This window comes from Pteropus medius, unplaced genomic scaffold (genome assembly GCF_902729225.1).
Source record: "Pteropus medius unplaced genomic scaffold, Ma_sr-lr_union100, whole genome shotgun sequence".
Lineage (NCBI taxonomy): Eukaryota > Metazoa > Chordata > Mammalia > Chiroptera > Pteropodidae > Pteropus > Pteropus medius.
In genome coordinates this window covers 28,190,150-28,260,268 of record NW_024352787.1, presented here as the reverse complement: position 1 = coordinate 28,260,268, position 70,119 = coordinate 28,190,150, and the positions used below count along the sequence as shown (strand labels likewise).

Below are 70,119 nucleotides of genomic sequence, written 5' to 3'. Positions count from 1 at the left end.
TTTCCTGCCCCCAGACCCACCATGATTTTTGCTTTCTTCTTTAGCAAGATATTCTGGCTTCTAAGCAAGAAGAAGTCTCCAGTAGCTCCCCCATGCCCTGGACTCTTCAGACCCAATGACTGGTCTGAGGCCCAGGTGCTTCTCAGCCAAGCAGAACATCCTAGCATGGCCACCTTGGGGCCACTGGAAGATCTTTCTAAGTTAGATTTGCACTTGCATGTTCAGCTTTGCACATTTTGAATAAACACATGGTTGCAGCCACACTGGTACCCACGCTCTGTGCCTCTGAGGGTTTGGGAGGCTGGTGGGTGCCTGCAGCAATACCGTGAGAGCTGAGGCTGGACCTTTCAGCTGCGCTGCTGATGTGGGGCACAGCTCCCAGAATATGAGCTGTCTCTCCCCGCTTTTCTGTCCCTAAGGATTCCATGAGTGAGTCCGGAGTTTTTGCTGAAACCCAAACCCACAGCGTCTTCATTCTCTTGCACAAACAACCCAATCAAAAAGGGAACTCCATTGCTTTTTTAAAAACTACCCATCAGACTGTGGTTGAATGAGTGACGTGTGTTGGATGTGTGACATCAGCTCCTGAGGAATCCCTGCTTCCTTATGTGTGCCCTGGAGCCGTGCTCTTGAGCTTCTCTGTGCCCCTTTCCCTTGGGCCCCTGCTTGCTGACACTTCAGAGCCCTTGCCCACCAAGCCTCCTGAATACCAGCCTTGCATGGGGACATTTCTGAGCCATAGGTTCCGGGCCACCTGGCCCCCCAGCCCAGACCCACTCATGTGGGTCCTTGCCCACGCAGACAAGGGGCTTCCTCTTAGTCTGTGGTGGCTGGTGTTCCCCACTGGCCAGGTGGCCTGCAATGCTGGCTTCATACCCACCTCCCACCTCCCACCCAGCGGCCCACCTGGGCAGAGTCCCCTATACTATCCCTGTCTCAGTCCCAAACACTCTAGAGCTTTTACTTCCAAGGGCCTCCCTTTGGGTCCCACCACAGCACCCTTCATCTTCTGTCCAATCAGAACTTCCTCCAAGGCCCCAGAGCCTCCTGCTCTCAGGAACCCCGGATAGATCTATCCTCCCTGACCCTCATTCCTGTCCCCATGACAAAGGTGCTCTTGACCAATCAGACCCTCCCCTCCTCCCCACCCTTTCCCCTCCCCAGCCACTTCCACATCTCCCACCAGTTCCTCCTTGTGGGTCACAGTTGCTAGGCAGCTGGCTTCTCCTCACTTCCTCTTCCCTGGGGATCAGAGCTATTGACCTGCCCTGGGTTCCATACCCCAAGACTCTCCCTGGCCAGTGACACCCCATCAGTGATTCTCAGCCCACTACTTGGAACGAGGTTAGTCTACTGGGGGCCAGGTTCTCCCATCTCCCAGGAGGGTGGGATCCACAGCTAGGCTGCCCAGTGTGGAGCCACCCTCTTCCCCAATCTACAGGTAGTCACTCTCCCACCCGCCACACTCCCACGCCCCCTCCCGGCCTCATTCATAGGTCTCCTGGTTCCCAGCCAGGCATTCAGGCCTGTGTTCATCTCCAATCGATGGCTCATCCATCGGCCATCCTAAGCTTTCACTAAGTGTATGCTGGCTGGGTCCTGCCAAGAGAGTAGCTGGTATGTGTGTGGAAGGGAAGGGGCTAGGTTCCAGGGCTTCAGATAAGGCCTGCCTTGCTTCAGTGCCCCTGTGGGGGGAAGCCCAGGGCTGGTGTGCAGGAAGTGCAGGTAAGGTTCCATACTAGTCTCCGCCTTCACCAACCCACTGTTTCTCCCTAGGCCCCAAGCTTTCCATCCACAAGACAAAGATAAAAAAAAAAAGTCTTTCCTTGCCTGTCCTACTTCCTGGGAAATTACAGATGTGAAATGGCCTTGGGAAAGGTTAAAGGCCTCTCATAAAGGTCAGAGGTCACTAAGGGTAGGGGAGGGCAACAGAAGAAGACATTCCTTGGCAAACCACAGAACTGCCAGAGGTAGGGCTGCAGAGGTTTTAGTGAAAGCAGAGAAGCCGATCTAACCATCTGTGGGGGCTGAGGACCTGGGGCTGGAGGCAAGAAGGGAGAGGAGAGGAGAAGTTCGGGCACCCCAATCTACCCCCAGGAGCAAGCAATAGGTGTGATATCTGAAGAGCCATTTCTAGCTTCTGCTCACACTGATTGATGCCTTCTTTCACCTCTCAGACCTCTTCCAGGCCTGCTAGAGCCCCTCCACCATTTCTGGGAAGCCTCCCGGAGGCCCCCAGCTCCCCAGGGGTCAGTCTACAAGTGCCAACAAAGGACAGTGGGAGTCTTTGTTTTCTTAGCCAGACTGATCTTTGCTCTAACACGTGCCCTGGTTCTGAGGCTGCAAAGCCAAGCAGGGGCGAGGAAACCAGGTTTGTGCACCCCCATCAGCCTTTTACGACCTCTGAAAGCCTGAAGGGGGAGGCTCAGTCTCTCCATAATAGTGAAGGGGAGGAAGTGGGGACTGCTCAGGTCTTCCCCACCATGAAGCCGCGGGGCAAATTTCCGGAACCAGGACTGCTGGAGGGAGGGGGCGTGGTGCTCACCCTCGGGATTTATGAGAAACGGACGTCGACTTCCCCAGTTGCGACATCTGGGCCTCCCCAAGTCTCCACTGTCCCTGCGGCGGAGGGTCTGGGACAATGGTGGCCCCCGCCGGGCGACTGTCACCAAAGAGTGTCCAAGCGCTATATGCCTTACCATGCAGGCCACCCACCCGGCCTCCACCCCAGGCTTCAGGGAAGGCTTTCGTGCTAGGGGGATTCGGCTCCTGGCTTGGGGCCGGCTCAGTGAGACTAAGTAGTCGCAGACTCTCGCAACTAGGCGCCTGCAAGCCTGTTCCTAACCCCTCTGGGAACCAGGGCTCCGCTGCCCCGCCACTGCCGCCTCTCGGAGGAAGAGGGCACCAGCCGCGGGTGCGCTCCTGCTTCTCAGAGGGCGAGGGGCGCGCCGGGGGCGGGGCCCGCGCGGCACAAGGCGGGCGGGAGGCGGGGCTCGCGCCGGGGGCGGGGCCACGGAGGCGCGCGCCGCGCGGGTCGGGGGCGCGATGGGGAGCTGACCGGGCGCGCGCGGCGCGGAGCTAGGCTCGGAGCGCGCGGGGCTCGGCTGCCTGGAGAGCCGAGCCGGGGCCGCGCCGAGCCTGCGAGGAACGCCTGAGCCTTCGAGTTGTGGACGAGGAAGGGAGGAGTCGCCGCCAATCCCGTCTCCCGCCCGGAGGGAGCCCAAACCCGCCGCGGGCCATGAGCCTCCGGGCCCCGGGAGCCCGGCCGCGGTCCGGGCAGCGCTCCGCCTGCGCCCGGGTCCGCCCGGCTTCAGCTGCGCGCCTGTAGGTACGGCCTTCTTGTATTCAGTTCCCTCGTCCCCTTGTCCATCACTCTGGACCCCATCCGTCCCTGAGGGCTTGCGTGTGTGTGAGCACCACTGCCCTGAGAAGCGCGGCCGCACGCGCTCCTGTCCGCGCGTGTTGTCTTTGTGTGCGCGGTGGGAGGGAGCGCAAAGGAGGAGATGCGCCCCCGGCGAGGTTCGGCTCCCCAGCCCTCATCCCCGGCGGAGCCGGAGTAGCGAGAGGGGCCGAAACGCCTCCGGAGCAGCTGCGCCAGGCGACCCCTCCTAGGGCCCAGGGCCTGCGGTGGGGCGAATGCAGCGGGCCCTCTGGAGGAGGGGTCTCTGGCTGAGGCTGGGGAGTGCCTGGGTCTCGTCTCTAGGCTGCGGAGGCGTAGGAGGGCCAACCTGGAATGAGGGTGCTGGCCACCGAAGGGACACTATCCAGACCACATTCTCCGGGCCGACACGCCCTCCATTCTGCCCAGGCCTTCTTTCTCATGGTCACCATTGTCGACTCGCCCACCCTGGGAGCTCTCCCGCAGTCCTGGATAGTGGGGAGGACCGCTGTGGGTACCCGAGGAGAGGCTGGCGCCTTTAAGAAGGGGCGGGTTCGTGCTCTCCATTCAGGCCCTTCGGCCTGGCCATTGATGAACCTGCAGGCAGAGCGGGCCCCCCCGAACCGCGCCAGCCCAGCGGGCCAAGACCAAGTAGAGAGGAATCCGTCCGGGCCCCCAGCAGCCCACGAAGTGAGGTCTTCAGGGAGAGATGTCTGCACTGACAAGCCCCTCCAGGAACCTTGCAGGGCAGACAGGACAGCCTTAGGAGTGAACTTGGATAAGTCAGAAATTTTGTTCACATTGAGATGGTGCAGAGGAGAGGAGTCAAACCTGAGTTGAACTCTACCTCTGCCCTTTGAGCTTCCATCATCTACCCTGTAAAATGGAGGTGGTGCTGCCTACTTCCTAGCTAGGTGACCAGCAAGAGTTGCCCCCTCCAACACAGGTCACTGAGCATGGGGTGAGCAAGCACCTCTGGGAGGGCAAGAGGAACAAGGGAGTGGTTATCCCCAAGAGGCTTTGGCTGCCTCAGTTGGAGGTGTGATCTGAACGCCCCCAAACACGCCATCCCCACTTGGAACAAATCTCTTCCCTCCCAGCCATCCTGCTCCATCTAGGGGGCCAGTGGTTGAGAAGCAACATAAAACCTTTCAGTTCTAAGAACTTTGGAAGAGGTCTGGCAGTGGGGGCAGTGCTGTTAGGCTGGTGTAGATCTGAGCGTTTGTGGGGGTCTCAGAGGCAGAGTTTGCCATTAGCTGCTTCTTTCTACTCTTCTCTCACTCTAGAGGGTGTGAATGATGGCAAGCAAGAGATGGTGATGCAATTTAGTTGAATGATTCTGATTAATCGAGGTTTAATGCATACACTTCTTATCGTGAAAATCTGTCTAAAGTTTCTAACCCCCGCTCCCTATGTAGTGGGTCTCCTAGGGAGAGACCTTGCACTCACACTCAAGGGCAGGCTGACATTCCTTGGAGGTGTTGGAGGTATGACCCCTATCGAGGTGGAACCTGGGCCCCGCCCCACCCCCAGAGCTGAGCATTTGGTTTCAAGCTGATTTGCACCCACTAAGGGCATCTGTGCTGTTTCTCATGTAATCTGCACAACAACTCTGTGGGTTTGGTACTATTATTATCCCCATTTTACAGAGAAGGAAGGAGATTCAGGGAGGTGAAATGACCAAAATCACTCAACCAACAAGCCAGGCCTCCAAACTACTCTCTGACAAGAGCCTGCTTCTTACCTCTTGCTCTGTCTACCCATCCTGGGTTGCAGGAAATTGGGGGTTTAAGGGCCTCAGACCTCCTGGCTGCTATCTTCATGGGGTTCTGGTCCAGTCTTGGAGACTGCCACGCTTTCTGCTCCTTACTGTCCACGTGGAACTGGAGGGGTTGTGGCAGCTTTGGAGTCTGGGAAGGTTTCTCTTCCCCCTTCACCTGGTTGGGTCTGTTTTTATCTCTGTGCTCTGTCCCAGAGGAGAGCAGGTGTGACTCCTCAACATCTAGAGGAGGATGCAGCCACACCTGTTTAAGCAGAGTGAGGCAGGGCATCTGTGTGTGGGAGTACAGCATTTTTTGGCTCCTCTGAGTTAAGTAGTGTTTGGGCCCCATTCTCCAGTACTTCTGACCCTCTGTGTATAATAGTACCCACCCGGGTCTTATGGTGGGTATAACACCTGGCTGGAGGCTCACGGACTGGTGGAGAAGACAGGCCAAAGCAGTGTGGTGTTGTGGAGGGGCAGGGGGGCAAGTGGAAGCAGGGACAGGGTAAAGGGGCCTCACCAAGGCCTCCAAGGCCTCCGTGGGCTCCAGGCCTGCCAACTATTGGAGCAGAGGAGTGGGAGCAGGTGTGGCAATGGCAAGCTGAGTGCTGAGACTCTGAGCTGAGGACAAGCAGGAGCTGGAGGAAGAAAATATATTAGAACACGGATGTGGTGAGTTTGAGTGACTGGAGATCAGCCAGGCAGGGAGTTCAATTGCTCGGAGAAAGGCTCAGGAAACCTTTATAAGCATCTATGGTACCTAGAGTTCTGAGATACTCAGAACTGAGGGGAAGCATGGTAGATATGTCATGAAAAAGCCAGAAGGCAAACTAGTAGACTGAGTAGTGGGAGTTGAGGGGGACATCCTGCAGGTTTAGGCCAGGGAGGTCTGGGATAGGTATGAATCAGGGCCAAGGTGAGATCCATGACACTGGAAGAGAGAGAGAGAGACTGTGAGGTTCAGGCCAAGGCTGAAAAGGGGGTGACTCTGCTTTACAATCCCAGGACGGCTGGGAAGGTACTGCTAGAGCCATAACAGCTTTCTCTCTACCTACAGAGCCAGCCCAGGAACTGTCCAGCGCCAGGTGCTCCTGAAGGCAGATGGGCTTTCCGCCTAAGCCCCCAGGCCCTGGTGGAGCTTATTGTCCTGGGCCTCACTCCCTGTTTATCTGACGTCCACTTTCTATAGGATTCCCCTGCTCTCTAGCCTGTTAGAGAACCCCTTCCTCTGAGAGTGGGCATCTCCATTCCTGAGTCAGGGCCCAGGTAACCCCACTGTGCCCTAGGAGGGAGAGCTCTCCAGGGCCTATTAGGATTAGTGTCTGCTACAGAAAGGGGTAGATCTGAACTTGGCTCCATATTCCCCTCCCATCCATCTGTGACCCTGGACCCGCCAGCATGGCTCCTGACACAGTGGGAGCCCAGCACAAATCCAGACTAATGGGCCAGTTGCCTCCCTTGCCAAAACTCCATTTCCTCATCTGTACAATGGGAGAATCCTCTCCTCCTGGCAGGGAAGATGTGAGGAGAAAGGAGTTTTAAGTAGGGTTGTAGCCCAATTAGATGTGGGTTCTAGGAAGATAACCTTGGTCACACTGCGGAACTTTCATTTGTCAGGGGTTGAGAGGACAGTGGGAAGCAGGAGCCGGCCTCTGTGGACATCTGCCCAGAGCAGTAGGAGGAAAAGAGAAAATGGATGCAAGACATTTAAGAACTAGAAGCAAAAGAACTTTATTTTTTAAACAAATAACTCCTTTAATCCTCATGACAGTCCTCTGATAACAGTCAGTGCTGGTATTACCCTCCATTTTTAACAGATGAGGAAACTGAAGCCCTAAGAGGCTGAAACACTTACCTGCAATGACACAGCTATGAAGCAGGAGAGTTGAGATTCAAACCCTGGTCATCTGGAGCCATATTTCAGGCTTTTAACCACTCCACTGTCTCCATGTGTCAAATGACCAGATGTGGAGGTAGGGAGACAAACTGGAGGTTTGCACATCCCAGAGCCAGCAGAGCTTGTCCAGATTTGGAGAGTCAGTGAAAGCTAAGGGGCTCAGCAGAAGGGCTTCCACCTTCCCACGGTGACAGAGGTTGGGGTCGTATGAAAGGCATGAGGAGGGTGCACTGAGCACAGAGCTCCTCTACCAACTTTTAACAGCTGCCTCCCAGTAGTGCTTCTTGGCAAAGGCCTTGGATCATGAAGCAATCTGTGTGAGAGAACAGGATAGTCCCAGTTTATAGCTATGGAAACTGATGTTCAGAAAAGCCAGAACTACCTGAATGCCCCCTCCTCACTCACCCATACAGCAGAGTCCCAAGAGCTCTTAATCTGCACCTGTCCCTGTCACTAGTCAGAGTGACGTCCTCCCACACCCACTCTTCAGCAAAGTTCCAGCAAGTTCAAAGGTGTTAAGACCAGAATCATGCCACTTCTGTCTTTTAGTAGGGTCGTGGGGTAAGCACAGATATTCTAGGTAGGAAGGGTTGGGGAATTCCAGCCACATCTCATTCTTATAGGAGGCCTTGGTTCAGAGCCTGCCCTGTGGGGACACTTCTGGGGGTTGGGTAGGATAAGGTGGGGAGTAGACTTGAGAATCAATCTCCAGGTACCCACGAATGAAACAGAATGTGCCCTGTGTTCTCTGTGCCTCCATCTGCAGGGAAGAGGGATTCAGGCAGCCAGCAGGCAGAAGGCACTCCTGGCTGAGGGAATGGCCTGCCCAAAGGTTGTCTGTGTTCTGCAGGGGAAAGGTTGCAGAGAAGGGGCTGGAGGGGACAGTCCCACAGAGACCAGGAGTGCAGCTGGAAAAACAGCAGGATGGAGGATGAAAAGAGCCTTCCTTGTCAAGTGTGGGGCTTAATGGTCCAGGCTAGGTCAGTGGTCCTGAGAAGCCCAGAGGACAGGATATCAGTGGGCATAGTTAGGGCTAGCTTCCCGAGGGGCAGGGAAGACCTAGGTGAGGCCTTGTTTCCTCTTCCTGTATTGGGAGCCCAAAGAAGAGGCCTCAGTTTCCCCATCGTGAATAGTTCATGGGTAGGGACACCCTATCCCAGGACAATACGTCCTTACTTCTGACCCTCACCACCCCTTCCTGCACTTGGTTGTGTTGCCTTTCTGAGCAGGGAACTGAGTGAGATGCAGGAGAAGGGAGGCCGGGGGTGGTGAGTGGGGGGCGGGGATAGGTCTTCGTGGTGGAAGATGCTGCCCAAGTCTTGCCCAGGGGTAACCCCGTGAGGCAGCCTTTCAGGTTGCTGCTGGGGAGCTAGTTTGCATTGCTAGATTTCCTTCCTTTCCCTGAGGGTCTGTTGTCTGTGGTGGGGAGGCTGGCTACATCTGGGGCTCCCAGAAAACACTGATGCAGGATTCCCTGCAGATATGAGCCAGGCAGTTACCCACCCTCACCATCGCCCTCTGCATGGTGTATTGATTGGTCGTGCACCCATTAGCAGGGGCAGCTAGACTGCCTCATCAATATTTTAAGGAATGACCTGGCCGTAGGATCCGGAACTGCTTGGTGCTGTGGGGCTGACGACTGACCGTTTTTTTTCTTTTCCAATCGTCAGAGCTATTTTTACCACCGGAAGGCCAGCCGCCCCCTCTCCCAGGCCTCTAACCTGGTGGGGATGGGGGAGGGTCTCCTGTCTGGGTTCCTGGCCCAGGATTAGGAAAGGCCTTAGCTTGGAAAGGTGACAGGCAGGGAGGGACTTCCCCTGCCTCCCCCTTCCTGAAGCCCATCCCATCCTATTGCTGTTCTGGCAAGATGGGAACAAAAAACATTTTTCCAGGAGAAGAAGCCAGACAGCCCAGCTGAGTCTCAAAAAACCCCTAGGTGATGATTGAGGGAGGGTGATTCTTCCACCCATGGCCCCTGGGGAGCCAGCACCTGCTCCCCAGACCCGGTGGGCTCCCATTGTCTCCAGGCCCAATCCTCAGAGAAGCCTATAAAAGTGAGAAGTGGCCCCCTGCCTGCTCCTGGTCCCAGTAGAAAGACAGGGGGTCCCAGTCTTCAGTGTCCAAGGCTATCACAGTCAGGGACCCCTAGAGATCACTGTTCCAGCACCCCATTTTACCGATGGGACACCAGGGCCTGGGAAGACCCAAGGCCTGGCCCGAGACAGAGCCCAGATCTCCCCACGTCCTATCCCACACTGTCCCACCCTTACTCACAGGTCTCTTCTGGTTTCCTCGGGCCATAGGAGGAGGCAATGGGCTCCTGCCCGCAGAAGCAAAAAGACCACAGGGACCATGGAAACTCAGAGAGGAAGGGCCTGTGAGGTAGGAAGCCTTCCTGGAGAAAAAGAGTCTTTTACAGTCTTAAAGGCCAAGTAGAATTTGAATAGTCAGCCGAGTAAGGAAAGCAGTGTCTGTAGGAGAGTGACAGAGGCAAACACAGGTGGGAATTCCAAGGAGCCACTGAAGGAGGGACAGCCCAGGCAGGCTGGATTCAATACATAAACCTGCCAGGTCACCCCCAACAGTGGGGGGCCAGGTGAGTTTGTCTACTCAGCTTCTGCTACCTCTGGGTTCCCCTCCCCGTGAGGCCCTGCTTTTCCCACATCTGGGTCTGGTCACCTGCAGAATGGCAGAGGGCTTTGTCTGATAGATGGGTTGTCACACCGGCTGGTCCCTAGAGAGGGCTGGAAATGCCTTCTGGCTCCACCCAGAGGTTAGGGGAGCCCCAGACTGCCCACGGTTGCACATGGATTATAGCATTGCAGAGACTGCCTCTTCCTTCTGGGGGATGGAGAGGGAACTTGTCCCAATTTTTAAAGCAAGGAAACTGAGGCTCAGAGATGAGAGTTATGGTCAACATCACTCACCAAGAGAGCGGTGGGGTCAGACCTTGAGCCCGGGTCAGCCAAAGTCCCTACACTTGGTCTCATCCTCAGTTCTAGCCTACAGTACATCCTTGCCCTGGCTGGGGCCAAGCCCTCTTCCATGTGACCTGCAGCCTCACCTTTGCAGAGAGCCATGTCTGGGCCTCAGTCTCCCCATCTGTAATTAAGTATGGGGCTCCTTGTTGACCCTGTTGCTTGTGACTTTGACCTCTGGCTACTCATCCCCCTCCACTTCTGTGTAGCCCCAGCTGGACCCAGGGGACACTGAAGGCTGCTGTGCTGGGCATCAGGCCCTTAGGCTCCTGGTCAGCCAGCAAAAATGGTAGGGGAGGTCAAGGCAGGATCAACCTCCCAGTGCCTCCCAGTCTAGTCCCTGTCTAGCACATGGCCACAGCCACCAGACCCTTGGCAGATTCCTCTCTGAGTGCCTCCCCTACCTCCATTGAGAGCAAGCTGGGGCCCACATGTGAGAGCCTCTCCCCAGGGCCCTGTCCACTCCACCCCTTCTCTGTGCCAGGAATATTGTTAGCTAGCAGGATGAGCGGGGAAGGACAGGGAATGCCTGAGGATGGGGTACTGGGACTGACTTTCCATCCCCACGTGCCCCATGTGGGAACAAAATTGTGTCAAATAGGTGTTCACACTTGGTACTGGCTCTAGTGCTAGCCCTTCCTAAACTGCCATGTCACTCAGTCTGACCCTCCTGGTGGTCTCAGTGGTACAAGGGGGAAAGTGGCCACTGTGGGGAGCACTACCCTGCTGGGTAAATGAATAGGCTTGGAGCACGGGGACAGGCCCTCAGGGGCTTAGCTGTAGGGCTTTTTCCCCATTCCCACCCAAAAAAATGTTCCCCTCCACAAGGCCTCCACTCTCTACCTTCCCTGGAGGCCTTGGTGGTGGTGACAGGTGCATTTCTGCCTCCACTTCCATTCCCGACAAATGACTCAGGCCTTCCTTTCCCCCTCGAGGAGTACCTATGCCAAATTGGCGAGACACATGGAAACAGATACCTGAAGTGCCCTGCAATTGCACCTTGCTAGTGGGATATACAGGAAGGGACTGTGGGAGCTCAGAGGAGACAGTCATGCCACCTGACAGTGGAAGCGGGGGGAGGTTAGGGAAGGCTTTCTGGAGGAAGTGGCCACTGAATTAATTATTGAAGAATTCAGAGTTAGGCAGATGACGAAAGAAGAAAGTGTAGAGCAAGGAAAAGGCCAAGCATGAGCCAAGCTTGTAAGTACCTCAGCAACTATTCTCCCCAACCCGTCTCCCATGTCCTGATAAGTCTGCCTCCAAGGTATTGCTCAGACATGCAGGAAAGGCACTCTTTACCCACTTCATCTCAGGAAGCCCACTGCAGGCCCCTCCTTCTCCAGGAACCCCCACCCACCCCACCCCAGCTCCCTGCTGCTCTCTCTCCCAATACCAGCAGAGTCTAAGGAGACCTGCTGGTTTAGAAAACTGTCCTCTGTGCTAAGTGCTCTCATCAAGTAGTTCATTTTCTCCCTGAAGTTGTCCTGTGGTTATTGACTGCAGATCGATGGCTGAGGTTGCCCCAAGGTGAGAGGGAATTCCCACGGTGCCCTATGGCCCAGAGCCCCACAGATGATCTCACAGAAGTGGAACAGCTATTTTTGCCTAATGTTTAATTACAGAGTTTAGATCCCAGAGGAGGGAGGAGATGGTGCTCCTAGGAGTTGCAAGGGCTAAGCCAGGAAATGTGGAATTCTGGGAGAGCAGCTGAGGGCATGACCCTCCACCTCTGTTCCCCTAATACTGGGCTGGCCCCCTCACACAGGCTCCCCAAGGCAGGGCAGAATCACGTCACCCCTTTATTCTCCGTTGGTAATTTCACCCTAGCCTTGGAATGTGCCTAAGCACAGTGCACTTGGCCTGTACCGCAGGGATGATTGCCACATTGGGGGATAAGGGGGCAAGGCTCCCAAATAACTGGACATACACCAGGTAGTTTGGCAGTCCAGAGTGATGGGGGGCTGGGAATAAGGAGGAGGAAGCTGGGGTGAAGAGACAGCTGGCATTCCTGGATTGGGGCCTCTTCAAGAAGGTCAGATTCAGATGGGTGCTCTGGAGAGAACAAGATTCCAGGAAGTAGAAACACAGGTACAGCATGCAGGCCACTATGCTAGAAAGAAGTCTGAGGAGGCAGCACCTTCAATGCCAGTATGAAAAGCTAGTTATACATGAACCACACTAGGAGGTGACCCCCCAAGTCCTGGAGTCAGAGTGAGAATCCCAGGCCTGTCACTAACAAGCTGTGTGTCCTTAAGCCCCATATAAGGGCTTAGGCAGTGACAGCTGTGACGTGCGTGCCCAGTATGCCAAACATATTCATGTATTCATTCATTCATTCATTCAGTATTTACAAGGTACCTGCCATGTGCCCAGAACTGGGGACAGAGACATTTATAAGGCTGTTAAAATACCTGCCTTGTGAAGCTCGCATTCTCAGAGGAAGAGTAAGGGGGAGGATAGGGGGCAACACAACCAAGCACGTGCATAAATGTTATGTCAAATGCAGGTAAGCACTATGGAGTAAAGTAAGCAGGCAAAGGGCAGTAGACGCCAGCACTTGGTGGAGCAGGAGCATTTCTTATTCCCAGGTAGAGTGGTGGTCATGGAAGGCTGTATTTGAGCAGAAACCAGAAGGAGGTGAAGGAGTGTGGAGGAAAGAATATTCCAGGCAAGTGCGAGAGAAATTGCAAGTGGAAAGGTCCTGAGGTGGGAATATGACTGGCATGCTTTTGCAATGACAAGGAGACAGGTGCGGCCAGAGCAGAATGGGCAAGGAGAGGAGGGCAGGAGGTAAGCTTAGAGAAGTAAATAGAAGCAGATCATATGAGGCCTTCGGAGCCAGGGGTAGAACTTTGGCTTTTACCGAGTGGAATAGAATCCACTGCAGGATTTTGAACAGAGGAGGGACCTAATCTGTCTATGTTTTAGAAATGATGACTAGGTTCCTGGGGGCGGGGTGGGGGGTGGTCACCAGTGAAGAGCCTGCTAAAGTACTGCCTATAAGAGAAGAGGTTATGTGGGTCTCTGGACAGCAACCTGGATGCCAAGGAATGGAGAAGGGCTTGGGTGCTTGGCATATTGCAAAAGTAGAGCCCAGAGGATTGCACTGTGACTTCTTCCTGTCCAGAGGAAGAAGGGGGACCCTCAGAAGAGGCTACGTAGGGGAGTGAGGTAACTGGAGGTTCATAGAGACCCCACTTCAGGGCACCAGTCATCCTAGCATCCTTTGGCAGCCCCTGGAATGAACTTGGGGTCCCTGAGACAGCTGTTTAAAGAGAAAGTGAATGGAGGGCTCCCCTCCTGCAGACACAGCCTCTTGCCTCCCTGGTGGTCCTTCTCTTCACACCTTGGCGCTGCTCAGAACAGCTGCACGTTGTAGGACCCACCCCCTCCCCGCAACACAGAGGCATACACAGCCCCAGGGAGCCCTGGGGGAATGGGATCTGATACAGGACAAGCGGTCACTACTGTCAGAGGTCACAAAGTCACCTGGATCTCTTTTCGCCTGCAGCCACAGAGGGCTGCAATGGGAAGGGAACCATGAATGGTGCCGCCCCCGGCCCCTCCGCTGCTGCTGCCCCGGTCCCGGACTGGCGGCAGTTTTGCGAGCTGCATGCACAGGCGGCTGCGGTGGACTTCGCGCACAAATTCTGCCGCTTCCTGCGGGACAACCCGGCCCACGACACACCGGACGCCGGGGCCTCATTCTCCCGCCACTTCGTTGCCAACTTCCTGGACATCTTCAGTGAGGAGGTGCACCGCGTGTTGATGGCGGGGGCCACGGAGCACCCCGACACCATGGAGCCCGAGCCAGCGGCACTCAAGGCGGCATCGTGTGGCCACTCGCGGAGCTCCGAGGACGTGTCAGTGCACGCGGGTGCTAAGGCCCGGGTTCGCAAGGGCTTCTCACTGCGCAACATGAGCCTGTGCGTGGTGGACGGTGTGCGCGACATGTGGCATCGGCGTGCCTCTCCTGAGCCTGATGCCACCCCACGAGCCACCGAGTCCCCGGCCGAGCCGCGCGACAAATGGACACGGCGCCTCCGGCTGTCGCGGACACTGGCGGCCAAGGTGGAGCTAGTGGACATCCAGCGTGAGGGCGCGCTGCGCTTCATGGTGGCCGATGATGCTGCCGCGGGCCCAGGTGGCACCGCTCAGTGGCAAAAGTGCCGCCTGCTCCTGCGCCGAGCCGTAGCGGGTGAGCGCTTCCGCCTCGAGTTCTTCGTGCCACCCAAGGTGAGCGCCAACTCCCACCTGAGGGACAGTAGAGGGATGTGGGCACAGCAAGGTTGCCAAGGACTGGCCTTGGGGACCACACTGCCTAGTCTGGTTGGCAGGATGGAGTATTGAGTGTCAGGAACCTGGGATGTGGTCCTGCTTTGCCTGTCTGACAAGTCACCCCTCAAGCCCGCTCTCTCCACCTGTGAGGTGTCAGAAGGGCTTTCTGGGTAGGGACAGGTTCTGGGGTGCTATTCTTTCCCATGCCAGCATACCTCACTGCCTGCCTCCTCTCTTCCTCACCTGGGGCCCCTGGTGGCTGGAGCCATACAGAGAGGAGCCTGTGGGGATGAGGGCTAGAAGTGACAGTGACAGTGTCACACTCTAAGTCTGTGGGAATCTGAATCCCTAGCTCAGCTGTCAGGCTACAGCTCAGCCCCTGCCCAGATGACCCTTTCTGGCCTGGGTTTCAAAAGATAAGCTCCTAACTGTCACCAGCAATGCTGCTCATTTGAGTGCACCTTCTCCTCCCCCCTCCTCGGGCTCACCATCAGAATCCTGGGGGCAGCTTTGGGTCTCCTCCGGGGTGGCAAACTCACCTTGTTTGGAAAGTAGTAATAACTGGAACAATAGTGCCCCCTCTCTGAGAGCCCACCATGCATCCATCTCTAAGCCTGGTGGGCGGCCTCATCTCCCTGGACCCTAGCAAGGTGAGCTTCGTGATCTCCGTCACAGAAGAGAAAACAAAGGAATACTCAGAGGGGGTGTATCCTGCCCAAAGTCACAGTTTGTGGGTGACAGAGCTGGGCTGATTATACCCGCCATGCTGGGAGTCCCAGGAATGAAAGGAGCATGGAGGTGGGAGCTCCTTGTGTACTGGGAGATTCGGAAAAGTGGGAGGTTGTGATGGTGCAGCAGCCGACAGCACCCCTAAGAGCCACCCAGAGTCCCCACCCACCTCTAGGCACACCCTGTCCTCAGTGCCTTATTCAACCTGAGTCTTTCACCTCTGTCCCCATCTCCCAGTCTGTCAGAACTCTGGGTTCCATTGGAGGGGCAGGGTGTGGGCTTCCCAGGGACATACTATCTGAAGCGCTTTCTCCCCAAGTCCTGAGACCCACAGACTGCCCAGGCGCCTACCATTAGTTCTCAGAGAGAAATCATTAGGCCACTAAGCCTAACTATACCCCTTGTCAGTCAGGAAGACCAAAGCCCAGTGAGGGATGAGAAGTGAGGTGGGGCTTGCCCAGGGTCACCCAAAGGACAGGGGCAGAGGCCCAGGGCTTCTAGGGCTCCAGGCCCTGAGTGGCAATCACAGCTGCCCGGCTGTAAATAGAGGCGTGCGGCTGCCCTTGGGGGAGGAGATGTAGCAGCTGGTGGCTTCTTGGTTATCCTGTTGTCCCTTCAGCCCACCATTCTCTGCTGGCAGAGGGCAGGATTCCTGAGGGGTTACTTCCCCGACCTCTGAGGAAGGCAAGTGGGTTCCTACCTTCTGATCTGGCCTCCAACCCTTCTTCATTCATGCAAATAGTTGGGAATTCAGCAGTGAGCCTGTGGGAAGGTGGATCAGACCACAGTAAGGGCTCAAGTCCAGTTTCCTAAATGTACTGTATCCCAGGGAGACCCTGCTGATACGCCCACTGCCTTTTAGTCCTGAGACCTAGCTGCACCGCTGGAACAGACAAGAGCTTGAGATCTGCAAGCTCAGGAACTATTTCCTGGGATCCTCAGACTTCCCTCTCACACTGCCCCATGAGTCAAGTCTCTAGCCTCCATTCTCCTCAGAGCCCAGGGCCAGGCAAGCCCTGGGGACCCAGGGAGCAATGAGGCTTGCCCCCTGCCATTGTGGGGGCCACTAGGAAACTGGTATTTGCAGGACTGGGTGATAAACCTCAATGGGTGAGCACTGGGTACTCTGGGGACCCCAGCCAGGGGAATCTCAGAGTGCATAAGTGTTCACCAAGCAGCAGGGACCCAGGACGGGCATTTCTGGAGGCACAAGCTGAGTGAGTGAAGGCTCTGTCCAGGAAGTGGAAACAGTGAGGTGTGACTGGAGCAGGGCGAAAGGCAGCTGGGCCAAGACAGACAGTCCTCAAACACTCGGTGGAGGAATTGGCACCTCCAGCCCATGGAAGCCCAACCCAAGTCACCAGTCCACACCTTCACTACAGACCTCCGCTCCACCCACTGTAGGACCGTGGACCCCCTACCCCAGTGGCTGGTGAGATGGCCTGCCATGGTCAGCCAAGTTTCTCCATCGAGGTTCCAAGCCCAGCCCTGCACCCACTGGATGGCAGCCAGCACTGCCAGGAATTCCCATCCGCCTGCCCACTCAACTTGTGGCCCTTCCTTTTCCTCCTGAGAAAGTCCCTGTCCCAGAGCCCAAACCCTGCCAGGAATCTCAGTCCCAAGCCAGCCCCAGGGGACTTCAGGTCATGGCCAGGAACTTTGGGGCAGAGTGGGGAGGGCCAGCCACGAGTGGCCCTCCCTAAGATTCCTGCCTTGGTTCAAACCCACACTGGTCCTTTTTCCTCCACCTGGAGACAAAGCCTTGCCCAGCTCCAGAAGCCCTGAGTCAGGGGCTCCAGAGCCATACTCTGAAAATGCTAGTCTGAAGAAGGAGACCAGCATTTTTTTTTAATGAACTAGAATAAAATAGAAAATATCACGGTCCATCACACACAGTCAGGGTAAATATTGCTTGGTGAAACATTGTTTCAGAGCTATTTTTACCTATATGTGTACTAAGTCACAATGTCCAATGTATTTCTTACTATGGGTCAAGGTCAAAATGCGAAGACCACAAATCTGATGAGTGCACTGAGCAGAAGGGCAATCCAGGTGGAGTTCACCCTGCAGGGCTCAGAGGTGGGAGACTCAGGTGTCAGTCCCAGCTCTGTCCCTGACTTGCTGTGTGACTATATTATAGGGAGGTCCCTTTGTTTCCCAGAGACCCCCCTCAACTTACCCATCTGTGATATGGGGATGGGAACACCTCTGCCAGGGCTGCCATGGCATCCTAAACTGAGGGCTACTGTGATATCTGGGAAAGGGAGAGGGGTAGAGAAGGTTTCAGGAGGCTCTGTGGTAACTCTCACTGCCTCTTCCTCTGGCCTCCCAGGCTTCCAGGCCCAAGGTCAGCATCCCTCTCTCAGCCATCATTGAGGTCCGCACCACCATGCCCCTGGAGATGCCGGAGAAGGACAACACGTTTGTGCTCAAGGTTAGCCTTACACCTGGCCCTACAGATCCTCTGGCTGCCCCAGGCCACTTCCCTCATGGGTAGCACAGCTTGAGGCCACCATAGGGGGACTAAGGGTAAAGGGCTAGCAGCAGGTCAAGGGGAGGGAGCTCTGGTTGGGAATCCTAGGACCCTACATAAATGTCAAGCACCTAGCTAGGACTTGAATCTAGGCCTGGGCTCTAGAGCCAAGTGCCCCAGATGTCACCCAGCATCTGGGGCCCCTGTTCCCATTTCCTCCTGGGCCTAGGTGAAGCTCTTCTGAGTTTCACTTCCTCCTCCCAACCGCCACTGGAGCCAGCACATACCTACCCCTTGGGCGGGTAAACTGGTAGCCAGCCTGCAGCAGTTATGCAAATGCTCCTGTGGAAGAGCACTGGAGTGTGGGGACCCACCCAGTCCCACGGAGGGCACAAAGGCACTGAGGGTGGGCAGGAAGGCACCCCAGTGTGTCCGGGGGCAGTTCATCCTTTTCCCAGGCCCCACTTCACTGGGGCAGCCTGCTCAGGTTGCTAAGGACACAGCTCCAGGCTGCCAGGGCTGTGCCCTGTCCCTCCTCAGAGAATTAGAGGGTGTTTGTGAGGCCAAGTCCCGTAGGAGGCCTAGCTCCACCCATCCAAAGCTGCATGGAGCCCCATCCTCTTCTCTAGCCTCCTGATTGGGTTTATGCTTTTACTTGCCCCTATTTGTTCAGTCACGAACGCCCTTATTCATTCAGCAAACATTTGCCAACCTCATGCCCTGAGTCACCCCAGGCTGGGGGCTGAGGACATAGCCCCTTCCTGCCTGGCATTCTCTTCTGCTGGGTGAGATAGGTCCAGAGCCTCGCTCCCAACAGCTGGGTGGCAACAGTGCTACTGCTTATGCTCAGGAGCCCTGAGGCAAAGGGACTCACCTGCCAGCCCCACTCTGGGCCTCAGTTTCCCCATCCGTTCAGAGAGGGGTTGATGGTGGTCCCTAAGGACACTCCCAGCTCTGAGATGCTGGGGGTCCAACAACTGCATTGTAACCAAGGCAGGAAGCTGAGAGCACACAGCTTTGGCATCACAGAGACCTGAGTTCAGGTCCCAGTGCTATCACTGAGTGCTAATGGGACTTTAAGCAGATACCTGACCTCTCTGAACCTCGGTCTTCTCATCTGTACAACAGGGAAAGCATATCACCTCCCTCCCAGGGCTGTTGGTAAGAGTTCACCAGATAATGTATATGCGTATTCTGGGCCTGGCCCACAGCGGGGGCTTCCCCTATGGAGGCTGCTTATACCAGGGGATAAGGCAATTGAGCCCCTCAGTGTGCTGGGTCAGCTGGCCCCTTGACTGACTTGAGTGTTGGAGGACCTTTCACTCCATCTCCAGGGTGCCAGCCCACCCTTCCCTGACAAGCATGACCTCCTCTGAGGCTGCATCTCCAGGGACTGAGGTTCCAAGGTCAGCAGGGCTAGACATCATCCCCAGTCATCCTAGTGGTGGGCCCAGGAAGGAGGGGCTGCTGAGAATGTGGGGTACGGCTCCACCCAAGGACCTTGGCCTGAGTTTGGGATGGTGCTTGACAGTGACCCCGTTGTCTTCCCTGCTGCTCACACCAATGAGCCCTCATGGGGGGAGAAGTGGGATGAGCCATTTATCCTGGGGTCTAGAGACCCCTGCTGAGGGTGGAGGAGTTTGGGATACTGACTGCTATCTGGACTCCGGGCCACCTCTTCCCCAGGTGGAGAATGGAGCAGAGTACATCCTGGAGACCATTGACTCACTGCAGAAGCACTCATGGGTGGCTGACATCCAGGGCTGTGTGGACCTGGGGTAAGCGCCCAAGTGGCCCTTGGTTGGGTGGACAGGGTCAGGGTAGCTTTCCAGTGCTGAGCTCCAGAAATGGGCTTTTCCATGGCAATCCTATTCAGGTTGGTGCCAGCCATTCATTCATACTCCCACCCCCACCCCTGCTCCCAGCAGGCTCTTCAAAGCTTGCTCTGCAGGGCCAGGGCCTGGGGAACTGGAAGGAAGTTAGATCAAGTCTTGTCCTCACCCCTGGTGAGCCTAAGGCCACTAGGAGGAAGGCAGTGATGGAGTGAGTCCACAGGGCTGAGGAGATAGAAGGGAGGCCCCTAACCCAGCCTGGGGCTCAGAGAAGGCATAGTATGCTGGTAGAGGTGCTCACCATCTCTGAAACTTAAAGAAAGAGTGGGCCTAAGCCAGGCAGAGGGGGCTGAGGGTGGTTAAGGGCAGAGAGAAAAGCCCAGAAAAAGATGTGGAGGTGTGCGTGAGCCTGGGACTTGCAGGGAATGGCAAGGACTTCGGGTAGCTAGAATTAGAGCTGGTGAAGAGGGGACTTCGATGAAAGCCCAGGAAGCTGGTAGGTTGGGGGCAGTGGGGGGCCACAGCTAGTAATAAGCAGAGGGTAGCTAGGGTCATGGTATGGGAAGAGCAGCAGGGAGGCTGGCAGCACCATCCAGGAGAGATCCCAACGCCAAGAGTAGGAGGGGCAGGCAGGCCAGCAGCAGAGCATTTGGCAACAGCTCTTCTGGCTAATGGGGTGAGGCAAGCCCTAGTGGGGAGGGGCTGCTGCTTTCTAATTAACAGCTTCGTTTAAGGAAGCACAATTAAAGTTCAGAGTGCCTCCCAGGCCCCCGATCCCCAAACTGGTTATATTCCCTCCCCTGTCATGCTCCCGACCAACTGCTCTGCAAAATATTTCCCTAGACCCTGTGAGGGTGAACTTTGCAATATTTTAGAGCTGGCAAGGTCCCAGCCACCTTGTGTCACAGATGGGCAGACAAAAGCCCAGGGCAGCAAAGAGAGCTGCCCAGGCCCCACCCGCCACTGTGCCCTGCCACCATTTGAGGGACTCTATGAGATCCCAGTAGGAGACCGGCCCTTTGTAGGTTTGTGGTCAGAGCTCATGTGTCCTCAAAGAGGACTGTACCCACCTGGAGACCTCTCTTATATGGCCAGTCACTTACATGATAGCCACAGAGCAGGATGAGGGTGTGACAGAGGAACATGGAGGCAAAAGGACCCTAGGTGAGCCACTGACTGGTTCTCTGAGCAGCCCATGGTCCAGGTCCCATGGCGGAATATGGTTATGCTTTTTTGTCTTATAGGGACAGCGAGGAAGACACTGAGCACTCCTGTGCTCAGGGAGGCTGTCTGGCCAGCCGAGTGGCCTCTTGTAGCTGTGAGCTCCTCACGGAGGGTAGGTGGGGGCAGAGCTGGCCGGAGTAGTAGATGGCAGGGTTGGAGGGATGGTTGCTCCAAGATGGCCAGACATGTGTCTTACCTGTCACTTCTCCATCAGTGGACCTGCCCCGGCCCCCAGAGACAACAGCAGCTGTGGTGACAGCCCCACATAGCCGGGCTAGAGATGCCATCAGTGAGTCCCTGGTCCATGTCCCACTGGAGACCTTCCTAGAGACCCTGGAATCCTCGGGTGGCAGTGGCAGTGACAGCAATAACACAGGTACAATGGGGGCAGCCTGCTCTCCTAGCCTCTCCTTCCTATTCCCCCAGCCTAGGCCATGGCCACCCATGGCTCCTTCCGAGGCCCTTCTTGAGCCTCAGAAGCCATGACATTTCATCCCACTGGGTCCTCTGCATAGCAGCTCAGATTTCTGGCTTTTGTAGGCCAGTCCGGGAACGTGACCCTTCCCATGGGCTCTGGTTTCAATAGAAAATGCTCACAGAAGGGTTGTGGAGGGTCAGAACCGGGGATTAGGAACAAGGAGACTAGATTTGTTCTCAGGTTTGTTGCTAACCTAGAGAATGAAACTAGGATAGTACTTCCCTCTGTACTTCAGTTGAGCTCATATGCTTAACTAGTGGCTGGGGTCAGTTCCTGGCCTGGTTATAAAATTATCAAAACAGCATTTTACATGTAAAAACGCAACAAGATGTTGCATCTCTTCTCTTATGTATTTGTACCACCCCACCCACGCCCCCCACCATGCCCCTCACACTGTCATCCTCTCCAGGGGAGGAGGGAGCAGAGCCTGAGCCTGAGGGAGTACCAGAGCTGGAGCTCTCTGACTACCCCTGGTTCCATGGGACACTGTCACGGGTCAAGGCAGCTCAGCTGGTGCTGGTGGGCGGGCCCCGGAACCATGGCCTCTTCGTGATCCGCCAGAGTGAGACTCGGCCTGGGGAGTATGTACTGACTTTCAACTTCCAGGGCAAGGCCAAGGTAAGTGCGCAGGGAGGCTGCGGGGCAGAGCAGCCAGCCCTGGGGCAGGGGGCTAAGGTGGCCCTGGCTGTGAGGTCGTACCCATGTCCCAGGAGCAGGTTCCAGGGATGTGGGTGCGGTATGACCTCCCATGCACCAGGCCTCCCCTTGGCCATACTCTTTGAACCACACCTCTCTGCAGAACTGCAGTCTGCCCCAGATGCGGCTTCTCCACTATCTAAATGGGAAAGTCACCTTCTGGTAGCTGAGCACTCAGGAGGCCAGGCCCTTCTGAGGACTTAACTTTGACCCTGCGCATTAGGAATCACATAACACTAGAGCTTCTGAGGGTCTCTACCCAGAGCCACTTCAGTGCAGGGCTGGAGTCAACCAAGGCCCTCCTGCCCCACCCACCCCAGACAGCCCCGCTTCTAACCTCCTCAGATCAATTCACCAACCCGTCCTGGGCCCCAGCCCCGGGCCAGGCCTATATTCAAGTCAAGGAAGGTGGAAGGGAACCATACATAGGTAGGCCCTAGAGGACCAGACAGGAGAGCTTTGCAAGGCCTGGAGGGCCAGAGGAGGTTGCTGACCCTACTGGCCAGAGTAGGAGGGGACTTTGACCTGAGACATGCAGTGGAGGAAGAATTCTTAAAGTAAAGTGGGAAAGGTGATCCAGACAGGGCACAGCAAAGGCGTGACAGTGCACCTAGACAGTGAGATCTCGAGGAAGAGTGTCATGTGCTAATAATGACCTAACGTGCAAAGGAAAATATGACAGAAAGTGAAATGATGTGCGGGGGGAGGCAGTTACAGTGTGACCAGAGTGTGCAGGAACCTCAAACCCCCCCCCAATCATGAGTTTCTGATAAGGAGACAGACCCAGGCCCAGCTCCTCCCACGACATGGTTCCCCTCAGTCCCTGCCAGAGGAGGGGGCACCCCAGGACTCCTGCTCCAGACCTGCACTGGTAGTCAGTGTCCCAACTCCCAGCTGGCCCGGTGCAAGTCCTCCCCTAGCTTGCTACACTTCTCTCCTTGGCAGTGTTGTCACTACATGGAGGAGGCAGCACATCCCCAGGGACATCTCCTTGGAAAGCAGCCGCCCTTACCAGTTCCTCTGATAACCAGGCACTTAACGCCATCCCTGACAGCCCCAAGTTTACTTCTTGGCCAACACCACCCCAGGCTGCATCCCCGAAGGGCCTGGAGCTGACTCATGCCCAAGCCAGAGGCTAGAACAGTGCCCAGCCCAAGGTGGGAAGGAAGCATTGCGGTGAGGGTGGAAAGCAGGTGTGCGGTAAGCAGGACAGGAGGCTCCTCTCCTTCCTGGGGAAAGATCCAGCCATGAACTCATGCCAGCTGCTGCCCTGTCAGAGCAGGTTGACTGCTCAAGGTAAGATAAGTTAGTGGTGGGGTACAGCAGGACCCCCAGCCTCCTGCTTGTACTCCTCCTCCTGGGAAGGAGGACCTCTGCTCTCCAGGGTAGCTCTTCACTTTCAGATAATAAATGTCTGAAAGGTTTCCCTTAAGACAGAGATGCACCCGGTTTGTTTCAGGTTCTGCCCTGGGCCTCTGCCCCCAAAGGCCCTCTCCAGCTTTGAGACTGTGGTAGGATCCCTCTCTGTAGTTGCTCAGGGGCCGAGGCCCTGCCCTGGGTGCCATTAATGCTCTCCAGGTTTGCTCACACTGTTCTGGCAACTTCTGGCTCTGCTGAGTGGCATATTCATTCATGGAAACGCCCCCGCCGCCGCCACAACCCAGGGCTTCTGTCCTTTATGTAGGTGGCTAGGCCAGCACCCCCTCCTGGGCTTAAGGCTACGTGCATACCCTAAAACCTTCCTCTCACTTCTCCTCTTGCCACACACCCCAGGGACAGCCACTCTTCCTCCTGTGGGATACATGTTGAACAAAATAGGACTGAAGCCAAAGACCTGTGGCTCACTACCAGACACCACAGACTTGTGGCTCCTCTCCCTGAGGTGTCTGTCCCACGTGGGCCCTGGAGACCCAGGGAGGCACCTGCCTGTTCCCCATGCTCCAGAGGCTCCCCACTACAGTAGCTGAGAGCGTATACAGTCACTCTCAACCAGCCCGGGGTGGTTCCCACCCCCCTGGGCGGTGGCTCTGCCAGGATAGCAGGTAGACCCCTATCCTACTGGGGTGAGAGAATCACACAAATATGAGTTCTCTTTCTAGTTCTGCGCCTTGTGACTATGGGTGAGTCACTCCCTCCCCCTGCCTCAGTTTCCCATCTCTAATATGAGAGCTGTAGTCTCTACCTTCTACGGCTTTTGGAGACTAGAGATGGGAGTGTGAGGGGCATGATGTGGGTGCTCCTGGCATAGGGACTAATGCCTACTCCCTTCGGTGCCAGCCTGACTGTTGACCCCTCCATTCCCCACTCCCACCACATGAGTAACCCTCCCCAAAATAAGACTTGTGGTGGAGCCCAGTCTGGCACAACCCCATGTGGCCTCTATGAGACTCGGTCCCACAAAGTGACCCACAAAGGCACTTGCCAGTCCAGGACCCCAACACTGACCATGCGGATCTGTGCCCACAGCACCTTCGCTTGTCCCTGAACGGCCACGGGCAGTGCCACGTACAGCACCTCTGGTTCCAGTCTGTACTTGATATGCTGCGCCACTTCCACACCCACCCCATCCCATTGGAGTCAGGGGGCTCTGCAGACATCACCCTCCGCAGCTACGTGCGGTCCCAGGGCCCCCCACCTGGTAAGACGCCCCACCTGGTCGGGTGTGATAGCTCAAGAAGACAGACAGGTGGGCAGTGGGGGAAGCGAGTCGCTCTCAAGCGGCCACCCAGCTTAGCTAGCTCTGGTGGAATGCCAGGTCTTGGGCAGCTGTAAGCAATTGGGGCCATCAGGATCCGAGGGAGAGTGGCAGGCCCACAGGGTCCGAGTCCTGGGTGATTCCTGGCAGAGGGGATGGGGCAGCACCTGGAAGTTCCCTAGATACAAGTGGAGCTTAGCCCAGAGCTGTGAGTGAGAGTGTCCAGCACAGCAGGTTGAGCACCATTTCTGTGCGCACTACCGCCTATACCCGTGACGTTAGTTATCCCGGGAGGTGGACTGGAACAGGGAAGGCTGAATTCAGATTCTGCCTCCCTATGAGATCCCAGGCCACCCCATTCTCCCGGGTCTCTGGGCCCTGTCTGACAAGCTCAGGCTGGGGAAAATGAGAATGAGGTGGCTCCGGGCTCAGCACTGATGTGCCGGGTCGCGTTGCAGACCCGGGGCCCTCGCCCAGCGCCGTACCCCCGCCCCCCGCCTGCTGGAACGAGCCGGCGGGCCAGCACTACTTCTCCAGCCTCGCTGCCGCCTCTTGCCCTCCCGCCTCGCCCTCAGAAGCCGGCGGCGCCTCGTCTTCATCCACCTCGTCGTCCTCGGCCGCGTCCCTGCCCACTGCCCCGCGCGCCGTCGCCGAGAGCCTGCTGAGCGCTCGCAGCCGCAGCGGCAGTGCGGAGCGGCTGCTGGAGGTGGCCAACGTCACGGATGAGACTCCCGAGGCCGCACCTGGAGAGGGATCACGTGGCCGCACGCGTGCGGTCGAGAACCAGTACTCCTTCTACTAGCCCGGCGCAGGTGGTGCCAAGGCCCTGGGGCCACCAGGACCTGCTGTGCGACTGCCCACGTGTCCCTTGGTCCAGCAGATCCTGCCGGCCCTAGCTCGGCGCTGGGTGGGAAAAGCGAAGCTCTTCAGTGAAGACATAAATGTTATTAAAGAGCCTGTTTTAGGGACTGCACCTGGCTCTCCTGTCGTCCTTTCTCCTGCCCTGGAGGTGGGCACTGCTCCTTATGGACCTGCGCCACACACAGACCCCTGTTCGAGCCCACCGTGGCTTGGCTCCTGCCCAGCCTCCACCCTGCTCTGTCTTAGGGGGCCCAACTCCCTATTTGCAAGGTGACAACTAGCAGTACTTGAATGAGGCACAAAGATATAGCGCTAGGCCCAAGAGCAGGACTCAGGGAGACTACCCTGAGTCTAGAGAGTAGGGAGGGGGCTTTAGTGGAGCCGTGAGAGGGGTTGGGGGAGGAGTGACCTGAGTAGAGCTTGGGGGGGGGGGTGAGACAGGGTGGCAGAAGGTGCAGAGGGGAAGAGGAGAGGGGAGGAAAATGTACCTGGATGCAGGTACACCGTGAAGAATAGGAAGAGAGCCTGCAAAACCTGCACCTGGCATGCCGGGATGTCGACATGAACCCTGGCTGAGAGAGAGTAAGGTGGTTCTTGGGCAGATCCGTGGGTGGTGGGGCAGGATTCCTGCACATTAGCCCATTGGGGGATTGGACTTGAGAGAGGCTGATTTGACCTAGACTCAAACTTGAAAGTGATTTAGCGGGGCCTCCCTGCCACCCCTACCCCATGCCTCCCTGCAGGTGGAGGCTCAGCTCTAGCACCCTGGAGACACAGCCTGCTAGAAGTCTCAGCACCCCAACCTTCAGGTAGTGCTCCCTCTGGGGAGGATCTTGTTCTTGCTGAGCCAAAGTATACCTCCCCCTCCCCCAACCCAAACTCTGCCTCCATAGGGGGCCACAGACCCATGATTCCCCTGCCCAGGAGTATCCTTGGGGGCCTGTGTCCATGCTATGCATTTCAGACCCTATGACAGCTGATCCTCCTGGGACCACAACTGGACACCCCCATGATGCCCACTTCACCCTTATGAGGGTACCAATGCCCTCAGTGGGCTCCCAAGGCTTTGCTGCTCTAGGTACCCAGTCCTGACTCACAAAATGACTGGGAAGTGGCTGAGCATCATTCCTGCTGCCACCACGGAGAAGTGGGGGGTACAAGGCCACTGCCCCAGAAAACAGCCTGTACCTCAGCTTTCAGCATCTCCATCTGTGTGGCTGGAGCCTCTCTGCACTCTTGCCCCTGTGGCCTGGTAGTTTGGAGTCTATGCCAGGCCAAGTGCAAACCCCATCCCACTCGGACAAGAGCGGGTGGGAGGTGTGGGGGTCTGGGGTGAGGCTCCGGCTGGACAGAGGCCAGGGGCTGGTGAGAGCTCTGTTTGTCTCTGCCTCTCAGCTGGATCTCTGAACAGATTCTTCCTCTCCAGCAAGATGGCTGAGCTGCAGACATCACCCCCAAGCCTGAGGCTTCATCCTTGCTCCTCAGTGGATTTGCCCCTTGGAAGCATTCAGGTGACCTCAGGGGTGGCATTAGGACTTGAACACAGAACGTGTTGTCCTTCAGGCCGTCATGTCCCTCCCTTCTGACACAGTCAGCTGCCTTGGAGGTCACTTCACCTGCCAAGTGTCCAAAGCAGGAATCTGAGCATGGAAGTAGGCAAGGTACTGACAGCTGTTACTTTGCTAAACTGAGGGCCCAGAGTATAAGAATGTGGGAAAGGGTCTGCGCCCACCCTAAGGGTGGCAGTCAGGCACTGCTCCTGAGGTGTTCCCAGGTTAAAATGAATTCAGAGGAGAACGAAGAGAAGATGACAGCCACCACCTCAGGCTCTCCCAAGGGATGTGGCACTAAGACCCAGCAGCAGGTCAAGTAAAAAGGGGGCTCTCTCCACAGTGTGGCCCCCACAGCAAGACCCTCAGGCTTGTCACTGAAAGTGGTACTTCCAGAAAGCCAGACTCAGTGGGACTTTGGGGAAACCACAGCTGCTGCATAGATAGCAACAACATTTTCAGGGGGGTTCCTTTGCTTCTCAGCAAGCATTTTGGTGCCTGCTCTGTGCCCCACCACGCCCGTGGGGTAGCTGGGTGGGCAGCAAATCAGGTCCATCACAGTGTGATGGGCAGTCACAGAGGGCCCATGCACTGAGGCCATACAGAGGCTGATGGAGGACATTGGGGTGGGGTGGGGTGGGTGGGGTGGGTGGGGTGGGGACTGACTGCAGGTACAAGGGACAGGGAAGGGGACATAAGACCAGAAGGGCTGATAGGGCCTTGAGAGTCAGGCCATAATTGAAGGGCATTAGGGAGCCAGAGCCAGTTTGAAATGGGAACTGAGATAGGGTCAGTGTTGAGTTTTGGACAGATCACCCTGGGGCTAGGCAATAAAGAGTGTGTGGGAGGACGGATTGGAAGTCGGGGGAAATGAGGCCTGGGGGCCAGGGAGGCTGCTATAGGTCTGGAGGAGGGCCGATGAGCTGGGCCAGGGCAGAAGATGGGGAGGAGAACGGTGACGGAGAAAAGATCATCAGTAGACTGATGGGAAAGGGAAGCGGGAAAAGATGGGGGAAGAGACTTGAGGCTTGAGGGACAGTAGACCCCCGCTGGATCCACTTGGATAACTCCACGGGAAGGGCTGTGGAGAACATGAAATCCAATCCCACACCTAGGATAGAAGGAAGAGACAGCTTGCTGTCTCCACCAAGTGACTCCTAAACCAACCACCACTTTGCTGTCAGATCCCCCAGCTCTTTCCTCAGGTAAGAGATGGGGTTAGGTGTCCCCTACCTGAGCCACGGAAGGGTAATTTTGGCTACCCGAAGTCTCTAAGAAGAGCTCAGAGCTGTGGGGAAGTAAGCCACTGCTATTTATACATTCTGTTTGGGTAAGTCCCTCTACCTAGAGGCAGGTCCGCAGTGAGGCTAGATCCTGGCCCATGAGCTTGACCAAGGGTGACCTGGTCTCAGAGGGATCCAGGGTAAACCAAGGGTGCAGGATGCCCCTGGGAGGGCACCAGGCCTGACCACATGGAATGGGTTTTCCCTTCCTTAACCCATCAGCCAGACCGAGAAATGGAAAAATGCTGTTTCTTTCTCCCAGACATGAAGCTGAATTTGCTCCAAGGAGGTCATTGCCATGGGAATGGAGGTACTGTGCTACGTACGGGAGGGCAGGGGGTCCATACCTGTGTTTGCCCCATTGAAATGCAGAGCCGGGTACTTTATGGCCCCAAAGGTGAACATTCCTTTAGAGATAGAATTGGTGTACCAGCAATGATTCAAACAAATAGTTTCTTCTGGCAGGTGCTCCTAACTCAGCCAAATTTGAGCCCTTTGGGGATAGAGGTAAAATTTCTGGGATCTAGGGGAATCTTATATGCTTAGTATTAAGAGACTATAAAGCGGTGCACAAATATAAATTTTGAGTAGTGACTCTCAATCATTCTCCCAAAACCTTGTAAAAAGGGGAAAAGAGGCATCTTGCCAAAACCGCCATCCTCCAGGTGGAGAGTTTCTGCAGTGCCCCTGCAAAAGGTTAGGGGTTCTTAATCTCTTTTGAGTCTCAGACCCCTAGGCAGTCTGGCGAGGCCTACGAAACCCCCACTCAGAATAATGTTTTAAAACTTGTGAAGTAAAACGCGTAGATTTGCAAAGGAAACTAATTATACTGAAATTCAGTCAAATGTTAAATATAATAAAAAAAAGTAATTTAAAATATATTTTAACTTGTGGTAGGATAATATATGCACTTCTTTATTAACACTTTAAGTAGCAAGCTCTAGCATGGCTCTAATTACCGTAATTTCAAAAAATGATAAGTGTAAATGACACTTCAAAGTTTTTGCAACAACCAAGATGTGATCTGAAAATATCCCTGATTTCTACTCATGGCAAAGTGACAGGTGCTGCTAATACTGCTGTGATTTCTCCTTCAATGAAAGAAATACAACTTTCAGTTAGAGGTTAATTAAAAAAAAAGATAGAATTTTATTCCCATTCAAGTTCACCCACTTAGTGAATGGTTTATTCATGAACCATCTCAGGACCTCAGGTTAACAACTCTGCTCTAAGGAGTGAAGGCAAATTACATGTATTTGAAATAGAATATTCAGAAATGCCAGGGAGACAATGATGTGATGAGGAAGCAGATGCCCACCATCCAAAAGCCTTCAGCTGGTCCTTGATCTGACAGTCAGCTTGCAGCATAAATTAACCTCCCAATCTATTTTAACATGATCAAGAATCCCAATCTTGCAAAACAAATTGGACCAGGACCCAGGTGAGTAGAGGTGAGTAGAGGTTTGTAGTAGAGGTGAGTAGAGATGAGTAGAGGTTTGTGTGATTCTGGAAAATTCTCACTGACCGTATTCCCCCTGTTTTGGACTGGATGGAGAGAACTGATTACAAGAAAAAAAAAATGAAAGGTTTTATGTCCACAGAGATTTATGCATTATAATTTTAACTTGAAGTTTTATAAGTTGGAAAGATGTTTTGTAACTTAATTAAGATTAAAGTTTGCTGCTGAGGAGCTTTAAAGAACATCATGATATTCACAGAGACAGAAAGTGGATTAGAGGTTACTAGGGGCTCTTGGGAGAAGGATTGGGTAGTTATCGCTTAATAGGTACAGAATTTCTATGTGGGGTGATGAAAAAGTTTTGGGAATAGATATGGTGGTGGTTGTACAACATTGTGAGTGTAATTAATGCCACTGAATTGTACACTTAAAAATGGCTAAAATGGCAACTTTTGTTATTTATATTTTGACACACGCACATACACACATATACACACCCCAAACAAATTACCATTTACACACAACAGATTGGCACAAATTAAAGTTGTTCAATACCCCTTGTAGCCAAAATTAGATCAATGAGAACTTTTAATGGAGTGAGAGAGATATAGATTGGTCTAGCTACTTTGAAAAGCTTTTAGCATTATGCAGTAATGCTGAAGAGAGGCATATCTTTTATCCAGAAGTTTCATATATTTATTAAAGAACAATTTAAACATACCTCAAATAATTTATACCTTGTTCTTAATCACTAGTCTCTCTTTTATTACTTTACTCATTTGGGCACCTAATTAGGTACCTTATACTTTTCAATTTTCTGGTGTCCCCTTAGGGGATGACTATAATTTCTTTTTCTTTTCAAATAAGAAATATATAGGTTTATATGCTGTAAATCTTATTCCAGGGTATTTAGGCTAAAAATAAAATCCATAACACACACACACACACACACACACACTTTCTCTCTCTCTCTCTCTCTCTCTCTCTCTCTCTCTCTCTCTCTCTCTCTGTGTGTGTGTGTGTGTGTGTGTGTGTGTGTGTGTTTTCAGCCCAAATATTAGATCACATTAGTTCTTCTAAAGTTTAAAATGAAGTAAATGGTAGATAAAAGGACTTCTAGACTTCTGCTTCAGTCAAGAGGGGGTAGCACAGACCAAATATAGGGGTTCTTAACAATGGCATTCAAAACATTGGACATCGGGCAATGGAGAACAGTGATGTCTGAAAAGCAGGAAACACATGAGGTGAGCCTTGCAATTGTCCCAGCTTACTGTGTGGAGAAAGTGTCCAGGCTGCGTTGCAGGGATGGGGAACCAGGAAGAGCCCAGCAGTCTCTCCAAGCTGCGTAGACAGAACCAGAAGTCTAGGAAGTCAAAATACCTGGAGTTTGCAGGACAAGTACCAGAAAGAAAAGAGCTGCACAGTGAGAGAACTATGGAGACCTTCAGAGAACTCTCCCTGAGCATTCAGTTGAGAATATTAAATGCACATGCAGCACATGCATGCAAAGAAACTACCAAAAGCCAAGGAGCAAACCACCCAAAAGGATTAGTGAGAACATTGCCCAGTAACCATAAAGGCCAACAATAGGACATGTGTCCAGTAGACAGAGTGGGAAACCTCAAATTCAGAGAACATCAGTTACAGTATGAAGGATCTAGCCTCAGTAGTGAGGGAAATTAAATGAAACAGCTCTGGTTCAAAGTTTAAAAGCAAGAAAGACCCAAAAGAAACAAAATTCTCCAAGTAACTTAACTGTTTCCCAGGACAAAATTTCAAGGATATTTAGAAGAATAAAAAAATATCCAGTCTCCAACAAGGTAAAAGTCATAAAGTCTGACATCCAAATAAAAATTATCAGGCATGCGAATAAAAAGGAAAATATAACCTGTAATGAAGAGAAAAATGAATCAACCAAATCTGACCCAGAAATGACACTAATGATAGAATTGGTAGACAAGACATTAAAACAATTGTCATAACTATATATATTCAAGAAGCAAGAGGAAGGATTGGACTTGTTAGGTAGAAATGTGGAAGACATAGCGAAGTACCCAAATCAAGCTTCTAGAGAAGAAAACCACAATGACTGAGAAGAAAAATGCCCGATATCCTATTAATAGTAGATTGGGCACTGCAGAAGAAAAGATTAGTGAACTCAGAGGCATAGCAATTGAGTGAAACATAGAGAAAAAAGACTGAATAAAAATGAACAGACCATGGTAAAGGAGATCAAATATATGGTGACTGAAGGAGATTTGACTTTGGGTGGTGAACACACAATGCCATATATAGAAGATGTATTATTGAATTTTATACTTGAAACCTATATAATTTTACTAACCGATGTTACCCTAATAAATTTAATTTTAAAAAGTGAACAGACCAGACACAAATGGACAAATATGATGTGATTCCATTTATATGAAATACCTAAAACAGGCAAATACATAGAGACAGAAAGTAGATCAGAGGTTACTAGAGGAAGAGGGAATGGAGTTATTGCTCAATGGTTACAGAGTTTCTGTTTGGGGTAACGAAAAAGTTTTAGAAATGAATAACAGTGATAGTTGCACAACGATTAATGCCACTGAATTGTACATTTAAAAATGGTTAAAACATGGTGACAGCTAGAACAGCATGAGTTACAGGAAATGATCAAGTATTACAGGAAAACTCCAGTGATTATCAATCAAACATTGCACAGGCAGCCAAGGAACCAAGAGCAGCAGCTAGGACAGTAGTGGAAGCCAGCTGTCTCTGGGAGTGAATGGAATGGAAGGGATGACAGCACATCCAGTGTGAGCGGGGGATGGGGAATGTAATTGACCCCATCACTGACTCTTGGTCAACTTTTTTTTAAAGAAGAAAACAAAACTTAAGTTTAACAGTTTTGCAATACCAGCTTTTGATTTATTCTTATTCTAAGTGGAAATCGGGATTGTTTTAAAGACTTAAGATTCAGTGTTTTTGAACGTAAGCATTCATCTAGGATGTAAGAACTAAGTTGAGCAAACTATAACTATAAACAATTTTTAGCTTTTCTCAAGTCAGTTCTCTTGCAGGATGTACTTAAGCACTAAGTGTGTATAGGTTAAAGCAGTTGAATTTTGTTAAATGTTGCTCCTTTGTCACATGACATTGAACACTACGGAATCATGTTAAAAAGACATGTTTGTTTGTTTTTTTAAACAATGTAGGAACTGTGTTTACAATTAAAAGTAAAACATTTGACATGTTTATTAATTCTAGTTTCATTTAATAACTTCTAAGGCATGTATTAAGCTTTTTTAAGTGAATTAGGAAAATTTGAGATGCAATATCAATACTTTAGGATTTTGATCTTGGTTTTTATGTGAAATTCTGAGGCCTTGATTTAAATCTTCTGTTGTATTGTGATTTCCTTTTAGGTGTATTGTACTAAGTGAAACTTGTCAAATAAATCTTCCTTTAAGAACTGCAAAATGAAGTTAAAATGGCAAATTTTATAGCATGTACGCCCAAAATAAAAAATAAATTAAATGAAGTAAGCTGTTTTAAAAATGAACAGAACATTAGAGAATGGGGGGTAACTTCAAGCAGCTAAATACACATATAATTGGAGTCCTCAAAGGAGGGGAGAGAAGAGAGAAAAGAGAACTAAAATTTCGAAAAAATAATGACCAAAATTTTTCCAAATTTGATGCCAACTGTAAACCTACAGATCCAAGAAACTCAATAAATCCTAAGTGCAGGAAACATGAAGAAGAGTATATCAGGACACATCATAATCAACAGAAGAAAGGGCTTAGAAAATTATAACTAAGTTTAAAATAGCCACATAAAGTCATTATCTTTTTTGTTTTTCAACAAAGGGTAATTTCTTTGTTCTGTCATCCTGCAATGCCCCCAGTACTAATGTGAAACCATAGAAATCTGCATTTTTATCGCCCAAATTTTGGCCTCTAATACAGTGTTTGAATACACAGGGCAAGGCTCCTTGGAAACAGTAGCTGATTCCATGTTTGAAGCAGAAAACCTCAAACTAGGCCTAAAACATCCTGCTGTCAGAAAGTAAGAATGTTTTCAAGGCTAACTGGAAATACATCATCACAAAGAACGAAGAGCCAGTTTAAAGGGATAGCTACTGGCCAAAGAGTGGCAATTGCACATCAAAAACAAATTTAAAACTATGGTCAATGGAATAAGTTGAGTTTGTAAAAGACTGTGAGTCTATGATACTCAAAAGGGACAAATATCTTAGGACGTGAGCGCCGTGATGTTAAAAATTTCCTCCGAGACTCAAAATGGTGATAGATATGAAATGCCAGAGACAGATCATCAGCTGCAGGATTTACAAAGGAAACAGTCGTGGGCCGATTTTGTGTCTCCTGAGTCTGCTTCCCCATCAAGTATATGGAAGAGTTGAGAGAGAAGAGACAGGGAATGGGAGCTAGAATTGCGCTAAGCTCCTCCCAAGGATGCAGGGTTGACAGTGGTGCTCTCCACATGCTTCCTGAAGTTGAGGAAGAGTGGACTGTTCTTCTCATGTCTGAAAAAGCTAAAGCAGTCTGTGGCTTCAGGATCGAGGAGGCAGCTCTTCTGGAATTTCTGAGAGAAGACAGACATGAGTACTTCCTGTGGATCACATCACAGGAAGTGCCTCAGAGAGACCCAGTATTGAATACTCTGAAGGAATCAAGAAAGTACATACAGGAGAAGGAGTCAGCTCTAGACTTTAACCAAGCTCACAAAATGCCAAGGCATCCAGCCACGGAAGAACCATCTCCTTGCCTTATGTCTCCTACCTCCTATCTTTTTGGGGTCAAAACAGTAGCTGGTATGTGGGGAAGGATATAAGGAAGGAGATTGGGCAGAATCCATCCACAGTCTCCTTCCTGGACTGAAGGCTCTCTCCTGCCACCAACCTGAGCTGGGTTGGAAGAGAAGTCTTAACACTTGGAAGGAGATAGCTCCGTCATAGTGCCCTGGCAACCATGCATGTCTCTACATGGGCCATGTAGGCAAGGCTTAACCACAGCTGACCTAAACCTTGGCAAAATGCCCTGTGGCCCTCCCAGGACATGAGCACATAGAAAGATTGTGAGGAGCTGCATCCCTGTCTTCCATGAAAGCTGTCCTGAGGCATTTCTCATCTCTTGCTGAGTTTTAATATGGTCTAAGGTTTTCTGCCTCACCTGTCTTAGTGTGCAGCTGCAGGCAATCGAACTGCTGGGCTGTAGCATGAAATTGGCTTCTCAGCAGAAGGGTGCCCTACCCCTCCTATTGCACTGTCATCTTATGTTTTGATGTCATCCTGTTGAGCAAGGGTCACTGGCTGCTGATATCATTGCTGATCTTGCTTTTTCTCTCTATGTAAATGATAAACTGTCTGAATCTAAAAAGATCTTGTGTTTTCTTTATCAGCCAAATCTGTCAGCCTTGTTTGATACCCCTCAGTGAGTCTGAGGATGAGTCTCAACTCTGTCTGAATTGAGACTGCGTTTAGTGACTTACAGTGACAAGAGGACCCTTTAGGGGCAAACAGAAGGACAATGGCACCTGTCTAAGTTTTCATCCCAAGACCACCTAGGATGATCAGGTGCTGTAAGTGTAAAAAATAAAAAATAAAGAATTGTAAGCTGACAAGGTCCTTGCAATTTGTGGGGAAAACCAGAGTTGCCTTGCCTAAAAAATAAAAAAATAAAAAACTAAGTTTTCATTCCAAGACAGGAAAAAGATTGCCCACCAGGTAAGTTTTTATCATTCAGCTCTTTGCTATCAGATCTACTAGAACTCCTCCTTGAGAGAGAAAAATGATGTTAAATGTTTCAGAAAGTGTATTTTCTCAGATGAAGCACAGAAGTTTTGTTTTGTTCTGTTCTGTTGTACACAGTAATCTTGATTCAGAATTGTGTTTCATCTGAAACTAGATTCTCTGGAACTCCATCAATCACACTCATTGCCAACCTCAGAGGAACCTTGTCTCTAGAGGTGGCTTGAGTTAGGGCACAGTGGAAGTTTGATCAACATTGATTTAAGAGTGCTTCCTATACGAACTGAGAGTAACAAGGCTCCTTCAGCAAGCACCTCGAGCTACCAGTTTGAGTCTGTTTTCCATTTCCCCGGCAAGCCATGAAAAAGAAAAATACCACAAAATACTCATTTCCTAGTTCTGCCCCCTGAAAAGTTTCGAAAACTATAACAACAACTAAATAACAATAGCATTCTGCTGCCTATGATCTCCAAATACCATTTCCCACTAAAAGGAACTAGGGACTTGGGGAGAAATGGCTGATTCCAGGTTTGTGGGAGATAACATAGAAGATAAACCTAGAAAAATCTTATGTCATAAAGCAAAGATAGAATTAAAGACTAGTAGGGTCTTTTCAAAAGGACACAGGAGCCAGCATACAGAGGCTTCTACTGACCAAAACTGCAACGACCTGAAAAATGGCTGCAATAAATTATAACACTTCAAATATCACTCCGGTCTAATTAAGAGGGAAACATCAGACACAAATCACAATAGGGGACATTCTACAAAGTATCTGACCAGGACTCAAAACTGTCACGGTCATCAAAAACAAGGAAAGTCTGAGAAACTGTCAAAGCCAACAGGAGCCTAAGGAGACATGACAGTGAAATGTAGTGTGGCACCCTAGATGGGCTCCTGGAACAGAAAAAGGGCATTAGGTAAAAACTAAGGAAAGCGGAATAAAGTATGAATTTTAGTAAATAAAGACATCTCAATATTGGTTGATTCATTAGAACAATATACCACACTAATGTAAGACATAAATAATAGGGGAAATTGGATGCATGGTATACGGCAACTCTGTACTATCTTTGCAATTTTTTGTAAAACTGAAACAGTTCTGATAAATCGAGTTTATTTAAAAATATAAAATGTATTCAAGTTCATTAATTAATAATGACACTAAAGAAAAAGAATTCACTGGTCACCTTTGGAGCACCAACTCATTATTTGAAAATGGGTAAATAAAGGGAAAGAATAATGCGTTTATGTTGCCTTCTGTGTTCAAACTCTCTTTCAGAGAGTCTTAGTTTGGGTTCCAAAAGCAGATCTTTTAATAAGAGCTTGAGTGGCAGGTAGTTTATTTGGGAGGTAATCCCAGGAAGCACAAGTGAATAGATGGGAAAAGTGAGACAGAGGAGGGAGAAAAGCCAATGAAGAGTGCATTAGAGACCAGATTGTTGTCATGGGTAACTGGGGTTTAATCCTTCTAGGCACACTCTAGAGCACTGGGTAGAACAGGCCTGTATTAATAACTTTGTTATTAATATAGCCACTCTAGCTTTCTTAGACTTGGTATTCGTAGGGTATACATTTTTAGATCTTTATATTTTCAATCTCTGTCCTTATACCTAAAGTGTGTCACTTGTAAAAAGAATATAATTAGTTTGTTGTTGGTTTCTGTTCTCATTTTTCACCCTTTTTTATGATTTTTATTGTATTAATTTGCTTAGTAATTTTTTTTGTTTTTCAGTTACAGTTAAAATACAATATTATATTAGTTTCAGGTGTACAATATAGCGATTAGACATTTATATACCTTACAAAGTGATCACCCCAATAAGTCTAGTACCCATCCGACGCCATACATAGTTATTATAACATTATTGACTATATTTCTATTGTATTTTTTAATCCAATCAGACAATTTCTGTCTCTTGGAGATTGGAGTGTTTAGGACACTAAATTTAATGTGCTTGTCTATCATCTTGCTACCTGTTTTCCATTTGTTCCATTTGTTTTTTGTTCTTCCTTTCCTTTAATCTTTTGGATGAATCAAGTATTATTTTTGTCATCCTACTTATTTCCTCTGTGGCATTTTGGTTATAACTTTTTATATTTTTTCTTTTGGTTAATCTAGAGATGATAATATGCCTTACAATCTACTTTGAATTAGTATTTTACCACTTCAGGAAAAATATAAGAACTTTAGAATAATTTCATTTACACCTTTTCCCCCCGATCCTTTGTGTCATCACATGATTTATTTCTACACATGTTAGAAACCTCAGTATACACTGTTATCATTATCTCCTTAAACAACTAACAGTCGTTTTAATATTTTTATTGTGGCAAAATATACAAAATATAAGATTTACCCTATTAACCATTTTAAGCGTACAGTTTAGAGGCGTTAAGTACGTTGACTTTCTTGTGCAACCATCACCACCATCAATTTCCAAAACTTTTTCATCTTCCCAAACTGGAACTCTCTACCCATTTAACATTAACTCTCCATTCCCTCCTCACGCACACACATCCCCAATTCCCTCAGCTCCTGGCAACCACCATTCTGCTGTCTGTCTCTATGAATTTGACTGCACTAGATACCTTACATAAGTGGAATTGTGCCACATTTGTCTTTCGTTTCTGCTTTATTTCATTTAGTATAGTGTCTTTAAGATTTATCCACTTTGTTGTAAACCTTCCTGTTTAAAGCTGAATAATATTTCACTGTATGTATATAACACTGTATGTATATATCCACTTATCTGTTGATGGACATTTGAGTCGTTTCCACCTTTTGACTCATGAATAATCGCTGCTATGAACATTGGTGTTCAAATGTCTGTCCAAGTCCCTGCTTTCAATTATTTTAGGTATACACCCAGAAGTTGAATTACAGTAATTGGATCATACAGTAATTCTATGTTCAATTTTTCTGAGAAACGACCACGCTGCTTTCCACATCTTTTTAATTTTTCCATTTATTTACCCATTTCAGATTTCTTTCTTCCTTCCTGAAGGTCCAAGCGAGTATTTGCGATTATTTTCCTTTGGACTGGGGGTCTCATAGTGCAGGTCTGCTGGAGACAAAGTCTCTCAGCTTTTGTTAGTCTAGTAATTTTGGCCTTAATTTTTGAAGATTTTCACTGGGCACAGACTGCTAGATTAGCAGAGTTTTCTCCTTTTATCTCTTTAAACATGTCATTTCATGTTTTCTGATTTCTATAATTAACTTTAAGAAGTAAACCATTATTCCATTGTTCCCCTGAATTTAATATGTATTTTTTCCCCTCTACCTGTTTTAGATTTTTCTCTTTATTTGTTTGGTTTTCAGAAGTTTGACTCTGGTATGCTTAGGTATGGTTTTCTTTGTATTTATCCTGTTTAGGGTTTACTGAGCTTCTCCAATACGTGGATTCGTGTATTTCATAAATTTTAGAAATTTTACAGCCATTATCTCTTCAAATATTACTTTGGTGACATCTCTCTCTTCTACTAGGTTTGATTTTCGGCATAGACTTTTCTTTGGCTACTGAAGATGAGAGTTTTCTTAGGTGCTGCAATGTAGGCATTCTTAGGGTGTTGGAGTTCATGGACTACTCTGAGCTTGTTATTCTCTTTCTTCAAGTTTTTTAGGACAGAAAAGAAAAGTTGGCCAACCCACAATTCATATAATTGCCATTACCCCCATATCTTTCAAGATCTAAAGCTATAACATAAATAAGATTCTCAGCAACTGAGATGCTATATCTAGGCAATCAGAAAGACATGGGCGCTTCTGAGCAACTCCCAGTGTATATGGTGAACTCAAAAGTTTGCCAAAAGATATGAGTTGTGGCATCAATAACATCTTCTATACAGGATAACCAAATGGGCAATTTTAGAGAAAAATATCAGCCAATAAATGTATAAGGAATAATAAAATTAGAAATTCAACATTTTGTAACATTCAGTGAAATAATGGATCCAGGAACAACCAGTACAGGCTACAAAAACCATTAGGTAAAGTCTTTGGAGCTTTATAATTGATGGATTTGACTGCCAACTTCTAACCCCTTCAATCCTAACATGCCTAAAAGCAGGACAACCAGTCACAATGGGGACACTCAGGTGAGATGATGGAAAGAAGACTGCACCTCTTATGATACAAAAAAAGAAAAAAAAATTGAACCTGAATTTAATCAAGTATCTAGATCAACTATGAGTTTATGAAAAAGTTAATAATAATAAGGGGAAAGATGAACACATCAAAGATATTAAAAATTGCATTTGGCCAAATCCAGAACTGAGAAATTCTATAGGAAAAAAATATTGTATTTCTTCAATAAACAATTGTCATAAAAAAGAAAGGAGGGGAACTCATATAGATAAGACTTTAAAACTAAAATGTCATAATCCATCTGTAAAATAATTTTTCGAGACAATTGGGAAAATTAAAACATTGACTGGGTATTAGATGATTGATACTAAGGAATTGTTAATTTTGTTAGGTAGTATTATGTATTTTTAAGGTTCTTATTTGTTAGGAATGCATCCAAAAGTATTTACAGATGAAACAATATGATATCTGGAATTCGCTTCACGGTACTTCAGAGGGGCAGGGGTGGGAGGGCAGAACAAAAAAAAATGTTGATACTTGTTGAAGCTAGGTGATGGGAACATGGGAATTACTTTGTGGTCTCTCAAGATTATTTTTATATCTATAATTTAAAACTTTTTAAAGCAGAAATTTGTTGGTGAAGGTAAGGAGAGTATCTAGAGAAGGATGTAGAGTCTAGGAAGATAGAGCATGGCTATATGTTAAAGAAGAGAGTGAGAATACCAGAAAAATCACTGGTAGAGCCACTTCTAGAGGGTCTTGAGAAATAGGTTGCAGAGTCCAGGTGGTAGGATTGGCCATGCAAAGGTGATGGTTACATACCAGCCTTCATTTGATGAATTCTAGCTTGTGTCCTATTCACACATTTGATCTTAATTGGCCCTTACAACCATTCCATGAGATAAGTGTGATTATCCACATTTTGGAGGTACAGAAATAAGGCCTAAAATGATTGATGACTCACTCAAGGTCAAATAACCTGTCAATGGCAGATCCAAGATTTAAACCAAAGTCGCTATACTTCCAAAGCTTGTGGTCTTTATAGCTGTGAGACAGGATGGAAGTGGGGGTGAAATGTCAACTATTGGAGGGGAAAGATGAAGAAGAATAAGCAACCTTCATGACTGATGGCTTCTCTTCCTTATGAAGTTGGATGGAAGGTCCTTAAAGACAATGATGCAGGCCCTGATGATCACACTGGGGCTGCCAGGGAGTTGAAGAGGAGTGAGTCACATTCCTGGTCCAAGCTTATCTGGACCAGCCAGTGAGACAGAGGTGTCCTAACAAAGAAATTCAACAAGGAGAATTAACAGGTCCCACACATGGCCCCCTCCCACTCTGCAGCAGCTTCAAGAGAAATAGAAGCAATTACAGAGTGTGAGTTGACCCAAGCTGCATATGAGTCAGCAAAGGGTGGACGACTTCCAAATAAAGCTCATGCAAACTCAGCTGCTATGCAGAGCCCCAGTAAGGGGAGGCAATGTCTAAGCCTGCCCCCATCTCATCATACTCTAATTGTAACTGAACTTCTTTTCTGTACATAGTTCTGCCCTGCCCCAGGGTAGAGGCCTGCATGAAGTGAAATGAGGCTAACGGACTAGCCAAACAGGCATGGCTGGGTTCTCTGCGGGCCCTGAGTAATAGAGAGGGAAGAGGTGAGGCAAGCTGCAGGGAAGAAGCAGAGCCCAATGCATCAAGAAGTTTAACCAAGGAGTTGGTCTGCCTAGTGGCATTATAGCATAACAATTAAGAACATAGGCTTTAGGGTCAGACTCTGTGTCATTATCCCAGCCCCGTCATGTTCTAAAATGTGTCCTTGCGCAAGTTGCTTAACTTCTTTGAGCCTGGTTTCTTTATCTGAAAAATGGGGATAAAAAGATAGTATCTACTACTAAGATTTCATCCCTGGTAATGAGACATTACCTCCAACCAACCTACCCAGTGAAGAAGCTGACCAAAATGTATATACTTAACATCTGCTCGAAGCATTGGAGTATTAAAGAAGTAGAGAAGAATTATGAGGCAAAGGTCTGGAAGACATCAGAAATCCAGAGTGAGCCCAACATTTCAGGCCACATTTTCCTAGAGTTGTCTGCCAATTTGGAAGAAAAGGATAAATGTCTGAGAATCTGAGGAGCTTTTTGACAGCTCTCTGTTGGGCTAGGGAACAATTATTTGAATACAGGAACTGCCAGAGTTGCTATTAAAGTCTCTGTGCTTTGAAGTGAAAACCACAAAAGGCTACATCCTAAGAGTCAGAGTAAACCAGAAATAAATGATCTCATACAGACTGAAGTCTAGCTTCCAATGATCTTAATTTCTGAAATTGAATTATAATAATCAGGAACTACTAGAACTCTCAGGCACTAGCAATGTGTATCCTGACAGAAGCAAATTTAAATCCTGTCTGGAGGTAGTTAACATAAACTTAAATATCCATTTAAAAATAACCAGGCATACTAGAAGACAAGATATCACGGAGGAAGTCCAGAAGAAACAACATATAATAGAAACAGATTCTTAGGGACTTCAGATATTGGAATTATCAGCACAAAAAACATTTTTTTTAATATGCAATGTAAGATGAAATCAAGAGCTTCAGCAGAGAACTGGACATCATAAAAAGGACATAGCAGTCTATGGACATGCCACCCTAAACGTGCCTGATCTCATCTGATCTCGGAAGCTAAGCAGGGTCAGGCCTGGTTAGTACTTGGATGGGAGACCACCTAGGAAGACCAAGTGCTGTAGGCATTAAAAAAAAAAAAAAAAAGACATAGAAAACCTGAAAAAGAACCAAACAGAAAACTTAGAACTAAAAAATACAATAACTTAAATTAAGAATTCCATGGATGGATTTCATAACAAATTATATATATTTATGAAGAGAGTATTGGTCAACTAAAAAACATCAGAAGACAATGTACAGAATGAAACATAGAGAAACAAAAGTACAGAAAATACAAAAGCGAAGGTACAATATATGGAGAATACAATATATAGAGGTATATCATAAACCATAATATACCCTCTAACATATATGAAATTGTATGCAAAATTCACAAAAATTTAAGGTGTCCTAAGGTCATTGTATTGTCCTAAAGAAGGTAAAACTACAATTTAAGTTTAGACTTTGCTAAGTCTGTTATATATTACAATCTCTAGGACAATCCTTAAAGAACAATAAAGTGTGTATAAATTTGAGACTAACCGAGGAGGAAAAATTAAGTAAAAATACCTAAACAATCAAAAAGTAGGGAAGAAAAGAGGTTAAATAAAAAAAAAAAAACAGAATTACAAGTGTAAAAGTACATACATTGTAAAATAATAATTTTTTTAAATCTATAAATTTATATTAAGTAAGTTTAATCTCCAATTAAAAGACAAAGATTGTGCCTCGGCCCTGCATATGGCTACTCTCTGTTCATGGACCATCTACGCAATCACAGCAGTGGTTTAGGACAGAGGCTGGATAACCTCCATTAGACAAGCCATCTTGTCTATCTGGTATTGCATGCCTCCTCTGTGGTAATTGCCACCTTGAATGCCATTTAACTTTCATAGCCTGCCTTGAGCTGATGGTTGGCTAAACCAAGCCTGCATTTTCTCCTTTCTAAAGCAGTTAAAGCAGCCAACTGCACAATTCTTACAATTCCCATACCCCTATGCCTTTGACGTGTCATCAATGCACATAGGCCAGGGCATCACCTTCTACAAGATTCTCAACTCAGTCAATCATTGGAGAGAGTATTAGTAATCATGTTGCTATTGTGTACAAAGGGTTATCACCAACCCACTTACTCCCAGTAGAGGGATCCTAATTGCAGCCTGACCAGTGCATAATCTAATCCCATAATTGCATCCTCAGGGTCTACTTTCTTGGGTCACTTCCAGTACCAACTATCTTAGCCTGGGTTCTCTCCAGAAACATGAGTAGTTTATTTGGGGAAGTCATTTCAAGGGGACAGAAAGTCGGGGACTAGGAAGATTGAAACAGGGAAAATATAAAAGCCAATAAGAGAAGGAATTGTTGAGTTGGTCACTGCTACGGACATTTCAGGGCTCGAGCCAATTGAGACCTTCTGAGATGCCATGTAGAATATGTTTCAGAATTTTCTACCCAAGGAGTGGGAGAGAGGAGCACTTATCCACCAATTCCTGTTCCCATTGGTTAAGCACTCCACACGTGATGTTCACTCCCTTGCCTGTGCAGCTCTGGATATGTGTGAGTACCACGGGACCCCAGGGCATAAAGCAAAAGATGTGCAGTGCACCTGAAGCAAGATGCTGTTAGAAATGCCCAGAATAAAAGTTGGATTGAGAAGACTTGGAATGCAGCACAAGAACAGTGAGGAAAGGCAATTTTTTCAATAAATGGTTCTGGGGAAATTAGATATCAATATGGAAAAAAATAAAATTAGGCCCTACTTTACACCAAAGCCCAAAAACAATTGGAGGTGAATTGTACATCTACATGTGAAAGGCAAGACAATAGAGCATCTAAAAGATAAAATAGGAGAGTTTCTTTATAACCTTGGAGTAAGAAAAAATTATTAGAAATAGGACACAAAAAGCCCTAAATACAGGAAATGATGATAAATTTGACTTCATTCAAATGAAGAGCTTCTTTATGACAACAGATACTAGTAAGAGAGTAAACAGATGAGTCACAAAGTAGAAGGAAGTTATTTAAAATGCATTCTGATTCAGTCCAAGTATGCTGAGTTCCAAAAACAGGATAAACTAAACGAGCTTTAGAGATGCATGGCTAGACGGTAAAAACATAAAGAAAAACAAGGAAGAAATTACCATTCAAGCCAAGAGAGTGGTCACCTCTGGAGGAAAGGCACAGAGTAGTGATTTGGAGGGTCAGGAGTGGGCTGTGAGGGCTGGCCATGTTCCAGTTCTTGATTCTTGACCAGAATGGTGTTATACAGTGTTTGCTTGTGATCATTCATTGAGCTTTATGCTTTGTTTATGTATATTTTCTGTATATATGTTTTATTTCATGATATAAAAGTTTAAAAGAGTGTCTATCTCATAAGGTTCTTGCAAGACTTAAATGAGATCATGCATAGGAGCCTGGCATATCAAAAGTGCCCGTCAAGGTTAGCAACTCTGATTATCATTGGCTTGGGGGCATTTTGAGTGTGACCTGCTTATGCATGTAGAACTCAGCAGAAGATTTGTGGGTGGTCCACATATTCATGGGAGGTCATCCTGGGAAGGTGTGCAAGGCACAGGTGGAGTGGACAGTGTTGGGGGATGAGAGATCATAGGCCAGCTCGGACAGAGTAATGCATCTCTCCTACTGCGTCTTTCAACCAGCAGACCACAGAGTCCCCCAACCATGGGAGTCCAAGTTCAAGATGGGGGTCGCGCCAGTTGCAGCTCTAAGTACCTTCTACCATTGCTCAATGAGGTATGCTTTAGAGCTCTGGCACACGAGTGCTGATCAGCCTTGCCAGAACAGCCAACACCCTGTCCTGTGAGTATGTGGGGCCCAGAGGCAGAAGTATGAAGGTTTCATCCGCATTGGCCTCTGAGCTTCAGAAAGCCTAACACTGTCCCCCACCCCTTGGCCCATTGCTGGACAGGGCAGGGCAGTGCAGATTTACAGGTGCTTCAGGCAGGCACAATGGGTGAAAGACTAGCAGTGCTCCCCGAAGTCACCGGACAATGGGGAGTTGGCTTCCCTGCAATGGCAAGGGGACCTTTGTTTATTATGTCAAGTGTGTTGAGGTCCAATTTTTATACAATTAAATTCACCCCTTTTAAGCATATAGTTCAACGAGTTCGACAAATGTGTATGTTCATGTAACTACCACCACAATCCAGACATATATGTCTGTCACTCAAAAAGTTCCCTTGGCCCTTGGCAACTGCTGATCTGTTTTCTGTCCCTACCATTTTGTCTTTCCCAGAATGTCAAGTAACAGAATCATTCAGTTTGTAGCCTTTTGAATCTGGCTTCATTCACTAAGTACAATGCTTTTGAGAATCATCCATGCGGTTGCAAATATCAATAGTTCCTTCCTTTTTATTGCTGAGTAGTGTATCACTGTATGGATATATCACAATTAGGTGGACATTTGGGTTGCTTCCAGTTTGGGCAATTATGAATTAAGCTGCTCTATGTGTTCATATGGGTCTTTCAGTAGACGCATATTTTCATTTCTCTGGGGTAAATACCTGGAGGTGAGATTGCTGGGTTTTATGGTACATGTGTGTTCATAGGAAACTAACAAACTTTTTCCAAGGTGAGTGTATTTCATCTTTGTTTCTATTTTCATTGGTGGAACTGTTTTCTCATCATCAATAGCAGGACCACCGTGGAAAGACCACTGACTCCCTAATTCAGTGAGAAACTCAAATTACAGAATAGTTGTAAACATTTTTGCTGTTTTAGCTTCTTAAGTACCAATCACAACTCAAAGGATTGAGGTAGGAGTATCCACCCCTCTTGAATGACCAATTGTCCCACTTTGCCTGAGACTCTCCTGGTTTTAGCACTGAAAGTTTTATGTCCTGGGAAACCCCTCAGTCCTGGGACCAAACTGAGACAAGTGGTCACTTTATCCTTGGCCTTTGGCAACTGCTGATCTGTGTTGTGTCCCTATCATTTTGTCTTTCCCAGAATGTCAAGTAACAGAATGGATGTCAGGCACTGTATATTAGTCACATCATTTTATCCACAGGCATGTATCAAGAGTAAGTTTGCTTGTCCTCACCTTAAGTGTAATGAAACAGCCTTCAAAAGCTTAAATTCTTCCCCAGTCCACACTCCAGGTGGAACCAGACATGGGCAACAGGCCTGCCAGACTCCAAAGCACTGGTGTCTTTCAGAGCAGATAATCCCTAGGTGCCAAGCTCTGGGCCTCAAGGGCATGAGACCTGCAGATGGGCCTGCGTGGAGCTTTGCTGCCCTCTGCTGTCAGATATGGTGACACTCCTGGTCTGAGTTCACTTAGGGAGCCGCAAGTCCCGGAAGGTGCCCTTTACTTTCGAGGAGCAAGATCTCAAATCTGGCCTCCGCCCTATAAGGGTGCCACAGGGATGAACCCTACCAAGGTCTGCTGAGGGCGTTGGTCCAGCCATCTGTGCGTCATGTGATCACTCAGAGCCTCATAGAACCAGGGCTAGACTACTGGGTTTGAGTCTGTGTAACCCTGAGCCAGTCACTCACCCCTCCGGGCTTCGGTTCCTTTTCTGTAAATCGGGATGATAAACACACTTGGACTACTAGGCTTAGACCGAGGTTTTTATTGCCAACTCTTTCACACCCAGCTCTGTGCCAGACCCTGAGCTGGAAGTGCCAGGGAGATGGTTGTCCTCCTGGCTCTGTAATTCTCTGCTAACGCACTGTCTTGTGTTTATTCATTCATTCATTCATTCATTCACTCACTCACTCACTCATGGTGTATCCATTTATTTATTGACTGTTCACTTTTTTCTCATATCTTCACTCATTTAACTTCCTTATCCATTCATTCATCCATCACTTGGTCCTCATTTACACATTCGTTCATTCTTTATTTTTTCAGGCAGTTGTTGACTCCCTCCCTTCCTCCTTGTCTCCTACATTCCTCTGTTCCACAAGCATTCTGGAAGTACCACTCTAGGCCAGGATTGGAAGCTGGTATTCTGGCTCAGCCCTCCTTCCAGATTTGTGGGTAGGCAGAATGGTGAGGACATGCTGTGGTAACTACCACACACCAGCCATCGGGACCCAGAGCACAGGGAGCACCAAGAAGGAAGTAACTTTCTGCCTGGAAGAGAGGGCTGGTGGCAGTCGGAGAAGGTTTCATGGAGTTAGTAGCACGTAAACCAAGCTAAGAAGGGTGTGTGGGAGTTCTCCAGGGAGGAAACAACACTCCAGGTAAAGTCTTTTACTTGTGGCGTATTTGGGGAAAAGTAAAGTGCCTGGGTGTGTGTGATGTAGGGTCTAGTGTCCCTGACCACACCCAGGCCAAGCCCTTCCTAGGTTCCAGTGATAGACATGGGCCACGCAAAGACTTTCTCTAATTCATCACTCTTGGCCCCTGGAAAACCACCGACTATCAAGTAGCAAGAATGGCCCGGGAGTGCTAACACAGCATCCTGTCACAGGGGTCACCTGTCCAACCCCTCGACACTCAGTGGGAGAGCTGTCCTGGGCTGAATAGGCTAAACAGGTAGCAGCAGCAGTAGTTTCTGAGGTGGCTGATCTCAAGATCCCACTGTCATCCAGCAAAAATTTGAGTGCCTTGCTGTGAGCCAGGCCTTGCCCACCACACTGGAAATGCAGCAGTGAACAAGATAGAACTACTCTCTGGAGGGCAACAAATGATAAACAAGAAATAATTATGAAGTCTACCAAGAGCATACCAGCACCTGAACAATTTGGATTTATTACCTCTTTCTAGGAAGAAAACTGCATTTAACTTCCGCAAGACGGTGTTAAAGAGGACATATTATAGGATTTAGGCTTGGGTTAAGTGATTTGGGAGAGGGTGTAAGTATGCGGGCTTCTACTCTGGATTAGATGCTGTCAGGAAGCAGAGACAATTCTATGATTGGATGTCTTAAATATTTAAAGTAGGAGAAATGAATCGAGGCCAATGCTGTTAAGAAGCAGTAGTTACTCATATTAGCCAGAACAGGGAACATGTTTAGTCTTTTTCTGATTCCAAAGATATTCTTGTTCTTATGAGTTAAAACATTACAGTGTGGTCTTATGTTTAGTTCCATCATGGCCTCATGTGATGTTGGTGTTCTGGGAAATTGTTTATGTCCAACAGGAGAACACCAAGGCCTAGCTGAGTGCCAGGCCAGCTCCAAGATGTGAGGGGCAGCTTTTCTCTTTCCCGTAAGAAAGGCTCATTCACTCAGCTGACTCAGCTGAGGTATATTTGCGGGGTGCCAGGTGCGGAGTAATTCGAGGTGAACAAAAGAGATACGGCCCCAGCCCTCAGGGAGCTCACGACTATTTGAGCTACCTTAAATATATTGTCAGAAATATAGGAGAATTGACCAGACCCAAGTAACTGTCAAGACAAAGGCCCGGCGCAGGGGAAGGGGGCTGAGAGCCTTAAGCAGGGCTGCGGGCAGAGCCACGAAGCGCACTTGACTGGAGGTCGGCTAGGGCCGGACCCTCGGCCATGCAGTGGCACCCCTCACCCAGGGCCGTGGACCGGGATTTGCCCAGAAACAGAAAATGAAATCAACAGCTCTGATCAAAATAAGTCATCCGGCCTCGTTAATATTCGACAGCCTGCTTTCAGCTTGCGATTCCATCCCAGCCCCGCCCAGCGGGGAGACTGCGCTTGCGTCGCGGGCGCGCCGCTCTGTCGTCATACGTGCGCGCCGAGGAAGGAGAAAGTTGTTATGGCGAGCTCCGCTGCGTCTTCCTTGCGACCGCCAAGGCCCAAGAAAGAGCCACAAGCGCTCGTCATCCCCAAGAATGCGGCGGAGGAGCAGAAGCTCAAGCTGGAGCGGCTCATGAAGAACCCGGTGAGACAAGGCGCGGGCTCTACTGTCCTTCCTGAGTCCCTTCTGTTCCGGCGCCTCTACGAGCCCCCGGGCCCACCTCCTCCGCCTCCAAACTCAGAAACTGAGTACCCAAACCCCAGCGCCAGTCCTTAGGAAGAAGTAGGCTGTCCCAGAGTCAGCTTTCTTTTGCTCTTCACTTAGAGCCTAGCCAGGATGAGGGCGCTGTGGAGCGGCTTCCATTCTCTTAAGAGTTTTTCCAGTTTAACTTTTGTGAACAGAAGCGTTAGACTGGAAAGATAGGACCCGCGAATTAGCACACGGGTAATTTTCTTCTAAACTGCACTATTGTTAGAGAAGCACTGGGGCAAGTCACTCCCCCGTCCAGGCCTCGGTACCCTTGGTCATAAAAACTATTGAATATGAATTTGACAAGAAAGGGGTGATTCTCCTCGTGTAGTAGCGTTAAAGTTGGAGTTTCCAGCCATAAATGACGACTTAGGTTTCTGAGTTTTTCTCTTGAAAGTTAGGTGTAGCCTTGGCAAAGCCGTGGGCTGTGGTAGACCCCAAAGTATACAGGATGAAGTAAAGCTAAGACAGAGGAAAGAAGATAAAATTAGCTTTGAATCTAAAGAGCAAAGCAGCTTTACTTGTTTTACTTCACTAGTCTAGTTAAAATTCTTTGGTTATAAGATATAGGACTTTGTCACCAGATTTACACTTACAAACGCTTTCCTGTTTAAACGTTTCAGGACAAAGCAGTTCCAATTCCAGAAAAAATGAATGAATGGGCACCTCGACCTCCCCCAGAATTTGTCCGAGATGTAATGGGTAATGTCTTATGGGAAAGTGTGTGTGTATGTAACTATAATTTTTGAAGTGTAGATATAAAGACCCTGCAGTTAGTATATATTAATTAGATCTCTAATAGGAAAAAAAATGTTCGCTTGTCCAGTATTCTCTCAAAACGAAGAGCTTGTGGTTTGGCTTTAGAGAATTTTCTTCTGCGTTGTTTTTAATAATGCCTCATATTTTTTTCTAAATGGAAATAGTTTTATTATTTTGGGTTGTAAATTAACAGATATTAATTATAAAGAAAAATAAATAATACAGGTATGAAAATGTTTGGACCACCTGTAATTTCATCATTTCACTTGTAACATTGTGATATAGCATCCAAACCTCTTTATAGCCAAAACCAGTCATGCATAAGCAAAAATGTTCTTACAAAAATATAATTGTTCTACACATACTATTTGGTAATCAGCTTTTTTAACTTAACATATCATGGGCATCTTTTCAGCTCAGTAGAAATTTAGCATGTCAAATATGAAATCATCTTTTGAGAGGGAAAGGTCATAGGCTTTCTTCTAGGTTCCGGTCACTGAATAGAATTTTTAGTGACATCACATCCAACATTCATGCAACAAATATTTAATAGTGCCTACATTGTGCTAGGCACTATGCTAGATTCTGGGGTAATTCTGGGTAATAGGAAAGGCATGGTCCCTTCCATTACTTCAGTTTCTTTCTTTGGTCATTTCTAATTAAGGGTAGCCTCTGTTGATAACTGGAGTTCATCAAGAATTCTGAACTGTCCTGGCTATAGGTTCAAGTGCAGGGGCTGGAAGTGGAGAGTTCCATGTATATAGGCATCTGCGCCGCAGAGAGTACCAACGACAGGACTACATGGACGCCATGGCTGAGAAGGTCAGTGAGCAAGGAGGCTGGCTGAGCCCTTGGGTTCAGGCAACGTGCATTTACAACTTTTAGAAAAAAGCATATGAAGAAGAGTAGATACACCTCGTTGTTGCTTTTAAAGTTAGCACTGGAAACATATCAAGTAGAGTCCAGGTTACTCCTAGGTCAGCCTCAGCACAACAAGATAATCACACTAGGAGATGAATGAGGGTAGGGAGACTTCATGTCTGTAGAAGGGCATAGTCTCCCCTCCCCTCCAGGCCATTTGCCATGAAATGAATTTCTCACACCACTTATTTCTCTATTCTCTCTTTTTGGCCAAACGCCTATAATTCTAGTTATCTGTGTGTCTGTTTTGAATAGTTGTTTTCATGTGTTTTCTTTGAGTTTTCTAGCTTGAAGGCTGGCATTGTTATTAGTCAATAGTAATTGATTAAGAATCAAGCATTGCTTTAGAAATTACACTGTAAGGACTGTTAAGCTTTCTGTTACTTGACTAGAAGAGCCAGAAATCTCTCTCCTATTTAAAAATACTCATTTGGACATATCACTTGTTTTATTTTTTAAATTAAATTTTGGAATTATTTAATCCACACCAAAATCTTGTTGGATTTTTTATTTTATCCACACTAAAATCTTGTTAGATTTTTTACCAGCATTGAGTCAAACCTGTAACTTAACTTGAATAAGAATGGACGTTATACTGTTTAGTCAATCCTTCTTAGAAACTTACTTTTTTTTTATTTGTTTGAATCTTTTCATGTCTTTCAATGATGATTTATGGAGATTTTGCATGTATCTCACCACATTTGTTCAAAGATATTTTAAGTATTTTGATTGCAGTGGTACGAGGTGGTCCTCTTTTATTTTTTGCTATTAATGAGAAGCAGAAAAAAAATACTGACTTTTGTTTAGTGCTCCTATATTTGCCCACCTTGCTATTAATAAAAATCGATTATTATTTGGCTAGTTCTTCGGGCTTTTCCAAATCTGATTTCTCCTAACCCTGTGTATGAGAGAGTACCCTTGTTCTTAATCTTGCAGTGTGCACTAGAAAGGTCATTTTCCTCAGTCTGACCATAATTCCTATTGTTTCATGGACTACATTTGTAATTTTTGAGAGTCAGATACTTTAAAATGATATTTGTCTGCTTTTCATGAAAGAATTTATTGATTTTCCAATAATTTGATTTTAAAATATCAAACTCTGTAGAATTCTTCCTACGTAAAGGAAATAAAATACTTTTAAAAATTAAACATTCATAAATATAGAATAATACTTAGCAATAAAAAAGAAACAGACTAATGGTACATGCAACAACATGAACAATTCTTAAAAACATTGTGCTAAGTGAAAGAAGTCTTGCAAAAAGAGCCCATATTGTATAATTCCATTTATATGGAAACTATGTGGAGAAAAAAACCAGTCTATGTGGAAAAACAATCAGAACAGTGGTTGCCTCTGAGAGTTGAATAAGGGATTAACTGGGAAGTGGTATAAGAGAACTTCCTGGAATGATCAAATTGTACACTCAAGATTTGGGCATTTTGTTGAATGCAAGTATTACCTTAAATGAAAAAAAAAAAAAACCCGTAAACAAATGTTAAAATTTAGTTAATGATATGTATGCTTAAATCTTTAGAAGTAAAATGTCTTGACTGCAGCTTATTTTGAAATGCATCAAAAAATAAGATGGATTGATGGATAGAAAAATAGGTAGGTAGGTATGTGATAAAGCAAGTAACAAAATGTCAATTGTAGCATCTAAGTGGTGGATATATACACTATATTTCTTTCAACTTTTCTGTGTTTGAAATTTTTCAGTGTAAGACACTAGGGAAAATATTAAACCAAAGAAACAGACAAGATACAGAAGAAAATGTGTAAAAATAGTTTGGAATGGCCAAAATTGAGTTTAGAAAATAGCTTTATGATTTTGGGATGATCGTTGTGGTGGTTTTCATCTGGTTTTGCTTGTCCTACAGCCTTTCTTTGCCCCCGGATGTTACTGGTTCTTCTCCAGCTACTGCCATCCCCTGGTTAGAACATTCTTAATTCTAGTGGGAAGGTTTAGATAGTTTGTCACACAGCTATACCAGGTCACTGTGATGGGTTTGCCACTATCAGGAATAAACAAAACTCTGTATGTAGAAACTATTGGAAACACTATTTTTAAACTACTTTGGAGGGGAGGAAAGAAGTAGAGCAGGCTGTTGTCTCAAATACCATCAGTTAGTCTGAAGTTTTTACATATTGATTAAAGACCTAGAGAAAATACAGGAAATTTTTTACGAACCTTGAAACCATGCAGACAAAAAAGTTGTTATTTCATATTGTGAAAGATAGGCTCTGAGGTTAAAAGAAAAAAGAGAGACAAGAGAATCCTCACCTTTCACAGTGACCTCTGACAGCAAACCTGACTTGCGTCCTTGCAGCAGCCAGGGTCAGCAGCCAGTGAGGGCTCTGTTTAGTTCACTTGATAAATGCAGCTGCTTCAGTAGCACAGGGAAAGACATTTACAGCTCAGCTTCTGATCAAACCAAGTGCTTTTAGCTTTTTAAGTCATTTGCTTTCAGTTGTCCTCTAATTAAAGCTGATTTTCTTCTTGAAAGGAGACCTTTCTGTTTTATTTCATGATTTCTGCTCTCAGAGAGTTCCTTTGTCACTTGAAGCAAATCCACACAGACATGGCAGTACAGACCAGCAAAGGTGTTGCCACCTCTTCTCTGCTTGGCTCCTTTTTTGCCCATTGACCTTTATGGCTGTGATTAAAAGAAATAGAGATTACTCTTTTTATCAGTAGATGTCTTTGTAGTATATAAATGCTTCTCTGTAGGTTATCACATTTCATTATTCTTCCTAAAGACTCTGGGAGAGAGGAATTGTTATTTTGCCTATTTTAAAGATGAAACAGGTTTAGAAACTGAGAGCTGCTAGGAAGAATACAAGAAATGGGTGGGTAGGTCTGGGTGTGTACACTCACGTATACCTATATACACGTGTGTGTGTGTGTGTGTGTGTGTGTGTGCGCGCGCGCGCGCATGTGTGCATGTGTTTAGTAGCAGGCGATGGCAGTATGTGTTAAATTGCTTTAGAATCAGTCGTGATAAACTGTATTAAGTTTGGACTTGAAAATTTGACGGTTCCAGCCAGAAGCCATTCTATCTGATGAGTTCCTGTCACTGTAAACAAAAAACACACTCTTGTCTCCTCTCAGTACTCTACTACACTTCTGACATGTCTGATCACCAAATACATGAGGATTTTCCCACACCAAGAAATTTTGTGACACCAACTGAAGGTCCTACAGTTTAACCCAATTCTGCCACTATCTGAAATTAGCTTCAGATCCTGCTGATAAAGGGCTCAGTCCCACAAAACTGCGTCCTTTCCCCATTAAAAGTCCAGTCACCAGTCCAAATTGTCATCTGTACTTCTTACCAACTGGCTGTAAATCAGAGGTTTCCCACTACTTCTTCCTTGAGTTTTAATTTGCTTAGAGAAGCTCACAGAACTCAGGAAAACATCTTATTTACTAGATTTCCAGTCTGTTACAAAAGGATATAACTCAGAACAGCCAGATGGAAGAAAGGGTAAGGAGCTTCCATGCCCTCTCCCAGCACCTTCACATGTTCACTAACCTGGTGGCTTTCCAAAGCCCATCGTTTCAGGGTTTTGGAGGCTTCATTATGCGGGCATGGTTGATTAAATCATTGCTCTTTGGTGATTGGATCAGCCACCAGCCCCTTGCCTCCCTGGAAGTCAGGAGGTGGAGCTAAAAGTCCCCTGGCAATCAGCTTTCCCTTAGAGCTTTCTAAAAGCTACTCATTAACATAAGCTCTTATGGTTAAAAAGGGCTTGTTATGGATAACAAAAGACACTTATTGCACCTTTATCTCAAGCTCTAGGAACAAAATATAATAAAAGGTATCCCAGTGGCTCTAATATAGGAAATTTATGAGTTTTAGAAGCTATGTGCCAGAAACAGTAAGTGAAGACCAAATATATTTTTTTTATTATAAGTCACAGTATCACCCTAAGGCCCTGGCTAAACAGCTGATACTGCTGCCCCTGCCCTCCAGGAATACAATATGCTCCCTCTGGTACTTTCTCTTAACATTTTGTTGCGTGTGAGTGGTATCTTAATGAACTGGAAGACTTACTTTGCCTTCAGAGAGCCATATACTGATTCCTGCCCCAGAGACCAAGATGTGCCTGTAGCACCCCCAACTGGTGTGAATTCTACAGCTCTCAGACCCAGCCCAGAGTGTGTCTAAATGATGTGTGTTTTTTTGCAGCAAAAATTGGATGTAGAGTTTCAGAAGAGACTGGAAAGGAATAAAATTGCTGCAGAGGAGCAGACTGCAAAGCGTCGAAAAAAGCGGTAAGGGCTTTGTGGCATCCCATAACTAATGAGACTTAAGGGCAGGAAATGGGAAAGTAGATGGTTGGTGAATGAGTCCTTGTAGTCAAAAGTTCACCTGTTTAACCTGTTGAGGTCTTGGGTGCTACGACCCACTGTGGAGCAATCCAGTACCTAGCTTTTCTTCCAGTACCTGGTGAGAGATCAAGTCACTTATTGTGCTTTTCCCATAGCTCAATACAAATTCTCTAGAGCTCGGAAGTCAGCACTTTGTGGTGATCGCATGGATTTCTGTGTCTTCTTCACATCTGTGTTTTAAGATCTGGTCTTGATGTCGGACAGCTTGACAGGGTGGGAGTCCAAAGAGGGACCCTCACTCCAGAGCTCTAGTGATTAGGTTCTTGTTTTATGCCGTGAGAAAGAATTCAAGGACATGACAAACAGCAAACTGGAAAGTGCAAGTTTTTGTAAGGCAAAAGTACATACAAGTAAAGTGCAGGAAGCTCAGAGAGAGAGTCTGCCCTGGAATTACAGGCTTCTGTTTTCTTAGGGGTGGGGTTGTCCCAAGACTATCCATCTGTCTTGTTTGATTGGCTTGTTTCTCATACCACCTGGAGGAGAGAAGATGCCCAAGGCCATCTATCAGTCTCCTGGCCTTGGCTTGTTTCTCATGCTGGAGTCTCATGCTTGAAATCAAAACAGAGAGGGCTGAGTAAGGGACAAGGGGAGACATTCCAGAGCCACAGGGAGAGGACTGAGTAAGCGACTGAAGAAAAATTCCAGAACCACATCCTGGAGGGGAGGAATAACTTCCCTAAGCTAACTATCCTGCCTCAGTTTAATTAGGTACTGTAAGCAAATTTCTTGTTTAGCTTCTTCCTTAAATTAGGGTCTGTGACCTCCCTAAATGAATACACAGGAATATAGGCTGTATGTGTGTATGTTTTAATAAATGCTCTTTTGGCATAAAAAAAAAACCCAAACAAACCTGTAGAGAATTTTTATAAGAATTTATTTGAGCCAAACTGATGGCAGTTGCCAGGAAGCAAGATTCTAAATACTCCCCCAGAATGGCAGTTTGCAGCTTCTTTTATGCATTTGAAATTAAGGAGGGAAGTAAGGAACCTTGATTACATGAAGGTGGGAGAGAGCAAGGCAGCAGCTGGATTACAGGATAATTAAAATTTTGTGCTCTCTTGAGGGTGGTTACTTATGAAAAGAGGCATTTCAAAGGTGTGTTAACCTAGATGCACAGAAACAATAGACAGGGCTTGCTTAAGGCAAAAGTAAACCTTTAACTGAAGAAGTTATATGCCTGGGTGTGACTACCCACCATAATAAATTCCCAGTTAAGAATTTGCGATCAGACCACTCTATAAGGTTACTTTCCATAGAACCCTTTTCTCATTTATACTCCCAGCTTTTAGAGAGCTGAGCAGGATTCTAAAAATAGTTCCTAAAATCTTGGAATGAAAAAGCATCTCCAGTATTTCTGAGGTTGCTTTAATCACTTCAGGATTTTATTTTGATTCATAAAGTAGATTGATAATGATGTTGCAGTAGCAGAATTATAAGAAAATCTCTTTCATTTTATTATTGTAGTGTTTGTAATTACAAAGTCTTCAAAGATCTTATATGTAGATGTTTATTTTCTAAAGTATACAATAAGGTAGCTAAAGAATTAATATATTATATTTGTAGCCAGAAGTTAAAAGAGAAGAAATTACTGGCAAAGAAGATGAAACTTGAACAGAAGAAACAAAAAGAAGGTAAGTGGTACCCACTTTTCTTGGTTGTGATCTTTTTCAGTGCTGATCACAGAAACTGACCCTGTCAAGAATGAAATTTAGATTTTGGAGATGGTTGGCTGGCCAGTGAAGAGATGAGGGCTTCTTTCTATTAGTTAGACTCATTTACTTGCAGGTGTCAGAAAGCCAAACTGGAGTAGGCAAGAAAGAAAGATACTGGCTCACATTAAGTTCAGGACAGACCTTCCTTCAGGCATGGCCAGTAAAGGAGCTTAGTGTTGTTGTTGCCTTCACTGTCTTCCTCTGTTCCCTGGCTCCCTGTCCTCAGGCAGGCTTATGTCCTCCCTGTGGTTTTAAGGTTCCTGGGGCTGTACCCTGCCTCATTCTTGTGCAGTAGGAAAGACTGGGAGGATGTCCCTAGCAAAAGTGTCTGGTTGAGTCACTTGGCAAGTCAGTTAAAAATGCTTTTGGCTATAAGAAACAGAAAACTCAACTAGCAGTACTTAAACAAAGAGGAGTTCAGTCTTCTCACATAACAAGAAATCTGGTGGTAGGTGGCAGCCTGGTATGTTCAGCAGTTCAGTAGTGTCAGTTCTGTAGGGCCTTTATCCTGTGAGCATGATATGGTTGCTGCAGCTCCTGGTATCATACCTATGTTAAAGCAGGAAGAAGAGGGGAAAGAAGTGGTACTTGTCTGGTCTTTTGGTAACTGAAGAGTCAAACATCCCCCAGAAATTCCCAGCAGATGTTACCTTATGTCCCACTGGTCAATACTAGGTCACTTTGCCATCCTTTGCTGTCATGCTAGATGAATAGAAAACAGAATTGTCATGACCATCTTTAACCTATCGTGATTCATCTCTGGGAGCTGGGTGCATTGCCACCCTAGACAGAGTTGGGGTTTCGTTAACAAGAATAAGGGGTGAGTAATATGTCAGCATCCCCCAGTGCTGCCAGCCAGTCTTGGCCACCTCTGAACCTATCACAAGGCCAGAGGTACTAGCCACTCCCCTGGAAGCCCTCGGTCTGAGAATCAGGGAGAGAGGGGCCCCAGATAGGAAGGACCAAGGATACTAAGAGACCAAAAAATGGCAATTCTCCATTACATTACTGAATCCGTGGCTGTTCTCTGATTGATTAGGCATGATTCCTGGTTGGACAATTGTGATTTTTGGTTTTAAGAGAAAATCAGACTTTGACTGACATACTGAAACATGATTGGTCCCTTCCGGGACCAATTTCCTTATGAGTTGTAAACGTACTGTGCGAGACACTATATATGGCATGACTTTTTACTATTTCCCATCATTTCCTAGAAGAAATTACAGTGCCAAAATGTGATTGCTAGGACCTCATCCCTCAAATAAACTGCCTCATTACTTTCCCTGCCCTACCCTCCATATGCACACTCACACAAAAGAACATGGAACTACTTGGTCCAATGGCTGGAGGCTTAGAGTTAGTCTCATGTTTTGCTGAAGGAGATACTGTAACTTAGACCAAATATACCATTGTATTGGGAAATAGAAAGATCTCCTTCCCTCTAGGTAATTTGACCCTCCTTCCCCAGACTGTTGCTTGTTGTCATTGTCGCTATTTATGTGTTTAGTGACTCTTCTGAACTAATTCTGTAAAGCCTGTATTTGTTGTTTGTGACCACCAAAGTCTCTGCTTGGTTAGCTTAGTGGCCACTTGATGAATAGAGATTTCCTTTAATGCCAGTAAGTCTTCCAGTCTTTGCCAAGGGAGTTAGTTCTCTATGTGTCTTAGAGCACAGTTTCAACATTCTGTCAGGCAGTTTACAATTTTGCATTAGCCTTCATTTCCTTCTTGCACAGAACCTCAAGGTCAGCCGTAGGTAAGATTTAGGGCCATCACTGGTCTGTCTTAGACATGTGCACAGCTCTGCTTCTAGATTCCCACCTTTTCCTCTTAAGCTTTTGGTCAGTTTCATGAACGGCTTCTGTGATATTAAACAGTTGCCACTGATTGGTTTTGAGAAGCACTCTGGGGAAAAGACTTTGCACTGAGTTGGTTTGAATAAAGATAGGCCTTGTGAGTGGAAGTTTCTAAAGAGCTGCCAGACAGGTCAAATAAAGACACAGCTCTGTGTATGAAACTTCTGAGGAGCTCCCAACACAGTTTACCTCCTCTAGTGGCTGCTAGGCTGCTAGTTTTCACAGCTATGTGATTATGAGGTTGTTGGTTTTGGAGGCTAGCTCAGATCTAGGGGGAGAAGGTAGGGAATAGAGTAAGTTAAAACACGACAAAGCTTGCTGTTCTTACCAAGATTCAGCCATTTTTCTTGAACAATCCAGGGAACATTTCCAGAGTTCTGGAAAAGTTGATTTTAATTATTTCAGTGTTCTTGATTCTTTTATTAAGGAGCAGATTTTTAGAGGTCTTTACTCTCCTATTCTGAAAGTGCTTCCAGCCCTTTTAATCTACCTATATTTGAAATATGTTTTCTGTTCACATCAAATATTTAGGTCGTGGTTTTTATCCGTTCTGAAAACCTCTGTTTTTACTGACATGTTTGGAGTTTAGGACTACCATTTTATTTGGGTTTTGGTTCTGTTTTTGTTTCTGTTTCCCCTTTCTTACCTTCTTTTGGATTATTTGAGCATTTTTATTCCATTTTAATTTATCTATTTTGTTTTTAAGTATAGTTGACCCTTCAACAACATGGAGGTTAGGGGCACTGACACTGCCCGCTTCCGCAGTCAAAAATCTGAGTATATATAACTTAAGTTAGCCCTCCACATGTGTGGATTCCCAACCGTGCATCAAAAATACTGTTTCTGATCCACAGTTAATTGAATCCGCAGATGTGGAAACCCAGGGATACTTACTGAAAAAAAAAAAATCCATATATAAGTGGACCTGTGCAGTTCAAACCCGTGTTGTTCAAAGGTCAACTATATATCCCTTTCTGTAGCTTTTTAATTGTTCCTCTAGAGATTACTATGTACACACATACTTTCATAGTCTAGTTAGAATCATTTCACTTGGAATATAGAAACTTGTCACCACGTAGCTTCCTTTACCCTTCCCATTGTAGTTGCCTTCTGTATTGCATCTACATACATTGAAAGCCCTATCATATAATGCTGTTATTTTTGTTTTCAATCATCAAATATGTTTTAAAGATCTCAAGAGGATAATAGTCTGGAATGGTTACTGTTTCTGTTGCTCTTCCATTGTTCCTAATGTTCCAGGCTTCCCTCTGATATCCTTTAGTCATTCAGTTAGAACAGGTCTGCTGGCTATGAATTTTCTTAGCTTTTCTTCATATGAAGCTATCTTTATTTCATCTTTGTTCCTAAAGGATATTCTCACTAGATGCAGAATTCTGAGTTGGCATTTTATTTTTTTCCTGTAAGCACTTTAGAAATTCTGTTCACTTCCTCTGGCCTCCATGGTTTCTGATGAAAAATCTGTAGTCGTTCAAGTTGTTCTATCATTGTTTTTCTCTGGCTGCTTTCAAAATTTCTCTTTAGATGTCAGCAATTTGATTATAATATGTCTGCACGTGGATTTCCTTGGGTTATCCTGTTTGGAGTTCACTGAGCTACTAGAATCTGTAGGCATATGTCTTTTGTCAAATTTGAGAGGGCTTTTTGTTGCTTTTTGTTTTTTGTTTTTTCATTTTTTTGTTTCTTGTTTGTATTGGCTAATTTCTTTTGATCTGACTTCAAGCTGTCTTTCTTATGTCATCTCCATTCTGCTTTTGATCCTATCCAATGAATTTTTTATCTCAATTATTGTGTTTTTCAGGAAAGTTCTAAAATCTCTATTTGATTCTTTATGTTTATTTATTTTTCTAACACCTACAGCACCTGGTATTCCAAGGTGGTCTCCCATCCAAGTACTAACCAGGCCCAACTCTGCTTAGCTTCCGAGATCAAATGAGATTGAGCACGTTCAGGGTGGCATGGCTGTAGACTCCATTTGATTCTTTATACTTTCTGTTTCTTTGCTGCAGTTTTCTATCCACTTGTTTCAAGAGTGTTCACTCTTACTCCCTGGAAAATTTTTAAATAGCTGCTTTAAAGTATTTGGTAATTCCAACATCTGGGTCATCTCAGCATTGGTGTTTGTTGATTGTCTTTTCCCATGCAAGTTGAGATTTTCCTGATTCTTCATAGACATTTTGAATATTACATCATGAAGCTCCAGTCTTGTTGATATTTGTTTTAGCAGGCAGTCAACTTGATTGTGTTCAGAACACAGGTTCTGACCAACCTTCTGTGAGTTATGGCTCCAATGTCAGTTCAGTTTTCAAAGCTTTTGCCTTGCTTTCCAGAAGTGTCTTGCCTGTGCCAACCAGTGGCCAGTCAGGGTTTAGTTCTATGAGTTTGGTTCTCAGAAAGTTTAGTATGATGATTAGGGCCAGATCCATGCATGTACTGTCAGGGCGAGCCCAGGAATTTATAAACAACTCTGTGGTGTCTCTTCTAATCTCTTTCCATTCCCTGATCTCCCCTATAGTTTCTGGTCTTCCCTTTTCAGACCTCCAGCCAGAAAGCTGGGACTTCAGTTACTCACTCTGCCACATACTGATGCAACTGCACCTGCATCCAGGGCCGAGCAGTGGGAGGACAGAGAAGAAAAGCAACAAGGGCTTGCCTAACCATCTTAAAACTGTAGCCCTTTTGATCAGAGAGAAAGTTTTTGTGCCTGTAAGCTCCTTTTGCTACTGTAGTCGCTGTTGCCACCGTGACCCCAGTAGGATTGCCTGAGAGCTTGGGTTTGAGAAAATGGAAAAAAAGAGAAGAAATACAAGAACTTCCCTCACTGTGAGCATTAGGAGTCCTCTTTCAGGACCAAAGGGTTTCTCTTGGAGCTCTGCCTTTCTGTGCCCAGTCTCCACTTCTGGGTATTGGATCACCCTGAATCCATTGGGGATAGTGGAGGGAAAAAACCAGGAAACTCAATACTGTTCCTGTGGCACTTTGTATTCTGATCTTTTTCCCCAGTCTGCTTACTTTTCAGAATCCTGCATTCTATTCAGGTTCTATAGTTGTGTTCAGGAGGGAGACGGGGTTGAATGTGCTTCCTCTATCTTTCCTCGAATGCTCTGTTTCAGCTGCATTCAGCAGCCTGATCTGAGGTGGAGCTGAGGCAGTGATGCTAGTGCTGAGGAGCGGCTGCAAATAGAGATGAAGCTTTGCTCACTTACCTGCCACTCACCTCCTGCTGTTTCTAAGAGGCCACAGAATGGTACCGGTCCACAGCCCAGGGGTTGGGGACCCCTGCTCTATTTGCTCTTCTGAATTCCAAACACAGGACTTTGCATTTAACTCTTTTTGCATTTTTAACTTGGTGTTAGTGGCTCTGTGGATTCAGATTTCCAAAATCTTTTTGAATTCTGTAATTCAGCGTATTACCATGCCTTTCTGGTATTGTCACGGACAGGTTTGGTAAACTTATGTCCTTCATCATTGGTAAAAATGTTGAGCCATACTGAGCCGGGGCCAGATCCTTCAATTATCTACTAGAGAGCTCCATCTAGGCTGACACAGACCTCTTCACATGTTCACTAAAACTCTTTAAGTGGAGTTATTCTCCAGTTAAGAGTCAGCCAGACTCACTCTTGTTTGATCTTGCCCACAGAGGTGTCATATAAAACTAAGAGGTAATTTGAGGTCATAGATTAAGTATAGTAGATATAAGTTCTAGGCTTAGCTCTCACTCTGGCTCACCTTGACCTCAAGCATCTGGCTTCTCGTATTTGAGCAGATTTTTTTTTGTTTTTTTAGCTTATAAAATGATAAGCTTTTTCTGGATCTAAAATAAAATTCTATAATTTGATAACTCTGCTAAATCCCTAGCTGTAATTAAGATATACCATATTTGCAGGGGTGGGGGAGGGACCCTCACCAGTAAATCTAGGAATCCTTTCAGAATAAGAATCTGAGGTTAGTTTGCTCTGAGTTTGTACTTAATGAACCTGTATTGGGTCTTTGGAACCATATATAACTTTTTAGTAATTGGTTCTAGAATTGAAAGTGACAAGTGACAGCATCACAGAACTGACATTTCTTAAATCTTCCTCTTGTAACCACTTTGAGACATTAGGTGCATATGATCATTCAGTTTTCAATCACCTTCCCTTAATTTGCCTAAGGCTATAAAGAATATTGAGATCATGCAACAGGTTTTAGTATTTGCAAGTAGATTTCATCCAGATCCTTCAACTTGTTTAAAACACCCATGTGCCCTCTCACTGCATCTCCCCTTGTTCTGAGCTTCATTCTATCAAAAAAAATATATGTCTGTGGTCATGTCACATCATGGAGTCACACTATAGTAGTGCAGTGTTTTTTTTCAAACTGAGGGTTGTGATCTTATACTCATTGGGTCATGAAATCATTTTAGAGGTTGCAGTCACTGTTTTTTTCAAATATGAGTAAAGTAGACTAGAAGATAGTGCATCAGACTGAATAAATATTTTGTGAAATTTTCTCATAGTTTCTATGTGGGCTGCTGGGCTACGGGCTTCAGTCAAACGAATTTGAAAATGATTGTTCAGTGCATGGGCCCTGCTCTTACACGTAATTATGAAGTTAGTGCTTGTGTGTATTAAAAAATGATTAGTAATTATACATGGTTGTATATCCTCCTTACCGAATGAGCAAAGTAAAGAATGATATAGGGATAATTGTCATAAAAATGGTTTGTGTGCCTTTTACCTCACCTCAGTTTCCTTTCTTATTTTTCATTTTGCGAAAGAAAATAGATTTTCTAGTTGTCTACTTGAAATGAATGAAAATCTAATGTGATATTCCTTTGTGCCTCAAGGTGGCTTCTGTGCACTGCTGGGTTCTTGATGGACTTGGAGATATCACCCAAGCTTTTTGGCCCTTCTAAAAAGCACTAAGGATATAAACTATATAAATGTCTAACCAATGTACTGTATACTTGTACTGAAACTAATAAAAAAATAAAATAAAATAGTAAAAAAAAAAAAAAGCACTAAGGAGCAGCTGGCTAGGAGTTCCATTCTGTTTGTAGGAGAGGAAATATCCCCGCTTGCTGCCCATGCTTGTCCAGTATTCAGAGAAGAAGCCATGCAGTGTGGGACTTGTGTCTGAATGACACCATGGAATGGCATTAAGCCAGTTTGGATTATTATGAAGCTTTGAACTTCCAAAATGATGTATTCTGACACCATTGTTACTTATCCTAACATAGGCTTGCCTACCAAAGAAAGACAGGGTGACCTTAAGACGATTTGTTACTAGGTACATTGAGAGCAGTTTCTCAACCTCAGCACTACTGAATTTTGGGCCAAGTAATTCTTTCCTGTGAGGGGCTATATCCTGTTTACCAGCATCCTGCCCTCTGGATGCTGGATACCAGCAGCACCCATCCTCCCCTCAGTCACTGACATACAAAAATGTCTTCAGACATCGCCAGATGTTCCCTAGTGGAGAAGGGAGACAAAATTGCCCCCAATTAAAACTTAATCTCAACTGATTATCTGGTGTTCAGAAGGCACTCAGTATGTTTTGGATTGGACTGTTTATTTCAATGCCAAAATTCTCATATATGTTAGAAAACTATCCATATCTTTCGTATCTTGAGAATAAAGGAAATAATGATTATTTTAGAAATTTTTGGAACATGCAGAAAATTAAGTCAAAAATAAAATTATAATCTTTGCTAAAAATAATCACTTTAACATTTTAATGACTTATTTCAAGTTTTAAATATACCTTATATAAACCTATTTATATAAATGCCACATTTATAGTTGTCCTAATTTTATCACATAGTATTGTATCACAAATATTTTCTCATGCCCTTGCAATTCCATAGTACAAGGAGAGATTTCCTAGTCTGGTCATTCATCTGGTTATAAAAGTTAATATCATTTTCAACTTCACTCAGTGGCATTTTACCTAGTATTCCTATAATCTGTGAATGAAATCTCAGATCCTTGGATTTTAAAATGTTATATATATAAACAGTAGTATATAAGAGCAGTGGGGAAAACTCAAATATTCAAATAGATCACCTTTCTATCCATTTTCCTTTAGTCTTTCTCCATATGCACATGTCATTTGTATGTAGTTATAATCTTACTGTATGAACAGTTTTCCATATTGTTTATTTAACATTATAAACATTTCCAGTCCTTTATAATTTTTCCAGTGACTAATAATATTCAGCAGTTGATGTGCTGTGATATACTTAACCCTTTCCTTTTCATTATATATTAGATTGGTTCCAGTTTTTGTCTCCTTTAGAAGACACTTTAGTGAATATTATGTACCTGTCTCCTTTCTTCTTTCTGAGTGTTTACTTAAGATAAATTTATAGCAGTGGGAATGATTAGATCACAGAGTATAAAAAAATTTCATGGTTCTTGAAATCTATTGCCAGTTTCTTCCCAAAGAAGTAGTACCAATTTTTATTGCTATCAATAAAATACAAATGATGTACACTTTTACCATATCCTTGTCAGAACTGACTTCTAAAACTCATTTCTCCACATGGATAAGAATATGACTTCAGAGGAAGTTAAGGTCTTAGTAAAAACTAAGGCTTTAGTAAAAACCTTACAAAATTATAGATCCAGATATGGCAGGACCACAGTAGCAGCTTCTACTCTCTTTGCATTCCCACCACCCATGTATAGCCTCCAAAGCTCTTTTTAAAACATAGGCTGGATTGGAACGTACATTTATTATGTACGTTCCCCCAGTTCTACATGTTTTACAGATATTAAGTAACATAATCACAGCCCTGTGAAAGGCAGTTGTGTTATCCCCATTTTACAATTGAGGGACCTTAGGTACCAAGCAGTGACAGCACCCATAGAGCTAAAGGGAGTGAGTAATAGGGCGGGATTTGCTCACCACTGGCTATGGGCTTACGTACGGGATGATTCTGCTTAAAACCTAGTCAGCAGCCCCTGCATACCTGGTGCTCCCTGTCTGGCCCTTTCTGGTCTCCTCTCTGCCAGTTTGGTCTAGCCACTCCCTGTCACTCTTCAGTCTTGCTGTGCATGTCCAGGCCTCTGTGCTCTTTTCTTTTTCATGCTACCTGAACCCCCATCTGATAGAGAACATCTGCTCATCCTGTACCTTCCTCTTCGAATGTTTTCTCTTTGTAAAGCCTTTCCTAACCTCCCTCCCCACCCCAACCTAGCTGATCTAGCTTTTTCATCCACCTTGCTCCCAGAGGGTTTGGTTACAGAATCTGCTAAATCTCATAACATGCTTATCTCTTCAGCTGTAATCTCAGTTCCATCTTAGTTCCATGAGGGTAGGACAGTGTCTTTTTTTTTAATAAAAACTTTTAGAATGATTTTAGATTTACAGAAAAATTGCAAAGATGGTATAGAACAAAGAATTCCATATACCCTCTTTCCCCTATTAACATCTAAAGTTAATATGGTTCATTTGTCACAATAATAAACTAATATTGATACATGTATTAGCTAAAGTCCATACTTTTTTTCACAGTTCTTTAGTCTTTACCTAATGCTTTTGTCTTGTTCCGGAATCCCATACAGGATATCACATTACGTTTAATCATCATGTCCCCTTACGCTCTTGTTATCTGTGACAGTTTTCAGACTTTGCTTGTTTTTGATGACCTTGAGAGTTTTGAGGGTAGGGTGTTCTATAGAATGTCCAACTGAGATTTATCAGATGTTTTTCTCATGATTAGGCTGGAGTTATTTATTTTTGAGAGGAAGATTACAGAAATAAAATACCATTCTTATCAAATCAAGGCTGTATACTTCAAGATAACTTGTCACTATAGTTGTTGACCTTGATCACTTTCCTAAGACTGTGCTCATCAGGATTCTGTACTGTAAATTTACTCTCTCATGCCCCTGCCCCCTCTGCCCCAGCTCACACTTGTACTCTTTGGAAAGAAGTCACTATGTGCAGCCACATTTAAGGAGTAGGGAGTTATGCAGGCCCTCCATGAGGGTGGAGTAACTACATAAATTATTTTAAATTCTTCTGCACAAGAGATTTATTTCTTCTCCCCTCTTTATTTTTTTATATGAGTATGGACTTACGGATATTTATACTTTAGGTTTAATCCAGTCCTACTGTATTTTGTTGCTCAAATTGTTCCAGCTTGATCATTGAGAATGCTTTCTTTGGCTCCTGTATCCCTTTTACATACTCCCATCATTGTGGGGTGTGTGTGTGTTGTGTTGTTTGGGGGGGTTGTTTATTTGGGTTTTTTATATTAGTTTATTAGTTTGTTTTTAGCACTTCCTTACTATAAGATATTGTAGATTTATTTTGTATGTGTCAAACTTAATGCAGAGGCATAATGTGTCAAATAGTCTGGGTTTGAATCCTCAGTCCTCGTCTTACCAGCAAATTACTTAACCTCTCTGAGCTTTATTCCTCATCTGTAAAATGGATATGTGGTAGTAGTACTTATAGACTAAGTTAGAGTTAAACAATACAGTAAAGACTTAGAACAGTGCCTGGCACATACTAAGTGTAACAGTTATTAGCTATTAAAATATGCTCACCATCTGTACTTTTGAAACTTCTCATTCTTTTTGGCATGAGGTTGAGAAGAAGGAAGAATATCCTAAATTTATTAAATTAAGTCTTAGAGGTGATTTCAACCCATTGGCATAGTGTTCTTTAGTGTCCCATTCTAGAGCGTGAAGGCGATTTTTCTCTATACTGTGCCTTGAGCACCCCAAGGCCTCCTGCCTTGAAGCTATTTGTCTGACCCTGTGATGACAGCAGGAGCAGCGCTCTGGGTGCCTTTGGGCTCTGGGGGTGCTGGAGTTCCTGCACATCTGTGGGGAGGAGGCCCTTTGAAGGGCCCGGGTGAGCCCACTTGGCCTGCAAGTGGCCTTCTGGGGTCGACTGTGAGCTGGAGGACTGGTGCTGCCTCTGTGGGCTCTGGCTCTACCTCATTCTAGCTCTCACTCACTGCCCTACTCCCAAGAAGAGGGAAGAGGAAGAGTTGGGAACAAGTTGTCTCTCTGCTCTGCTTTTGACCAACTCAGAGGCACCTTGGGTTCTGGGCAGTCATGCCAGGGAAAACACTGGAATTCAGAGCTGCACGTGGAGTGACGGGAGAAGGTTTCTAGGTCTGTGGGAAGAGCTAGGAAGTTGGCATATTTGTTGTAGGCAGAGCTCTCTGCTGCACAGTTTTTAAAAATCCTTTTGCAGACTGCGGTGTGAGAGCTCAATACATCAGCAGCATTGTTGTCAGTGTCAAATGTTAAAAAGCTGCCTGGGGACGTTGCCCTGCCAGGGTGGTGGTGAAGACCATATTAAAACAGTGGCTTGATTTATGGGGTGTCAGGCTCTCGTGCGTGCTGCTGGACCTTTTCATAAGGATGAGATCCACCCACCACAATGGTAGATCAGTTCTGTGACATATCCTTTATACCTGAGGAGTGGCATTGGGGACCAATGCATGTGAGGACCTCCTCTGGCTCCTCACTATCTATCCAGGAACAACCAGTTTCTAACGTTTCCTCAGTGTTCCACCTTTTCTAAAGCACCCGTTGATTCTCTGAGTGAACTCATTCATCTCTAATCTGAATGGTGTGTGCTTACAGGATCCAGTCAGTCCCAGGAGCAGCCATCCAGTAGCTCTGAGGAGACATCCGGAACGGAGGAGGAGGAGGAGGAGGAGCCCAGCTTCATCATGGGGCGATGACGGGGTCGGCCCCAGGGCCTCAGAAAACCCTCAACGTAACCCAAGGGGAAAGGGGGCTGTTTCAATTCGCTTTCTTTCTCAAGGCTTCACTGGATAGAAGCAAGTGGGAAGCCATCCTAACTGCTCAGAGCCCTGCCTATCATCAGGACTTGGAGCCTGTGAGACAGAGAGGACCATCTCCTGGACACTGGAGGGCACTGCCAAGCAGAGTTCATTAATATTCCTGCTAAAATGGGGGAGATGTATAAACTTCTAGTCCTGGTGCCTGTTCTCACACAATTGGACTGTGATGAGTTTTGGGCTGGTTTCTATGAAAGGAATATTTAGTAAAAAACAGAAAAACTTTAGGTTTTGTTTGGACTTGTACAATGTTGAAGCTATAGGGAAGGCTGTGAAATGAGGCAGTCGGGATGGGGCCTGTTACACGGGTCTGTTCTAGACTCATTGAGGGAAGTGGCTTTGGTTCTGGGACTGCCTCGCATTGCAGGGCTCCTGACCTCCATTTCCTTCAGCTGGTAGTGTGGACTGCACCTTAACACATGCGCCTGCCCAGCAGCTTCCAGTACACAGGTGTGTTTCAGGAAGTCTTGGGCATGTGCAAAGGGAGATGTGGGACATAACTAGAATCCAGCCTGGATTCTCTACCTGCTTCTTTTTCTAGTCTCTAATTATTTTCCCCAAAGCTCATACAAATAGCTGGGCTGAGCGGGCATAGGGAATCCTAACTGAACTGGGAGGGTGGGGTACCCATTCCCCAAAAGCTGCGTTTTCATCCTGGGGTCAAAAGGGATCTAAACAGAAAATAGGAGGTTTCCCTCTAGACAACAAGAGGGAAAGAGAAAGTTTCTAATTAGAGCCTTTGCTCACTTTTTGGATTATTTATCTCCAATTCCAAGTTTCTAGGGATATTTTGTGCTTTTTAAGGAATTTGGTAGAATTAAGGAAATTGGTTTTGAGTGAAGGAAAACCAAGAAATATTTTACTATTCTTTCACTTTTCTAGTATTGATTTCCTTGGCCCTTCCCCAAGCCAGGCAACATCTGTGGTAACATCTGTCCTTTCCACAGTTCACATCACAGGAATTTTTCTTTCCCAGGAAGCTGAAATGGAAAGTTAGCCCTAATAAACGAGCACACACCCTGGCTGTACATTTTGAAACCTGTGTTTCTCTTCGGTCAGGGACTGGTTGGTCAGTTTGTGTTTTGGTTTTTGTTCCTCTGTCTTTGACAGAGGTCAAAGGTTGGTTTCCTTATCTCGCCCACCCCATGTGTGTCACAACTCTTGCTTTGAGTCTTCATCTTGGATCTCATGGTATTATCTTGCACTGAAAACTGGAGGATGCCAGAGTTCCAAGCCCAAAGACTTGGATTTGAGCCCTGATTCTGCCTCTGATGAGACAGGAAACTTTGGGCAAGTCACTTCCTGCCTCTGCCCGATGCACCTGACCAAGAGCTTAGTTGGGCAATTGTGGGTGGGTGAAGACTAAACAAATAGGATACCAGGCAGGGTGTTTATGTTTTATACCTTTACTGCATTTTAGAAGATGATATTTAGGTAGGAAACGTCCTGTAGCAGTTTCTGACAGTTTTTAAGGTGTCATCAGTACCTTGGTTGAATAACTCAGTCTTCTTCAGGGTATTGTTTGAGAAAGGGGAACAATTAGATGTCATCAGTGAGAAGGGAGCGGGTGATACTGAGAGGACCGCCCCCCCTCAAAAAAGCCATGGCAAGGAGAGAATCATTACGTAATGA

The 70,119-nt window shown here is 46.5% G+C and overlaps 3 protein-coding genes and 2 pseudogenes across 7 annotated transcripts in view; 4 read left to right on the top strand and 1 right to left on the bottom strand.

Moving 5' to 3' along the window:
* CUX1 (cut like homeobox 1) overlaps positions 1-263 on the top strand; it is a 339,895-nt gene extending 339,632 nt beyond the window's left edge. For all 3 annotated transcript variants that reach the window (XM_039849000.1, XM_039848999.1, XM_039848998.1), the window contains exon 23: positions 1-263. This exon is cut by the window's left edge and continues 625 nt beyond it. The gene's annotated coding sequence lies outside the window, so the exon portion shown is untranslated.
* A 1,018-nt stretch (positions 264-1,281) lies between these two features.
* On the top strand, positions 1,282-25,394 carry SH2B2 (SH2B adaptor protein 2). Of its 3 annotated transcripts, none has more exons than XM_039849074.1 (9): positions 1,282-1,344; positions 13,528-14,252; positions 17,356-17,457; positions 19,183-19,274; positions 20,573-20,664; positions 20,767-20,928; positions 21,440-21,648; positions 24,193-24,364; positions 24,880-25,394. In XM_039849074.1, the coding sequence occupies exons 2-9, from the start codon at positions 13,557-13,559 to the stop codon at positions 25,221-25,223; spliced, it is 1,869 nt and encodes a 622-aa protein (XP_039705008.1). In that variant the 5' UTR covers positions 1,282-1,344; positions 13,528-13,556; the 3' UTR covers positions 25,224-25,394. The 3 variants fall into 3 exon arrangements, with proteins under 3 accessions (XP_039705008.1, XP_039705009.1, XP_039705007.1); XM_039849075.1 differs by lacking the exon at positions 1,282-1,344 and adding an exon at positions 3,062-3,328; XM_039849073.1 differs by lacking the exon at positions 1,282-1,344 and adding an exon at positions 3,194-3,324.
* Positions 25,395-42,051: 16,657 nt separating this feature from the next.
* On the top strand, positions 42,052-42,170 carry LOC120591863 (uncharacterized; annotated as a pseudogene).
* A 6,574-nt stretch (positions 42,171-48,744) lies between these two features.
* On the top strand, positions 48,745-69,525 carry PRKRIP1 (PRKR interacting protein 1). Its single transcript, XM_039849196.1, has 6 exons — positions 48,745-48,908; positions 49,637-49,715; positions 50,494-50,594; positions 54,885-54,970; positions 56,651-56,718; positions 68,267-69,525. Exons 1-6 carry the CDS (start codon positions 48,783-48,785, stop codon positions 68,365-68,367), a joined length of 561 nt encoding a protein of 186 aa, XP_039705130.1. The 5' UTR covers positions 48,745-48,782; the 3' UTR covers positions 68,368-69,525.
* Positions 60,525-60,643, bottom strand: LOC120592057 (uncharacterized; annotated as a pseudogene).
* Positions 69,526-70,119: the final 594 nt, after the last annotated feature.

Excerpts from the sequence above, each read along its gene's own strand:
- SH2B2 (XM_039849074.1), top strand. The coding sequence starts at position 13,557 with ATGAATGGTGCCGCCCCCGGCCCCTCCGCTGCTGCTGCCCCGGTCCCG. Across the intron at positions 20,665-20,766 it reads CTGTGAGCTCCTCACGGAGG|TGGACCTGCCCCGGCCCCCA; the intron begins GTAGGTGGGGGC and ends CTTCTCCATCAG. Across the intron at positions 20,929-21,439 it reads CAGTGACAGCAATAACACAG|GGGAGGAGGGAGCAGAGCCT; the intron begins GTACAATGGGGG and ends CATCCTCTCCAG.
- PRKRIP1 (XM_039849196.1), top strand. The coding sequence starts at position 48,783 with ATGGCGAGCTCCGCTGCGTCTTCCTTGCGACCGCCAAGGCCCAAGAAA. Across the intron at positions 50,595-54,884 it reads TGGACGCCATGGCTGAGAAG|CAAAAATTGGATGTAGAGTT; the intron begins GTCAGTGAGCAA and ends GTTTTTTTGCAG. Across the intron at positions 54,971-56,650 it reads GCAAAGCGTCGAAAAAAGCG|CCAGAAGTTAAAAGAGAAGA; the intron begins GTAAGGGCTTTG and ends TTATATTTGTAG.